Source organism: Theobroma umbraticum, unplaced genomic scaffold (assembly GCF_002168275.2).
Source record: "Theobroma umbraticum cultivar Fairchild unplaced genomic scaffold, ASM216827v3 scaffold_147.0, whole genome shotgun sequence".
Lineage (NCBI taxonomy): Eukaryota > Viridiplantae > Streptophyta > Magnoliopsida > Malvales > Malvaceae > Theobroma > Theobroma umbraticum.
This window is the reverse complement of record NW_018397259.1, coordinates 2910526-2980481: the sequence shown is the minus strand read 5'-3', so window position 1 is coordinate 2980481 and position 69956 is coordinate 2910526. Positions and strand designations below refer to the sequence as shown.

General features: G+C 34.3%; 8 protein-coding genes, 1 long non-coding RNA gene and 3 pseudogenes across 15 annotated transcripts; 8 read left to right on the top strand and 4 right to left on the bottom strand.

Moving 5' to 3' along the window:
• The first annotated feature begins 7893 nt into the window (after positions 1 to 7893).
• LOC110415696 (nuclear intron maturase 1, mitochondrial-like) lies at positions 7894 to 13836 on the top strand. The gene is given in 5 exon segments (XM_021427388.2): positions 7894 to 8299; positions 8302 to 8495; positions 8497 to 8833; positions 8836 to 10019; positions 11317 to 13836. Coding segments are annotated over 4 exon segments (2073 nt in total). The 5' UTR covers positions 7894 to 7938; the 3' UTR covers positions 10017 to 10019; positions 11317 to 13836.
• LOC149527248 (uncharacterized) lies at positions 12840 to 14752 on the bottom strand (annotated as a pseudogene).
• A 1625-nt stretch (positions 14753 to 16377) lies between these two features.
• On the bottom strand, positions 16378 to 18024 carry LOC110416030 (uncharacterized). The gene is made up of 2 exons (XM_089783296.1): positions 16741 to 18024; positions 16378 to 16476 (listed from the first exon to the last, which is right to left on the bottom strand). The coding sequence occupies exons 1-2, from the start codon at positions 18022 to 18024 to the stop codon at positions 16378 to 16380; spliced, it is 1383 nt and encodes a 460-aa protein (XP_089639422.1).
• Positions 18025 to 20443: 2419 nt separating this feature from the next.
• LOC110414800 (uncharacterized) lies at positions 20444 to 22418 on the top strand. Its single transcript, XM_021426209.1, has 4 exons — positions 20444 to 20560; positions 20847 to 21067; positions 21212 to 21285; positions 22347 to 22418. Exons 1-4 carry the CDS (start codon positions 20547 to 20549, stop codon positions 22416 to 22418), a joined length of 381 nt encoding a protein of 126 aa, XP_021281884.1. The 5' UTR covers positions 20444 to 20546.
• Positions 22419 to 23303: 885 nt separating this feature from the next.
• Positions 23304 to 24301, top strand: LOC110415582 (uncharacterized). The gene is made up of 2 exons (XR_002445105.2): positions 23304 to 23877; positions 23967 to 24301. It is a non-coding gene; the product is annotated as an uncharacterized LOC110415582 (long non-coding RNA).
• A 2369-nt stretch (positions 24302 to 26670) lies between these two features.
• On the top strand, positions 26671 to 28646 carry LOC149527247 (putative L-type lectin-domain containing receptor kinase S.5 pseudogene; annotated as a pseudogene).
• Positions 28647 to 29781: 1135 nt separating this feature from the next.
• LOC110414799 (4-hydroxy-tetrahydrodipicolinate reductase 2, chloroplastic-like) lies at positions 29782 to 34595 on the top strand. Of its 4 annotated transcripts, none has more exons than XM_089783343.1 (10): positions 29782 to 29941; positions 30279 to 30487; positions 30727 to 30964; positions 31261 to 31394; positions 31485 to 31559; positions 32894 to 32995; positions 33520 to 33629; positions 33761 to 33812; positions 33896 to 33939; positions 34233 to 34595. In XM_089783343.1, the coding sequence occupies exons 2-10, from the start codon at positions 30284 to 30286 to the stop codon at positions 34267 to 34269; spliced, it is 996 nt and encodes a 331-aa protein (XP_089639469.1). In that variant the 5' UTR covers positions 29782 to 29941; positions 30279 to 30283; the 3' UTR covers positions 34270 to 34595. The 4 variants fall into 4 exon arrangements, with proteins under 4 accessions (XP_089639469.1, XP_021281883.2, XP_089639470.1 ...); XM_021426208.2 differs by having other exon boundaries at positions 29783 to 29941; positions 33725 to 33812; XM_089783344.1 differs by lacking the exon at positions 33896 to 33939 and having other exon boundaries at positions 29783 to 29941.
• Positions 34596 to 43397: 8802 nt separating this feature from the next.
• LOC110415190 (putative L-type lectin-domain containing receptor kinase S.5 pseudogene) lies at positions 43398 to 45671 on the top strand (annotated as a pseudogene).
• Positions 45672 to 47052: 1381 nt separating this feature from the next.
• LOC110415207 (large ribosomal subunit protein eL6-like) lies at positions 47053 to 49062 on the bottom strand. Of its 3 annotated transcripts, none has more exons than XM_021426783.2 (5): positions 48621 to 49062; positions 48411 to 48517; positions 47547 to 47725; positions 47250 to 47438; positions 47053 to 47159 (listed from the first exon to the last, which is right to left on the bottom strand). In XM_021426783.2, exons 1-4 carry the CDS (start codon positions 48875 to 48877, stop codon positions 47283 to 47285), a joined length of 699 nt encoding a protein of 232 aa, XP_021282458.1. In that variant the 5' UTR covers positions 48878 to 49062; the 3' UTR covers positions 47053 to 47159; positions 47250 to 47282. The 3 variants fall into 3 exon arrangements, with proteins under 3 accessions (XP_021282458.1, XP_021282459.1, XP_021282457.1); XM_021426784.2 differs by having other exon boundaries at positions 47053 to 47122; positions 48621 to 49061; XM_021426782.2 differs by having other exon boundaries at positions 47053 to 47438; positions 48621 to 49060.
• A 4597-nt stretch (positions 49063 to 53659) lies between these two features.
• LOC110415032 (putative L-type lectin-domain containing receptor kinase S.5) lies at positions 53660 to 56117 on the top strand. 2 transcript variants are annotated; one of them, XM_021426504.1, is made up of 2 exons: positions 53660 to 53915; positions 54023 to 56117. In XM_021426504.1, the coding sequence occupies exon 2, from the start codon at positions 54080 to 54082 to the stop codon at positions 55892 to 55894; it is 1815 nt and encodes a 604-aa protein (XP_021282179.1). In that variant the 5' UTR covers positions 53660 to 53915; positions 54023 to 54079; the 3' UTR covers positions 55895 to 56117. The 2 variants fall into 2 exon arrangements, with proteins under 2 accessions (XP_021282179.1, XP_021282178.1); XM_021426503.1 differs by having other exon boundaries at positions 53660 to 53932.
• Positions 56118 to 56543: 426 nt separating this feature from the next.
• LOC110415927 (Cation efflux family protein) lies at positions 56544 to 62239 on the bottom strand. Its single transcript, XM_021427709.2, has 10 exons — positions 61436 to 62239; positions 60662 to 60770; positions 60124 to 60163; positions 58737 to 58813; positions 58526 to 58614; positions 57687 to 57756; positions 57555 to 57593; positions 57259 to 57409; positions 57073 to 57162; positions 56544 to 56976 (listed from the first exon to the last, which is right to left on the bottom strand). The coding sequence occupies exons 1-10, from the start codon at positions 61878 to 61880 to the stop codon at positions 56875 to 56877; spliced, it is 1212 nt and encodes a 403-aa protein (XP_021283384.1). The 5' UTR covers positions 61881 to 62239; the 3' UTR covers positions 56544 to 56874.
• Positions 62240 to 66322: 4083 nt separating this feature from the next.
• On the top strand, positions 66323 to 69085 carry LOC110415076 (lumazine-binding family protein). The gene is made up of 2 exons (XM_021426564.2): positions 66323 to 67463; positions 68738 to 69085. Exon 1 carries the CDS (start codon positions 66605 to 66607, stop codon positions 67442 to 67444), a length of 840 nt encoding a protein of 279 aa, XP_021282239.1. The 5' UTR covers positions 66323 to 66604; the 3' UTR covers positions 67445 to 67463; positions 68738 to 69085.
• The last annotated feature ends 871 nt before the right edge of the window (positions 69086 to 69956 follow it).

The following is a 69956-nucleotide window of genomic DNA, read 5'->3' as shown; positions in this document are numbered from 1 at the left end:
ACTCGTAATAGTAAATCGGTGATTAAATGGAAAAAAAAAAACTTTTCTTGTCAAAGTTTATACACCGATAAGCTTGAAATAATTAATATCAAGAGAGGCCGTATTAGTTATTCAATGATTTTAAGGAATGATAATTTTTAAGAAAGCTATTCCTTGAGATAAGAGGGCAGAATGGCTTATGTTATCCTTCCCAACTAAACGTGCTGTAATAGTAATTGCCGCCTTTTGGATATGCTTAAATCGGATTGTAATCTAAACATTATGCATTAACTAATAACCAAGCCCAACCTAAATCATGCCAACGTGGGCCAGCGGGTAATTTGGCCCATGCCAACTCTACTGATCTGTTTAATTTCTCTCTACATACAATGAGAAAAACAAAGAAACTTGTCTCTGCTCACAAATTGTCTTTATTCTTTTTAGTTTATCTCTACCTTTAATTAAAATTGGTTTTACTCCATAATACAATTAATTCTAACGTTAACCAAACATTATGTTTTTGAGGCCAAACTCTATAGGTTGAATAATGTTCAATCAGCAAGTGCTCTTCAAGTTTTTATTTATTTACGTCATCATCATCTATTATTAGTATCCATAGTAATCACTTAATCCATAATTCAATATCCGACCACAACCTTGTGTTACTTAGTTCTAAGAAACAGAATCGCGGTCCCAAGCCATTCCGTTTCTTTAACTGTTGCTTGCAGGGGAAAAGCTTTGCACAAATATTTGAGGAGGCTTGGAAAGGCACAAAAAATCTTGGTAGTGGAAGAGTAGTAATTTGGCATAAACTAAGGCACATTAAAAACAACATTAAGGCTTGGCAAGAGTTAGTTCATGGCGATGTCAATGTAAAGATTAAAGACCTAGAAGTGGAAGTGCATCATATGACCAAGGAAATTCAGTAGCATGGTCATTATGCTGAGAAAAGTAAAGCTCTAGTAAGATTAAATGGTGAGTTGTGAAAGCTTTTGAGAATTGAAGAGTGTCATTGGCAGCAGAAAGCTTGAGTTAAAAGGTACTTGGAGGGGGATCGAAATATACGATACTTCTATAATGTGGCCTTTGCGAGAAGATAAGGAAACTACATTGTTAAAATTATCAGCCATGGTCGGACAATTGAGGATCCTACGGAGATCAAAGAAGAGGTTGCGTGACACTTTGAAACTCTTTATTGATTCAAGCCAGTTTTAGACTCAAAAATCTCAACTGTGGGATTGCTAAACTTTTTGACCAGTCTGCAAAATCACTTGAGTTTCCTTTCTATGAGTAGGAGATTTTTGATACTATTAGTAGTTGTAATGGTAGCAGGCACTAGGACTGGATGGCTTTAATTTTATCTTTCTCAAAAGAAAATGGGTGGTCATTAAAGAGGATGCCATGCATTTTATGATGAAGTTTAAAAATTCCGAAATTGTTGGTAAAGGGATAAATGCCTCTTTCATTACCTTAGTTTCAAAGTGTGCCAATCTAAGTGGATTAAATGAATATCACCCTATCAGTTTGGTCGGATATCTTTACAAAATTGCAACTAAGGCATTTGCTTTGAGATCGCGAAACGTTATTGATGAGGTTGTGGGTATCAACCAATTTGCGTTTATCCAAGGTAGGTAGCTTGTTCCTGTGCATTCATGGCGAATGAGTTGGTTGATACTATGACAAGGAATGGTAACGGAGGTATCATTTTTAAAATTGACTTTAAAAAAGCATTTGATAGTATTGCATGGAGCCTTCTTCATTTTGTCATGAAGTCAAAGGGTTTAGATGACAAATGACGCATGTAAATTATGTCATGTATCACTAACGCTTTCGTATCTATGCTAGTTAACGGTTCCCCACAATAGAGCTCAAGATGGGTAAAAGCTTTCGGCAAGGCTGTCCCTTATCACCCTTTTTATTTAATATTGTGGTTGAAACCCTCAATGCATGCGTGCACGGAGCAGTTGACAGACAGCTATTTAAAGGAATAGCCATTGGCTTGGCTGGAGTGTTTGTTTCCCACTTTTAGTATGCAGACAACATGGTAATTTTCTGCTAATCAAATCCTGACAATCTTTTCAATATTAAACGTTTGTTGAAATGTTTTCAAGCTATTTTTAGACTCAAAATAAATTTCAACAAGACTAATATATATGGTGTGGGAATCCATAAAAGCTTGGTAAACTAGTGGGCTGGTTTAACCCAGTTTAAAGTAGGCAGCCTTCCTACCACTTACCTCGAGCTTCCTTGAGGGGTTGTGCCACATTCCATCAGCCTTTGGTAGCCTGTTATTCAGAGATTGAAAGGCAAGTTATCCACGTGGAATGCTAAGATATTGTCCATGGGTGGCAGACTTACTTTGTTAAGGTTAGTTCTAAGTAGTTTGCCGTTATTTTACATGTCTTTATTTCAGATGCCAAAAAAGGTCAAATGCAAAATTGAGAAAATTTAGAAAAGGTTTTTATGGGGAAGGCCGAACTTGGTATGTCGATTGCATTATGTGAGCTGGGTTTCTGCTTGTAATTACCATGAATTGGGGGGTTTTGGGCTGGTTGATATTAAGATAAAAAATAGCACTTTGTTAAATAAGTGGTTGTGGCATTACGATAACGAACCTAAGGGCCTTTGGAGATGTATTGTGGTTGAAAAATTGAGCTTGGATCAAAAGAGTCTAACACCTAATCTCCAAAATAATGTTAGAATATCCGAAATTTGAAGAAACATTGTTAAACCTTTATAAGGAGGTGATACTTTTAGTTCTTACATTATTGAGGATTTTGGTGTGTCCTTAGGTAATGAGAATCGAATTAAATTTTAGGATGAGGAATGGATTGATGGGTACATCCTTAGATATGAGTTTCCAAGAATTTATGCCTTGGTGGTGAAAAAGGATAGGAGAGTTGAAGATTGTGGCATGTGGGATAGGGATGAATGGATTTGGAATGTTGAACTTAGGAGAAATATCTTCAGTTGGGAGAATGAACAATGGAGTGCTTTTCTCAATCTTATTGAGAACCAACCACTCAATAAACATTTCCAAGACAAGTTAAAATGGAAAGGTAGCACCAGTGGGGATTACTCGGCTAAATCTTTTTGCAGTCAAGTTATGCATGCCAATATAATCTATGTCACCCATTTGAAACTCATATGGTCTGGTCTTGTCCCATTTGAAATCGAGATCTTCTGTTGGTAGCTAGTGCGAGATAGATTAGCTATCAAGGCAGCTTTGGTGAGTAAAGGAATCATCAGTGAGCAAGCAACCAATTGCTTGCTTTATAGTAAGAAAATTGAAACTGTTAGCCATCTTTTCTTCTTGTGTGATTGCACTCAGATTCTTTGGTAGCAATGGAGAGCAATGTGGAATGTGAGTTGGGTTTCCCACTGTGAGCCTTTAGTCTGTTTCCTTCATGGTTTGATTTCACTAAGTCTTTGAAAATGACTTAATTTGGAAAATGGTGTGGTATGCCAACATTTGGACAATTTGGATTACTAGAAATGATATTCTCTTTGAGAGTAAACAATGGGATGGCTACCAAGTCTTGGAGCTTACGAAAGTTAAAGTTGCTTGGTGGATGAATGCCAAGTGGCCTGGTTTTAACCTATTTATAAGTGACTTGGCAAGACAGCCAAATGAAGGTAGTAATCCAAGGCATTTTCCAAAGGTTAAGATAGAGGTGTTGTGGGAGAAACCTAAAGCTGGGGTGCATAAATTCAACAAGGATGGTGTTTCAAGAGGTAATCTGAGTGATTCTGGAAGTGGTAGCATTCTTCGGGATGATCAAGGGGAAACTTTTGCCTATTTTTTGAAATCTATTGGACATCGGACTCCAATTTGGTAGAGCATTTAGCACTAAAGGAGATAATCTTAATTTATGCTACTACTAACTGGTGACTATCTCACCCTTTTTTTCTTGAATGCGATTCTTACAATGTGACAAAATGGATTTCTAATCTTGCAGATGTGCCTTGGCGAATGAGGCCTCTTGTTATTATGATATTAAATTTACTCATAAAGATTCGACAATGGAGTATTAGACACATTCCCAAGTCATCCATTGAGGAAAATGACGCGCTTGCTAAATAAGGGATTCAAAGGACTAGCAACTTGCTGTGAATCACACCAAATGTAACCACAGTTAACCCCAAGCATGACTGATGTGGAGCATGATTGATGAGTTCATTGTGATTATTGTGAGTTTGAATACATTATAGACTTGCGTGACAATAATGGTTGTTGTTTGCTACTTGCTTGCATGTTTTCCTTGTGCGAATGGTGGAATTGTGATTGATGAGTCATTTATGGTAAATGTTGATGTTGAATGATCTGAAAATTATCTTTGTTAAAATGATATTCAACTATTTTTCTTTTTTTTTTGAGAATTTTTGTTTATGGGTAGCATGTGTCCTTCCATTGTTTGTTCAAACAACCTTTTTTGGATTAGTGGTAAGCTTTCTAGTAAAACTATTAATTGGCATAGGTTTAATTATTCTAGAGTTCAAATTCTCGAAGTTTTTCCTTTTTTTTTTGTAGGCTTGACTTTTTTCTTTTTAGGCATAATATTTAAAAAAGTCCCTAAATTATTCAAGAAAATTCAACAAAACCTCTATACTTTTATTGCATTCAATTAAGCTCTTGTACTTTATTTTGAGCTAAATGAACCCTTATATTTTTTATTTTGAGTCAAACAAGCTCTTATAATTAATGATTGTCTTAATCAAAATATCGTTTGTCATTTTATACCATATGATGTTAACGTAGCATGTTAATATATTATAATTAATAATGATGTGGCATATTAGCATATCTTAATTTATGATGACGTGGGATGTTTATGTGACATGATAATATGATTTTATAATATTTTTCATTCTTCATGTTAATGTCATATTAGTGTTATGTAGATATTAAATAACAAGTGACATTTTGACCAATGATAATTACTCAACTATTAATCATAAAGGTTTATTTGATCTAAAATAAAAATACATGGGCTTAAACAAACATAATAGTTTCAAGAATAAAGATTATCATTCATCAAATTGGAAATACCTTTTTTCTCATTCTCTTTTTTTGTGTGAACCAATCAAATAATTATCATTTAGTAAATTAGAAAAACTCTTTCTCTTTTTTTTTGAATCAATCAAATAATTATCATTCATCAAATTAGAAAAACTCTTCTTCTATATTCTTTTTTTCCGTGAATCAATCAAATAATTTTTTTTCTCTAGAAAAAATAACTATTAATTTATATTTGAGGATATGACCCTTTCTCTTATTCCTTTTTTTGTGAATCATCAAACAATTATTGTTCATCAAATTAAAATGCCCTTTGTCTTATTCTCTTTTTTGTGAATCAATCAATTAATTTTTTTTTCATTTTTTTTCTCTCCAAACCAAATTTTGAGGGGACCTTAGCATATTGAGGTAGGGTAATGTTTTGTGTACATATTATATATTAGTCTAAAAAATATTATATTATATTTTAGCTAAATAATGATTACTAATTTGAAAATTTTAAAACAACAATTTTTAGTTTTTTTTTATTAAAAATAAACTTGTTTGGTACTCATGCATGTCAAGTGACTGTAAAATAAGTCAAATGATAGAATTTGTACAAAGTTTTAATATAATTATTAATTTTCTTTAAATAAAATATACTTTTAATAAAAGTGTATGATTAAATTTATTTAGAATTGAGGTAGAGATTAGAGAACTAAAATTGTAAATAAAAGGTTAAGTTATTCTTACCTATCTAAGTTTTGACCATAATAAAGCTTGGGTCCATTACTATTTAAAAAGGAGAATCCACCCCAAAATTTCATACGACATCAACACATTTTATAAATTGATTAAAATACCCATCAAATAAATAGCATCTAAAATACGCATTCACCAAAAAAAATATTTCTCTTCTTTTTTCTCTCTTCCTTCTCTTCTTCAACTGCTTTAGCCTTTTGATTTCCCTTTTTAATTCCTTCCCATGGTTGGTATATTTTTCCTTATTGGGATTTGTTTTTTTAAAAAGGAAAGAATGGATCTTTAACCATTTCAAGCTTTCAACCCATTAAGCCTTTTTAGTCTTTTTCAAAAGTGTCTTTACCATTAATTTATTGACCATTAGGTTTTAAGATTCAACTTTTTTGAATCTAATTTTTGTTGACTTCAATCAGATTGGGTTGTTGGGAAGATTCTTGCTTCCATTTTGTTCATGAGTATGAATCTAGCCCAAAATTTTTTCAAGCTCACTCACATGATTGAGATGTTTCATGTAAGGGAGAGAAAGGGAAGAGTGATAATGGGAGGGAAAAGGCCATTCTTATTGTGCTCTTGCTAATAGGCGTGTTACAGGGAAGGTCCACCTAGAGGCAAAATGGAAGGGGGCTTGTAGAGGCCCTAGCCCCTTCCACCCCCACCCTCTCCCAAAGTTTAAAATTTTTATAACAATCTTTATTTTTTTGGAATAACTTTGCCCCTAAAATAATTCTATAACACACTCTTATTTTTTTAGAATTTTAAAATTTTGCTCTTAAAATAATTTTATAATTTTACTCCTTATTTCATCATTTTTATAATTTATCAATATGTCATTTGAATTTGTGTTTATCTTGTATCTTATGAGGGAGTTGTCGGAGATAACAAACGACCTTTTAAAAGCTTTATAACTTGACTACTCTTAAGACATGCTAAATGCAATTCATTTAGTATTGCTTTTTGTCTTCGGCAATTGAGAGAAAATAAATGAAAACCTTTGCTCGTGTCAATAAAGAAGTTTTGTGAGAAATATGAAATTAAAATTCTGGACATGAGGGCTAAATATAAATTAGGTAAAGGTCGTATTCAAAAGCATCATGCCATAATTGAGAACCATTATCGAGTTGATTTATTTTTGATTGCTATTATCTTACTCTTACAAGAATTGGATTTCAGATTTAATGAGAATGTAGTGGAGTTACTTACTGTTGTCACATCTTTCGATCCTCAGAATGATTTCGAATTGTTTGATGTTAAAAGTATTTGTAACCTTGTTATCTTAATGACTTTACTGAGTATGATAAAATACATCTAAGTTATCAATTAGATCTATTCAAATATGACATTCTTCATAATCAAACTTTAAAAAATATATCTATATTTTTAGAATTATGTTAAGTATTGAAAAAGACGGGAATATCAAAAGTTTACTTCTTTGTTGATAAATGATCTAGCTTGTCTTGACTCTTTTAGTTTCCATTATAACATCAGAGTTTGCATTTTTTGTTATTAAACTCGTTCAGAACAAGATTTGTAATAGAATATCAGATGATTTTTTTTAAAAAATTTATTGATCATTCTCATTGAAAAGAAAATCATTCAAAGTTTTGATATTGATTGAATAACAGATGCCCTCCAACTTTATAAAAAACCATCAAGCTCAGTTAAAAATGCCTAATCTTAACATGCAATACTTGTTAAAAATGTATTTAATACATTGTTAGATTTACTTGTATAATTTTCATATGAATTTTTTTATCTAAATTAATTTATTATTTTGTCAAACATTAAACTTCTAATATAACTATTTTATAAATATTGTCTTCATCTCCAAACATGGACTATTTTAGGTTCTAATTTGCTACTATGAATAAAAACAATGCTTTGCATGTTTGTTGAATAAAAAAAAATTATCCAGAGCTCTTCTAGATTTTTATATTTTCTGTGTTATCTAATAGTGGGTTAGTGACTCAATAGTATGAAGGGTAACATTGTTTAAAAATTGATATTATGTCATCAAATTAACAAGAACACGACTATAGCAGCATTTATGTCAAAACTGAATTAAGATCAAAATTTGAGGGGCTAGAGTAGCAATTTACCCTAAATAAAATAATAGATTCGAAACCAACAAACCCTTGAAATGGCGCCATCAAATAGAAACAACTAAAAGAATCCGGGAACAAGGAAGCTTTCGTCTTCAAAAAATGTTACTGGGGAAAACCATCAAGCACCTTCCCTCCATTCCCATTAACAAATCTTTCCCTCGCTTTTCTTCCTCCCTTTCCGTTCTCTCAGCTCACGACCCGACATCCGACTCGGATCCATATGCTCTTTTAAAGCAGGACCCAATTGACATCTGCCTTTCAATATGGGTTAAATCCTTCTCTTCACACTCACCCACCGCCACTTTCCCAAACCTCACCGGCTTCCTCTCAAAATTTGATCTCTGGGTGTTAGCCTACCAACGCTCCTGCGCTCACGTGACCGGCACCTTCCCTCCCCGCAACGCCATCCACTCCCAGACCCTCCATTCCCTTCTCTCCCTCCAAAGCGCAGTCGTTCACGGCCGCCTTTCAAGTGGAACAACAAGACCCATCAGCTTATTCGTAGCCCAAACGACAAGCCGTCGACGAGTTTAATCTCAAAGAGAAAACTTCAAGCTATGCTTCAATCGCCTGACCCCTGTTTTCAGGACCGCGTTGTTCAAGAGGTTCTTTTGATGGTCCTGGAACCTATTTTTGAACCCCGGTTTTCAAGTAATATCTCATGCCTTTAGGCCTGGAAGGAGTGCCCATAGCGTTATCCGCACAATTCGGAGTAACTTTGCTGGGTATCTTTGGTTTTTAAGAGGTGATTTGAGTGAGTTATTTGATAATGTGGGTGTAAATGTAATCATGGGTTGTCTCGAAAAGGTTGTAAAAGATAAGAAAGTTTTGAATTTGATTAAATCTGGGCTCAACCAGCCTGTTAAGAAGAGATTGAAGAGCGATGACGATGGTGGTGGTGGCGGTGGCGGTGGAGATTTGAAGAGCAAAAGGATGAAAAAAAGAAAGGCTACTAAGAAGAAGATTTTGAATGAGAATGAGCCTAAACCGGACCCTATTGGTTGAGGACTTTCTTTGATTTTGCTCCTGAGGAAGCTGCTAAGGTACCTTCTTATGGTTGTTGTGGAATTTTGAGTCCTTTACTTTCTAATGTCTGTCTTAATGAATTGGATCAAGTGATGGAAGAGAAGATAGTTAAGTTTTTTAGGCCGTCTAAGCATGATTCGATATGGAAAGATACAATTAATGATGGATGTCATAACCCTTCTTGGCCTGAGTTTGTTCCGTCTAGTGGCAGAGAGAAAACTAGGAAAATGGATTACATAAGACATGGAAGTCATTTCTTGATTGGCATTCGAGGACCCAGAGAGGATGCAGTGCAAATTAGAAAGGAAATAATAGAGTTCTGTGAGAGCGAATTTGGGATAAGGTTGGATAACTCAAAAGTGGAGATAGAACACATAAGTAGAGGAATTCAATTCTTGGACCATATAATTTGTAGGAGAGTGATACACCCTACCCTTCGTTACACAGCTAGTGGAGGGAATATTGTGAGTCAAAAGGGCATAGGGACTTTGCTTTCGGTTACAGCTAGTTTACAGCAATGTATTCGTCAGTTCAGGCGGCTTCACTTTGTCAAGGGTGATAAGGATCCTGAGCCTCTGCCTTGTACCCCAATGCTCTACTCGAGTCAAGCTCATACAAATTCACAGATGAATAAGTTTCTTGAGACCATGGCTGATTGGTACAGATATGCTGATAATCGAAAGAAAGTTGTTGGCTTTTGTGCTTATGTGATTCGTAGCTCTTTAGCTAAACTGTATGCTGCAAGGTATAGGCTAAAATCTCGTGCCAAGGTGTATAGGATAGCTTCACGTGATCTTAGTCGTCCATTGAGGGAGAGTAGCAACAATTCAGCACCGGAATACTCTGACCTTTTAAGGATGGGACTTGTTGACGCAATTGAAGGTGTTCAGTTCTCACATATGTCTTTGATTCCGTCTTGTGATTACACTCCATTTCCAAGGAATTGGGTACCAGACCATGAGCAGCTTTTGCATGAGTATATTAGACTACAAGACCCAAAATTCTTCTGCCACTTGCATAGATCGATAAAACGTGAAGGCCTAAGTTTACCTCAAGATGAGATATCGGGGATTGTGTGGGATTATAAGACTCTGGGAATTTGGAGATATCGGTCTAATACTGGCAAAGAAACAAAAGAGGGTTCGGAATAAAAGGTAGGGGAAACTTGTATATTGTTTCACAGTATTAGAAAATAGTTTGTGCTTGGTTTTCCTTCTTCAGGGAACAGTTGTTATCCATAAGCTAATGAAATACTATCAAAGTGGGCAGGCTTGGTTCATTTGCCTCTTGGGGAAGTTCATTTGAAGATCTGTCTTTTCTCCTAACAAATAAAAAAATCGATTCATTTTATGGGCATCATTGGGAAAATAGATGTTGAAGGATCTTATGAATAACTGCTAAAGTTTCACATAGACTATAAAAGGGACTCATGTTCAGTCCTGCCTTCATCAGAGATTGAGGTTTGGGGAATTGTGGCAGGCTAGCACCGGCCGCATATTCCAATTACAGAAACAAAATGAGATTCTTCTAACATAGGAAAAATAGGTCCATTTGATGAGCATGGTATTTAATGTTTGCAGTATTGCTCATTTGTTCAATACACAAATTCTTTTAATTGTAATTATTGATCTTTGCTTGATTTACCAACTTGACTCTTTCAATATTTAACATTTTTCTTCTCTGATTCTTTTCATTTGTGCTTCTTACATTCTTGATCTCATTACCCTTATTTTTTTCATTGAGAAATCTCTGTTCTGATTCAACTGTCCTCCCACCACTGTACATACTTCTGTCACCATTGATGAAAGCCTTTACCACTAAAAGATTTGCAAAAAAGAACTAAGAGCTATGCCTTCATTTTTTGTTGATTTCAAGGGTAAGCTTTTTTGATGTGTGCAATTATGTGATTCTGCGGGTACAATGCCCAAATAAGCCCTCAAACTTACCTAAAAGTGGAAATAACCTTCGCATCATTTATTTTGTGTAATTATGGTTATAAATTCCTATTTCCTTGTTATTATAACCACGAAAAATTTGAAAATGAGTATATAAAGTCCTATAGAGAAAATGGAGGACTAATCTCTGTAATCTTCTGCTGTGAATCTCAAATATTGCTTCCAACTCAGGTTTTCTTCTTTCCTTTCTTTTTCCTATCTACAAGAATTTTGAAACTAAAAAACTTTCTTTCTTTCTACTCTGCTTTATGCTTTCCAATTTTCCTTCTTTGAATACAAAATCTTAACCTGCCTTATTTTTTTCTTTTTGATCGAAGCTATCCCCCTTTCTCTTCCTTTGATCTCCTTCTTCTATTTATTTTTTCATACCATTATTTCCTTTTTATAGCTTATAGCCATCCAAGAAGGTTTAAACAGATAATGGAATATTCTGTAACATCAGGGTTCTAATTATAACAAAATAAAAGTTTATAACCTTGGTTTCATGTAATAACAGATGGATGGCTTATTTCCATTTTTCGAGTGAAGTTGGAGGACTTATTTGGGTTTTATGCCAATTAAGAGGTATGCCTTCAATATTTAGTTTTCATGATTTTCTCATAAATGGGTATTTGCTCTTTCTGTTATTGATGTCAGAAATTTATTTTTGCTTGTAAATGGGTTTGTTCATTGAGGAATCTTACATTTGTTAATTTTATTTGTCCTTTTTCATTGAATTTTTTTTATTAATATCCAACACTGACATCAGTTTTTGTTTATTTTTTGTTTTCATAATATATATCTCAAAAATCTAATTTATTTTTACAGTGAATGGAAAAAAAATCTTGATTTTAATCATGGAAGAAATATCTGTTGTCATTGCCACCATAAGAAGTGGCAATTATTGCAGCAACATCATAGTTAAAGACTAAAGAGGGAAAAAAATGTGATTTTAGTTTGCTGAATGCTGGTGGATATATACTGCTGAGGGTGGACTTTCTAGAAATTTGTCTGGTTTTGATTTCTGTGTTTTTTAGTGAAAAAGGCATCGGGATCTTTTGAGGAAACACTCTAGGTGCAATCTTTGTTTCCTTTTATTTATTGTGATTATTTTACCTTGCAAGTCTTCAACAGTGTATATCATATAATTTTTATTCAGGAAAAATCAACAGATACAAAGTGCAGTTGTCTTTTTATGAGCCTTAGTGGCTCCAGAAGACTTTCCATCACATTCAACCATAAAACAAATTAATTGCTCTCAAAACCTAAGCTGCATAATATTGTCTTCTGCCACATTTTATAAGGTCCTTTTTCTTTTTGATACTTTTCCCTCAGTTCAACCACTACTGATCTATTCAGATAGTTATATAAAGCTCTATAACCTTTCATAGAATGAAGAAGCTTATGCTTTGCATCAATGTTTCATTTCCTGTTTTTTTACAGTATAGGCTCTAGGTCTCATCAAATTCATTCCTTTCTTTAGTTATAAAACACAATTCCACACATATATCAGAATAGGTTAAATCATGTTTTGTTCTGTAGCCTCAAGATAGAAATTCTAGCTATGTTATCGGTTGAGATTTTGGGAGTTTTGAGTGATCTACCGGACACATGAGGAGTATTGTGATTTCTGTAAGATAGGTTGTTATGATAAAGGAAGAATGAACCTCATAGGATGAGATTGTGAGAGCAAAAGATCTGAAATTAGGAATCAAACGGAAAAAAGTTATGATTTAAGATAATCATTTTGAGAATATGCTACAAACAGAATCAAATATAGTTGCAACATACGGTAATAATAAAGATGATGATGGCAGTGATAAGGATATTGCCAAGTTATTGAAACAAGTCATAATCAAAGATAATCAAGACTGCAGTCTAGATTAACTGCTAACATATTGTCTCATATGACAAAGGACTTTCATGCAAACAAAGGCTGAATATAGAGCTAGAAAAAAAAAATTAGAGAAAGAAAGAAAAGGCGGCAGATATAGGTAATGCATTGTATGATTTTTAGCATCCAAATCCTTGGTTCAGCTATCAGGAATTGACAATATCTAGATCAAACGGAAGGTCTCCAGAGGTTACACTTTGAAATATAGCCCTGCTTGTTGAATGAAACCATCAACTAATTCTTCAACCACATGGCCCATGAGACTGTTGCCTGCCTTTGCTGTGTTAGGACGCTGACCATGCTGAGGAACTGCAGCAAAGGCTGGCACACTTGCTGTATAACCATTCATTTGATGAATAGGTTGTGGAACATGCTGATTAACAGCCAAAGTTGGCATACTTGCTGTATAATCATTCACTTTGTAAGGTTGTCTCCAATTTGATGAACTGGCTTCAAGAATTGGATTTGAATTATGAACATATGGAACACAGATTTGTTGTTGTGGTATAGGTATTACTGGTTGAGAACCATGGTGAAATGCTGAACCTGAATATGGAAGCTTGGTCATGAATTTGGAAAATTGGGGAGGGAAACTTCAAGACTTAAGCAGTTGGGGCTGTTGCTGTTTTAGTTGGATGTATGTGACCGGTTGAGCTTAAGCGTTGGCTCTATCAGCATGGTATAGAAGTTGCTCCTGATGTGTTTGTTGGACTTGAATTGCTCTGACAGGTTGAATTTGAATATTGGAACTACTGCTGTGATGCAGTGTTTGCTCCTGTGTGTGTTGGATCCCGTGACAGGTTGAGATGAGTACTGGCTACAATGTTGTGGCAAAGCAGTTGATCCTGCTGTGTCTGTTGGAAGCCTGTGACAGGTTGAAGGTGACTGCATGCTCCATTGGCCTGCTCTGCAGTTGCTCCTCCTGTGTTTGTTGAGTTTGGATCTCTCTTACTGGTTGGAATTGAGTATTGGCACTATCAGTAGGGCACAGAATCTGTTGCTTCTCTGTTGGATCTCTGCTGCAGGCTGCAATTGGTTGGCCATGGCACAGTTCATGTGAACATCATATTTTTGCAGGAGCCACACCTATACAGCCTGTGGTTTGAACCATATTGCTTGCAGATGTCACACTGAAATTTCTTCTTACTATGGGTTGTGGGGGGGGGTGGTGGTGGTGTGTTTCTGAAACAAATTTCTAGGGGCGTGATGGTGGGTACTAGTATTGACTGATGAGGGCATCTAGATGCAAAGACTGTGTATATCAAGCTGACAATCTTTACAGTGGTAGCAAAAACCTTTGCCAAGTTTCCCACAGGCATTGCACTTGAAGGAACCAGTGGCATAAACAGGAGATGAAAGAAGAACAAGGGTGTGTTTTGGGTCGACTTGATGTTCTGAGGCATCCGGGAGCAAGTTTTGTGAAGGCAGTATTTGCAAGTACTGCAAAAATAGAACCATCCTAAGGCCTCTAATTTACAACCTGCGCATATAAGTGTATTTGTGGTTTGCGGTTGAAAACTATGCAGTTTCTAGATATGCAGGTGACTGAAATGTTGAATAACTGGATCCGTATCAAGCCTGCCCTTCTGTGTCCCCATGAAATGATCATTAATTTTTTGGAGAATTCAGAAGCAATATAAGGATATTTGAATTGCTAAGTTATTGATCAGATTGTATGTGGACATGTTATCTCCTGGACGTAATTTTCCTCAAGATGTTGCATTATGACAAACCCTGATTGCAAGGTTATCTGGTTAAAAAATTATTAAATCTCCACCATATGCCAAGTCGACCTGCATCATTTGAGCTTGACATTATAACTGTTTACTTTGTTTGGAATGAAAACAGAATACAATGGAGAATCTGATATACTAGAAAATTTACTTTAGACAGGGGACAGCTTCGGTATCCAGGGAAGAAAACAACCGGTACTTTTCTAGCTGTCTCTTTCACAGGGAAGTTAGCGCTTGAGTTAACTCTTGCCATTTATTCATTTATTTTGCATTGTTCAGCTAATTATCTCTATTCATCTCAAGTCAAAGCGAGCTAATATATTTAAAAGAAGGTAAGGTATTGTTTTTCCAGTATGTCAAATAGCTAACTCCTGAGCCCTCTCCTAAACCTTCTGAATTATGATTCCTGCGTTTTGCCATTGCAAGCTGGACATTCCTGAGTTTTGCCGGTACAAGCTGGACACCGTAAATATCAAATCAGAATAAGAATTTATCAAATAAGGACGCATTAAATGATCTGAATTCGAAAGTAAACAAAATATAAGTGATGACATGATTTGTCAATAATGTAATTTTTAAAAATCAAAAACTTAATAATAACTTAAACCTTGGAATCTTGCAAATGCGATGAAAATCATCAAATTGAGGATGGCATGGTGGATCATATCTAAATGGTTTGATGCTAATGCATCCATCACTGACATTGCTAATGATCCATCTTTTGTTGCTACCCTCACTTCAAAGAAGGGAAATAAACCTAAGGTTCAATGGGAGTGTCTTCCTTAAGGTTGGCTCAAGTTCAACACAAACGGAGCGGCTAGGGGTTGTCCACGGTCTCTTGGAATTGGAGGAATTCTACGAGATGATAATGGCGTTGTTAAGCTTGTTTTTTCCAAGAAAGCTGGATGAGGTGACGCTAACCTTGCTAAAGTTTTGACAGTGAGAGAGGCCATGACAACATATTCTTCAGATTTGCTCAATCAAAAATAGAGTGGCTAGTGGTTGGCAGATTAGACACATCTCAAGGTCAAGTAATGAGGCTGCAAACAACCTTACTAAATCAAGGATTGATAGAATTCATGATCTTCTAAGTCTTTATCCTTAACTGTTTTGGATAGTACCCTCTCTTTGTCTACTGCTACTTGTTACTGGGTTTTAATGCATACCTTTGTGACACAGAGAGCTTTCCTGGGCTCCTATGCTTTGGAAAAGGCATTGACCACCCTTGGGAACGACATGAACTTTATGACTTGCAGGAGGATGAAAGACTCACCGTGGTTATGTTCCCTTCTCTTACTTACTCTCTTGCCTCTTTTTGCTTCAGTCCTGGTTGTGGTCTTTTGTCTGTTTTCTTTTTGCTGTCAAATCTCTTGTACAGGACTTAATTTTTGCTGATCAATTTTTATACGTCAGTTCCAGAGAAAGATCCTGGTCTGATTTTGTCAAATTTCCTCTCCTTTTGTGTAAATGGTTTCCCCTTTTGTTATGAATACACCACATGTTTAATCTTAAAAAAAAAAAAAAAACTTAAAGCGGTTTCTAAAAGTGGATTAAATCCGAATATTGTAGGAGTTTGAGGTTTCAGTTTCCTTAGTTGCAGTCAGGAGACTTCAATTCTGTCAATCATGAGATACAGCAATTACAAATGTCTCAGTTTGTGATCCTAATAGGCTACTACCCCATGGAATTGAGGTAAAACTCAAATACTACTTCCATTTGTTCATCATTACATTGCTTGCCAAACTATAAAGGAGGTGATAATGGAACTCTGACTCAGACTGAAGGGACATCATATTGAGCTAGCCAAAACTTTGAACAGCTAGCATATTGTCAATTTACAACTATGCGTTGAAAGGGAAAAAACAGAAAAACGAGGAGCATCCTGGGTGAGCAGCTCTCGACCCTGGATTGAAAATTAACAATCTTGCACACAATTTCCCTTTTCTTCTTTTCAATTTCTTCCATCACTGAAAACTGTAGTGCTTCTCTCATACTTAGGAGAAAAGCAACATTGGAAGAGCTTCCAACAACATGAACACCCTGATCTTCCCTGCAAATACGGAACAGCATAATGATGCATTAATCTATTACCCTTTAAAAATAAAGGATTTTACCTACATTTGACCAAAAAAAATATAATTGAATTTTGTTCACTTCTGCTAGAACTTAATCTGTTTAAAATATGGAGGGAAGTAATTATCAATTGGACTATGATAACGTCAGGAGGTTATAAAACATGTAAACTTGCCAGAACTATTTTGTACAAGACAAAGATAGCCATGCTAGAGTATGTTATTTGGTTACTTGCACTTACTTGCTCGGATTTACTGCTTTGATCTCCAATTCCAGACACGCACCTGGATTCATTTGACATTTTCTTTCTATTCCTCTGCTCCCCTGAATGAGTACCGTCTCCGGTTAAAAATGCCTCTTTCATCCTACTATCCGGGTTACGAAAATCAAAACTTTCCTTCTTAGCATAAATAGTTTCTTGTTTGGTTAGTTCAAAGTTGCTCGTAATCCTCTCGACCATAATGCCATTTCCATCACTGATTGTTTCCTTAACCTTCTGGAGAGGGCTTGTATCAGAAAGTTTAGGCTCCTTTCTTGCCAGATTTGTATGATCGAAACTTGAATAAGATCCTGCCAAATCTATTGAAAAACATCCATCGCTAAACTGGTAACTTGGAGCTGTACTCAAGTCACCTGAAACTAGACTTGATTGGTCTGTCTCTTGTGCCTGTACTTTTGGTTTTTGAGAAGTGCCAGCAATATCCGGCTTCCGACTTGATCCGAAGTTTTCATCCTGGCCATTTCTTGTTGTAAGTTTCCTTCTAGGACTATGCAATCTCTCATCCCATCCAACCACTGTTTTAAGAAAATTTTCTTGTGTTCTGTTCTCTCTGATGTTCCTATTGACTCCCTGGGATACTAATTGCTTTAGTTCTGTGCCTTCGTTAACATAATCTTCTCTTTGTTTAGTTTCCATTAGGGATGCTGAGGAATACATAATCTGTCTTGTCAAAGTTTTTGGCAATGGTGCAGTTGGATGCCGAAAAGATTGTGTTCTTTGATTGGAAATGGCACAGGCAAGATGTGTATCAAACTCACAGATTTGACACCTATAAAGCCATCCTTTATAGCTGGCCGGTTGTTTGCATATGTCACATTGCAAGTCATAAGGAGGAGAAAACTCTAGTTTGAGCGTGTGAAGGTGGGAAGTGATTGCTACAGAAAGTGGCAGTGCTGAGCACAAGATATGGTAGCAAGTGGAACATTCCCCACAGTAGTAGTAGAATCCATTGACATGATGTCCACAAGCCTCACACTTGAAGGTTTCCTCTCCAGATGAAGGCATGATATGGAGGGTTAAAACATGAGCAGGGTGGCCAGGATGTCGGGTTTTCCTAGGCATATTGTAGCACACTTGGTGAAGGTAGAAAGGACAGGTTTTGCAGCGGTAATAGCCCTTAGCTGGTAGTATGTCGAGCTTGCACCCAGAACAGGTAACGTTTCCTACCGAAATTAAATTGGTACGTACCATTGGATGGTGATGACTGAAATGGTGATACATATGCTCCTCCTGAAGTGCTTTCATCTTCTCTTTCTATCAGTCCTCTATCTTCGTTTGCTCCTTGTACAACTTTTTGCTTCTTTCTCTACTTGTCTAAGCGTGTGCGTTAAGGGAAGGAGTCGCTTGATGAAGATTGTTCGTGGAAGAACAGAAGAAATTATTTCTATTGCATTGGGAAGTTCACCTCTTCCTTAACGAGCTTGTTGCCCCTTTGCTCAATGTTCAAGTCGCGGGTATTGAACCTCCAAGGTGGCCTAGTGCCGGCCTTGGCCACAAGTAACACTTCCTCAATTGCGAGGTTGTAGTTTTTTGTCTAGTATGCATTGTCTCGACACATATCGTATCGGGAAATGTAACAGGCTGGCAGAAAAAAAATTATAGGAAATCTTCTAATAGGAATATTCAGGTTCTCCTGCGACTTCACACTTATGTTTGTATCTGAATCCAAATAGTAAATAAATTAGAGCTAGCCTCCAGAGCGCTAGAATTTTCAAGTTAATTATTTAGTTGTCATGAGCTTATTTTCTTGTTGAATACTTGCCAATATCACAGCTCATATTATGCTACCAGTATGTTCGCTTTTAGGTATTCTATCCTCTGTTCCTTTTACATATATTTTTTCAATAACAGATTGCATTTATCTTAGGTTCTCTTTATGATACACATCAAAGCCTTTATACTTAGTTAAGATGCTATAATTTTAATTGTTTTTAGTCAAGTTGGATAAACTTATTCTTAATAAAACGTCATTTTATCAAGTGTACATGATGTTATATGCCATACACATGATGTTTCACATTATGTACAAAAACATATTACATGCCATATATTGAACCTCAAGTGCACATGATGTTACACGTTATGCACATGATGTTTTATGCCATGTTGAAAAAAAAAATTATTGGTGCATGCTATGTACAAAAGCATGTTACATGACATGGTTAAAAAAAGTTGTTACATGCCGTGTTAAGAAAAAATTATTTTTACACGTCATGTATAAAAACAAGTTACACGCTATTGTTAAAAAAAAGTTATTACGTACCATGTTGAAAAAAAATATTATTGTTACATACCATGTAAAAAAACATAGTATATGCTATGTTGAAATAATGTTATTGTTACACGTCGTATTGAAAAAAATATTATTGTTATACGCCATGTTTAAAAAATTTTGTTACACTTTAATGTCTGAAATATTGCTGTTACTTACAAACCAAAATTTCAATCCTTTCAACTTTCTTCATTTCTTTGTGTTTTTCTTTTACGATTTGGTACCGATTAAAATGTTTTTAACTTATTTTCAATTAAAAATTATTTTAAATATTTGTGATCATTTTTATCATTTTAGTTTCATTTAAAATATTTAAAAATTAAAATTTTAAATAACCACTCACCCCAAGCACATCAAAATCATCTCTCGACATCCTAAAAGCATGGGAGAGAAAAATCAAGAGTACAACAAACAGATGCTGAAGAGAAAAATCAATAAAATTAGAAAGAGTTAGATGGTGAGAGAGAGAAATCAGAAGTAGAGACGGAAATGGAGACAAATTGTGATGGATGGTTTAATTTATTTAAAATGATTTTAAGAATATTTTCGTCAAGTTATGACTAATTATAGCTAAAAAAATAACTTTCAAAAAAAATTATAGCTACAAATAGGTAATTTTATTTTGATGATTATTTTTGAAATCAAGTTACGAAGATGTCTTTTTTTTTTCACAATTTTCTCATATAAAATTATCTTTTATGTTATAATTTTATGTGAAATTTTATTACACTGTTTTTTTTTATCAAAATCAACTCATTTTGCCACAATTGCAATTAAAGTCAATGGGATTTATGGGTGAATAAAATATGAAAGGAGGACTTTTTGAGAAATGAGGATTGGCTTTTTTATTTTATTTTATTTTTTATGCAAGTGCTGTGTCTTGCAGGTGCAGAATTAGGAGAATTGAGGGAAAGTAACCTTAGGGGGAAGAGAAATGAAGAAAAATGAACTCTTGAAATCAAATAATAATGGCTGTTAAGCCAAACTTCTGAGAATTTTCCGGCAAGTCAATATATTGTTTTCTGTGTGCATTTGAAGTGTTCAAACCGAGATTAAATGGAGGATATATCTCTACAATCGAATCATTGAATAATAGTTCAATTTTTCCAAGTCAAACTATAAAAAAAGTCAACTATCAATTGGCAGTTACATAGACCAACTAGCCAGCTATAAAAGCTTCAAAGTTTTAGCAACTTGTTAATATATGCATATTCTATTTGTCCAATAAATAACAAGAAACATGAAACTCTCCTTTTAGGAACTAAGGAAAACTTGACTTGGCTTGTCGAGAAATGCTATAAATAAAGCAGTTCTATCAACCAAACCAGTATACAGAGACAGAGATAATGGAATACAAGCATTTTGGCCACCAACATAACTTGAGAATTTACCAATTGCAGCCAGGAGATCATGAATACCGTTGCTCAGGCTGCGGCTCATTTTGTTCAGGATCTGCATATGGCTGTTTGGGCTGCAAGTTTTTCCTCCATGAACAATGTGGCAATGCAGGTCGTTCCGTGCAACATCCTTCGCACTCCTTACACCATCTTACTCTCGTCCCGTACACCACCCACTAGGCTGGCACCTTCGTCTGTAATGCGTGTGGTGACAGGGGAAATGCCTTTTCCTATTGTTGTTCTTTATGTGACGTTGATCTCCATGTCCCATGTGCTTTCTTACCTCAAATTATAAAACACGAATCTCATTTGCATAGTCTTAGCCTCGCTTATTCCCTCCCTTTCCCTAATGTTTCCTCCCGTTTCTGTGATATCTGTCACAAATTGTTGGATTGCAGGTATTGGTCCTACAACTGTTTTGCTTGTAATTTTGCTGCGCATGCTCTTTGTGCTGCAAAGGAGATGAGACCGGCAACATGTCATGGAGAAAATGTCTCCAGCAGTGGAACCACAGCAGCACAATCCGATGAAATTCATCATAAGGAAGATGCTGCTTCAGGGACCACTCAGGATCAACCAGAACCAGCAAAAATACAAGATCCAACTCTTCAGGCTATGGGTGAGTTAGAAAGACTGAAGCTTCGGATGCAAATGACTAATGAATTAGCAAAGAAAATGATGGCATCATTCAATCTTAGTTCTTTGATTTGATGTTACCCAAAGCTCTGTTAATTGACAATAAAAGTTAACTTGATCTTTCAAGGAAGAAAAAGTGGAAGGAACAAGGGCTCTGCGGCGTTTACTGTATTCATGTATCGGATTGAACAGATAATAAAGGTGATTACGTTATGTATTTTCCTATTTCAGATCTTGCATCTCAAAAGTGTTATAAATCTTGTAATTTTTAAAACATTTTTTATTTATGATCAACAAATTGCTTCCTTTTTGTTTCTCCTTTCTTCTTTTTTTTTTTCTGCCAAATTATAATGGATTGCATCGTGTGAGTTTTCCTTTTCTTGATAATTTTCCCATTTAGTTGAAGGTGCATGGGGTTGCTTAATTTGCCAATTTAAGAACTTAAATTATTAAATATTAAGTTGAGGATTTAAATAATTAGTTTTAAGGACAAAACTATTATATATTTATTACATTCCGCATGATATCATTTTAAATGGTTTACAATTTTGAAGTTATTTAACAAATAAAAGTTAATAACAAAAATTATTAAATTTTATAAACGTTATAGAAATTATTATTAAAAATTATTAAATGATTTAATCTTAAATTTATAAAATAGGAATAAATTATTTAAATTTTTATTAAATTGACAAGATATATAATTAGCAAATATTTTTAAACTCAAGTGTCTGCCTTCAATGCTAACTTTGACATACATACTGAATAAATAGTTAGTTTGGATTAAACCCTTTTATAAGATTTTTTACCTCAATTCTTTTAGGCCTTAACAAGCTGATCCGACCTTCTCCTCAAGCTTTTTCTGTCTCTTTGAAGCTAAAACAACAAGATTTAATAACAAAAATATGATTTTGATTTCATTTGAATTTTATTGTGCATCTCTTTACAATGAAAAAAATTACTCAAAAGTTAAAATATGATTTCAAAAATTTAAAAAAAAACCCAAACAAGTATTATCACATAAGAAAAAAAAAATGAACACATGACAAAGATTTGGATTCATATAGGTTTTCACCTTTACCTTGTACAATTCTTTCGTTTACAATTACACTCTAAAAAAGTTAATAGCAGATTCCTTTTCTTCTTCTTTTTTTAATTTTTTTATTTATGTACCCTTCTATCATATGCTTTATTCCGAAAGAAGTTACTCTAGAATGAAAAAATCAGTGTCTGACATATTCGTTTCTTTTTCATATCCAAAGCATACACACAGATATTGGAGCCCAAAAATTTGTCGCGGCTGCAGCCAGGTCAGGGTCGTCCTGACGAAGTAAAAGGCAGACCTCATCTCTAAATTCTGCTACGTGGTCTGTGCCTTAGACCCATCCTTTTCCATCATCTATTTTGTGGTTTAGATGTGGCTACTTGTGACTAAAACAGATAATTAGAAGTGGAATTCCTGCTGAAATTTTGTCGCAATATTAATTGCTTGGTCTTTTTCCTTTTGGCCATTAATGTTATGTCCTTCTACTGCTAAACATTGTGACGCATGATGGGATTAAGCATTATGATTATTGCTTATGGTTGCTTTTGTTTTAAAGTTCTGTGAACTCCGTGAAGTTACTGTTTACTACCGAGGGCTTTTTATTCATCGGACATTCCAACTAATTTCTGGTTGATATGACTCGTATTATTTTGTATGACTATAATTCTTATTACCAACCGAATATTTTAGGGTAAAATCAAACCGTACTGCCGGCTGGAAAAGAAAAGATAGAGAGAATCAAAGAATGAATACAACTGATTGCTCATCTATTGTCCCTGCTTTCCCTTTTCTGTTTGTGGGGCTTAGTTTCATCGAACCCAACTTACGTTATTTAATGGGTTGTTAAAGAAGGGACCTTTAAAGCTGCCAACAGCCAGTGTATGAGAGCATACAGTCCTGTCTCGATACGTGCATTTGAAGATTTTACAGCCTTAGACAATGTACTTTTGCTCTTTTACAAATTGCTTTAAGGTTTGTTGTCACTGCATGTTATTGCCTTTTTCTGTTTGCCCTGTCTCTCGATAATATGGATGTAGAGAATCAGAAATTACTGATGGTCGGTGGAAATGAATTATTGACACCAAGGGCAAAAAATTCTACCGACAAAGTAAAAGAGGCTGACGTTTACTTTGCCTGACTTTTCCACCTATATAGCTTATGCTTTCACAGAGATCAGATCCCAGACCCTTGAGGAGAGGGAGAGAGAGAGTGGGATGGGGATCATCACCCTCCGACTCTCTGAAGATCTCACATGAGTTTAACTGTTACTCTCTTGCAAGTGAATGTACCTCCAGGTCCGAGGAACGCATCCTAGGACCATCCTATAGTCGTAACAATGCAAGTTCTTCCACCACAAAATATGCCCATAAGCTCCTTGGCTGACGCAACAGTCCCTTCGCCCAAATCACTCTCTCACTTCCTCGCAGAACTGCCTTCTTCATGTGCATATGGATGAGAAGCTAGGATCCTTCATGCCAGTTACTGTCTCGGTCATGGCTTCTTCTACCATTGCACAACCTGAAGGCTTAATAATTTCCAGATCATTATCGTTTCTGAAATAACTCAACCGTTTTGAGGACCCTCTCCCTTTCAGTGATCCCACCGAAGATTCAATGCCGGGCCTGCTCCCAGGCTTCTTCAGACCAAGTTTGTGCATGTTCAAATCTATAGATCACTGATAACATCTTATTCAAGAAGCAGCTGGTTGAAGGTTTCAGTGAGATTTGCTTAATCTATTCTGGCGGAGAGTAAGAATCTCAATCCAATATACTATACACATGTAGAGTGTTAATTTGGAGCTTAATTGTCAGGAATCAATACATTTTTTGTGTCGCAGTTGCAGGCGAATATTAAAGGAGAATACACGGAGCACTTGATGGATAGAAAACATGGAAAAGTTGGTTGTGCAAGGAGGCTGAGAGGGTGTTACGGATGAAAGGGATGTTGCACCAGGCGAAGAGCTATGGAGCATGTTTTGTGGAGGAAGAACTTGCTTTGTGAGTATGACCCTAGGTTGGACCTCTGATGGGTTGATCGTACCTATAGCTTAGACTAGTGTCCAGTATTCTTGTCTACCCTCACCGAGTCTCTGTACATGTATTTCTTTGTTTTGCCTCTGTACGTGGTTCAATTAGAGGACTTTGGACAATAAACATTTCTACTTTCAGCATTGATTCTGTTATCTATATGTGCTTCAAAAATTTTATTTTGCACATCATTTTCATTTTTTGGATCTAATTAATCCAAAAAATTAAGACCATACTTTCCCGGCAGCTGTTGAATATCATATTTCCCATAATTGTCTCTCTTTTTCAAGCATCTTTTCACACTAATTTCTCTGTAACTGAACAGTTATATCTCAGTTATTTGTCGGTAGTAATAATTTGTAGGTTTCCTTTGTTTTTTGAAGTTAATTAAGAACAAATATAAGTGCGCATGTGTCACGGGGTCATGAATTCAAGCAGCACGAGGAGGCTTTGGGAATGAGCCGCACTTAAGTCGATCAACTATCTTTGCACTATTATTTTGATTTGATTTTATCATTATTTTTTAATTGAAATGCTGATTAACTAGTTATTAGAGTATATAAGAATTTTCAAATCCTTGAAAAGATGAAGTCAAGACTTCTTTAAATTAACAACGTTTTTCTTAAAAACTAATTAAAAAATCATCTCAGAAATAGAAACCATTAAAAAGGTTAGAAGTCTTCAAATGAGAACTAATATTCTTTCGTTCATTCAGTTTTTTATATGCTGTTTCTCTTAATTATTAGCAATTATTTTTGAGACTTTAACATCTGAATTATGATTAAACAAATGGCTTTACAAACATATCATGCATTTTTATCAATCATAAGGCGTGTCCTAAATGTTGAATGTGAGTTAGTTGTTGACATTTAAAGAGTTATTCCTAATGCTATGTAATTTACTCGCTTCTAAATGATAAAAAAAAAAATAAGTTTTTATCCTTATTTAGGAATATATAACAAAATTATCAACGAAATTTTAAGAAAATATATTGCAAAAAAATAACTTACTTCAATTGAATTGAATTGAGACAAAGTAAAGCGTCTTAAGTAATATGTATATTTAAATAACTAATTTATATTTTTGAAATTATTAGAAAAAGTAGTTCATGGGTATGTCTTATGTGAAAGTATTTTTCATTGTTTTATTTGTTCACGTGATAATCACACAGATCAACACTAATAAGGTAATAATGTGTGTTTGTCTGTGTGTTTGATTTTTTATTTTTTTTTTGCTTTTGAATATGAATAGAGATTAGATTCAATTAAGTGATTTTACTTCTAACTCTATGATTACAAGGGACAAGATTAAGAGATTCAAATTACACTACTACTATCATTTTCTTTTTTGGTTATTACAGGTAAGATAATGTTCTACAGTTTACAATTAACTATGATTGAATATTTAATGAAAGTTCAAGGAATTTTTTTTTTTTAGATACTTGGTATTTAGGATGTGCTTACAAATTAATGTTGGCTAACTATTGGATAGAAAATTAGAACCTAAAACATATAATATTTCAATACTTAGTTGATATTGCGTCCTAATAGATGATTAATTTCGAATATTCAATTGTTTGATAATGTAACTAATCAAGTATTATTGCTATTATTATTATTTTTTTTTTAATTATGAAGTTGTATGTACCAGTAAAAATTAGAATAACAACCAAATAACCCTTAATTAAAATGTACAGAAGTATTACATTTGATATAAAAAAATTTAAACGAAGTAAATTAAACAATTAAAAAACCAACAAACTAGCATAAATATAGTTAGAAAAAACTGAATATAAATTAGATCAAACTCATACATAATAAGACTTGAATCTAAGACCTAAAAGGTACTAGGATTTAATTCTTACATTTAGGGAATGTCTTATTGGCATTGAGTAACAATTCGTTGATGGAAGGATCTTTATAACAATTCATGTTTTTCATTGCCCTGTTTTAATTTTCATTCAATTTGAAGTAATTCATAGATTTTTATATAAAATATACATTCTAGATCTAAAACTTATTAAGTTTAATAATTAATTAAATAAATATTGACCCTCACAATCCACAAACTTGATTATCACATTACTTAGAAATATAAGTTAAGCATGATAATAAAATCAATTTAAATTATTTGTTTGAGTATATATTTGTTTCGATTAAAGGATCTTTTTTATGTATCACTAGACTCAAGCTAAAGGAAAATATATACAATAAATACAGATGGCTAAAAGAATGAATACATATATATGTATATCACAGATTATGCTGCAGAAACATATTATATATGATATAATACTCATTGAACTGCAGGTTATTGTAGACCCAGAGGCTTTGACCAAGATACCAGGAATTGGAAAAATACTCCCCATGTCCTCATTGAACTGTTTATCACTTCAAACTGGATATTTGCTAATAAAGTAATCATATCTTTTTTCTCTTTTATGACTGCAAGAAATTTCTATGATCAGATTGTAATAGCATCAACAGTTTCAGAAATCCCTTGCCAATTCTTTACATGATTTCTCACCCCAAATTCATGCCTTTCTTCCAAGCTGCTAAGCTGCTGGTGCAAGCAATTGTGATCTGTGGCAGCCTTATGGTGGTTCAATGCCTGAATTTCAGTTATCCATCATTCAGCACTGCAGATGCCAATGATTTTGTTTTTCTTAATTCCTCGATCATCAGGAATACCATTCAAGTCAGTCCTGTTATCGCGGATGCATCCGGAAGAATCCTGTATAGCCAACCACTTAAACTGTGGGACAAGCTAAGAGGCACTAAGTCATCATTTAGCTCAACCTTTGTGATTAACATCAGACCGCAGAGCACTCCTGGCGGCGAGGGACTAGCCTTCATATTAACTGACAGTGCGACCCTCCCAAGCAATAGTGCAGGTCAGTGGCTTGGGATTGTAAATGTAAATACCATCAATGTCAACAGCATAGTTGCTGTGGAATTTGATACTAGGAAGAGTGATTCAGAGGATGTAGATGATAACCATGTTGGAGTCGATCTGAAGAGCATCTACTCCATCAAGCAAGAACCCTTAATAGGCCACGGTGTTAATCTTTCAAGTAGTGAAGATATCACCGCTACCATCCAGTATGATTCAAAATCCGACAAAATGACTGTTTTTGTTGTGTTAACTAGAACAAGTGAACAGAACATGGGGAATCCAATTTTCACTGTGGAGCTTGATCTGTCTAAACACCTTCCAGAGGATGTTTTTCTGGGATTTTCAGGTTCAACACGAGAGGATATCCAGGTCAATGCTCTGAGGTCATGGAAGTTCACCAGTTTTGAAATTAGAGTTAAAGGTTCAGTCAATCTTCTTTGGCTTTGGATCTTGATTCCAACAATTGTGATCATTTTGTTTGGTGGATTTTCCTAAATCGGAGACACAAAAACAGTATGAAACAAAAGGAGGATGACGAGAAGGAGATTGAACAAGAAATTCAAAGGTCATCCACTGCTCCTCAGAAGTTCAGATTGAAGGAACTTAAAGCTGCCACGAGTAATTTCAGTGCTAATAACAAACTGGGTAGTGGAGGACTTGGCACAGTCTATAAAGGACTTTTGAGAAAGGAGGAGGTAGCTGTGAAAAGAATTCTAAAGAATACACGACATGGAAAGCAGGATTTTATAGCAGAAGTGACCACCATCACCAACCTCCACCACAAGAACCTTGTTAAACTATTGGGTTGGTGCTATGAAAGCGATGAACTCCTCGTTTATGAGTTCATGCCAAATGGGAGTTTAGACAGGTTCGTATTTGGGAATACAATTCCAAGCAATGCGGATACAACTCTGAAATGGGAAACAAGGTACAATATCATTTGTGGAGTAGCCAGGGCGCTGGACTATCTCCATAATGGTTGCGAGAAAAGGGTTATTCATCGAGACATAAAAGCTAGTAACATAATGTTAGATTCAGACTTCAAAGCCCGATTGGGAGATTTTGGACTGGCCCGAACAGTTCAATTGAATGAGAAAACGCACCATTCAACCAAGGAGATTGCAGGAACACCTGGCTACATGTCTCCAGAAAGTTTTCGTACCGGTAAGGCAACTGTCGAAACTAATGTCTATGCATTCGGAGTACTTATACTGGAAGTTGTCTCTGGGAGAAAACCTGGGCATCAAAATGAGCAAAACAACTACTACAGAAGCATCGTAGAGTGGGTATGGGAACATCATAGGATGGAACAAATCACTGATGTCATAGATCTTCGATTAAACAAAGATTTCCATGAGGATCAAGCAAGGTGCATACTTATGTTGGGGCTGGCCTGTTGCCATCCAAACCCATTTGAGAGGCCCTCTACGAGAACTGCTTTGCAGGTTCTTACAGGGGAAGTAGCTGCACCAGCTGTGCCTACTGAAAAGCCTGCTTTCATGTGGCCTGCCGCGCCTCCAGTCATTAGAGAAGAGATGGACAACTCCATCACCGGAGGTCATCTTACCACAACAACGGAACTCAGTGGCAGATGACCCTTGTCAAATATTTCAAAGTAAAAAATTTTCTTCTCTTTCAGTGTTTTCCATTTGTGGATAGGACAGTCGTTTCATACAGGGTAACTCTATTGATAGACTTGTAATTTAAGCATTTAGATTACCAAACAAAACTTTCTTGTGTTTGACAATCAAACTTCAGATACCATTCTAAAGAAAAATAATTTATCATAAATATCTCACTTTTTTTTTTGTTAACATACAATTCATTCTATCTTTTTTCTATAGTTTTCTCCATTAAATTAGATCCTGTATTTAAAATTTTTGACTTGGCATGAATCTCACACATATTTTATTTTCCAACTTAAAAACATCAAAGGCTTGGCTTATTCTTTCTCTTTTTTAATATATATATATACACAGAGAACCTTCTTTAAGTTTTTCCTAGTTTTATTCTCAAAACCCAAAAAGTTCTTCCTTATTTTAATTCAAATTAAGCGTGGGCTCTTTAGGATGATCATATTAAATCATGCATATGTGCATATAAATTTTGTGTCAAAAATAAGATAAAAAATTCAAAGATAAATAATAATTTTATCAAATGAGATAGGCAAGTACAATTTTTGGAAATTCTTTAAAATTGAAGAATAATTTTTTTTTATTTTTTTCTCCGATGTTCTTTGAAATTCGAAAATCATTTTTTAGAGGTGTCTCAAATGGTTTACATGAGTGTTGTATTTATAGTATTAGGTGAAAGACTTTTACAAGAACTTATTTTTTTTATTTTATTTTTAAATTATTTTATAAATATATGATGACTCATTAATGAATTTTAATTCATCGAATTTGGATTTCAAAATATGTGCACGTGGTTCTAAAATCACTTCAATTTAGCAACCATAAAAGTTGAAATTTTGCTAAATAAATTCTACTATTTTCATTTCCATTTCTACAAATATTGAAAAAAAATAAATTAAGTAAAAGGAGAAAAGTCCTTAAGAAATATTCTAAAGTTATGATCCTGAATTAGATTATAGCACTAATTTCTTATTGTTTATGTGAGGGTTTTGTAACTAAATATTTTGATTATATTTTCAACAATAATAAAAAGGGTTTTCTTGGTCAAAGTAAATTAAATCAAAAGTATAGAAAAATAAATTAAATAAAATCTCTGTATAGCCCTTCTTCGCCAACTCTTTTTAACTCCAAACGAGCTGGAGTTTTCTTACATTTTCTCTTCTTCCTCCATCTTTTTCCAGCGGCCGCCACATCCGTTCTTCCCGGCGGCCCTTCTTCATCTGCGCTCCAGTTCGTCGCTCTTTCTCTTGCTCTTTGTCAGTGCTTGCTTTTTCGTACAGCATTTGCTCTTTACGGTTTTTTTGTCTTTTTTTTTTTCATATAGAAATTCTTGCATTTTCATATATATTTCGCTATTCTTTTCATTTTCAACTAAAATTCTTGGGTGATAATTAATTTTAAATTTTGGTAATTTTAACTGGTGCTATCGATTAATGTTGGATGCTAATTTAAAATATATTAAACCTTAAATCTTTCCTCTTAGTTAAGATACTTTACTAACTTATTCTAGTAGAATTTGTAATTGTGAGACGCTTGTGATTGAGCTTTGGATATGAAGGTTTTATTTATTTAGCTAGTTGTTTATTTTGACAGTCAAAATGACTTCTCTGCTTAAAGTCTCTGCCAATGGGTTTCGGTCGGAGAAGTTACCGTCGTTATCTAAAGGCAACAGAAGACAAGGTGTTGTTGCAAAGAAAGCAGCTTTTGGTAAAATCCCAGTGGCAATGTCCTTATCCATGTCTACCACAGCCGTCCAACATAACCAAAAATCAACTTCCCTGGACCTTGCCATCCCGATCATGGTACCATTTTCCTTTTTGTTAAAGAAGAAAATTTCAATGCAATGCGCTGTTATTGATTTGTCTATGAACTTTAAGCATTGATTTGTCTATGTTGCTTCCCCAACTTGATGCTCTTTTGAGTTCACAGGAATACTTGCTACACTTGCAAAAAGTAGTTATTATTCCTTTTTATAAGAATGATGTCCATATAACATGGCTTAATAATCACTCCATTGCTTTTGTTGTTCCTTTATTTGTAGGTAAATAGTTGTACTGGAAAAATGGGAAAGGCTGTTATCAAAGCAGCAGATTCTGCTGGACTTCATATTGTTCCTGTGTCTTTTGGTGCTGAGAAGGAGTCTGGGCAAACTATTGAAATGTGTGGCAAAGAGATTCTGGTCCATGGCCCTTCTGAAAGAGAAAGCGCCCTTGCTTCTGTCTTTCACGAGTATCCAAACCTGGTTGTGGTAGACTACAGTGTGCCTGCCACAGTTAATGGTAACCTGTTGAGAAACATACAATAAACCATATTATATTTCACATTATTGAAATAAATAAAGCAAGCTTAACTTGAGTGAGAAATTTTTTGATAGTCCAAGGAATAATGTTTCTAAAAGCTGAAGCCATGTTTTAGAGATAATCTATCACCATGACTGATTTTTTTCTCTCAGTTGTATCATGAACTATCTTGTGACAGTTTTGTTAAATAAATTTGTGCATACTACTCAAGTTCAACATTATGAATTGATCTCTTTATTTATTTCTTTTTGGGGATGGGGTTTGTCGAAATATAGATAATGCTGAGCTATATTCCAAAGTTGGTGTGCCTTTTGTTATGGGAACCACTGGTGGAGACAGGGATCGACTGTATAAGACTGTTGAAGATTCAAATGTTTATGCTGTGATCTCACCACAAATGGGGAAACAGGTCATCTAACCCTTAAATAGTTGAAATACCACTTTAAATAGTTCAAAAATATAGTTTCGTATTGTAGCTTAATACTGACATCTCTGTTAGGTTGTTGCCTTTCTTGCAGCCATGGAGATCATGGCTAAGCAATTTCCTGGAGCCTTCTCTGGATATTCTCTGCAGGTACTTATTCAATAAGGTTGTTTGGAAAGAACATTCCAAAAGTGTTATCAATGGCTTGACAGAAAAATAATTGAAGGATTTTGGTTTGTGACTTCTAGTTATGGTAACCTTTATTGTTGTGTAGGTTTCATGGCCCAACATCACCAACCCGCCCCCCCAATCCAATATAATTAATTCCAAATTTCCAATTGAACCTTACCTTAGTGCAATTTCTTGGGACTGAAATTGTGTCTCTTATCTTCGTGGTTCATATAGTTCTAAGCTGTTTCTAACATGAAAATATGCAAGGATGGTTCTTGTGTAGTGATTTTTTATGTGTCTGGTCCCTTAATTGTTACTTCCACTTTGACTTCTAAGCCTTGCTTTTGTTAAATCCATTGTAAATTTGTAATGCAATTTCTGGTATTTTTTCTGTCACTTTTACTTTGAATATGCCAAGCTCTGTCACTATTACTTTGGTATATTTAATTAAGGGAGCCACCAAAAAAATCTTGTTAATGTAGATTGAAATGCTGAAAAGTTTGCATTATTTAACCTTTTATGTTTTACTTTGCTGAAATCTGAAAAACGTTTGAAATGAGGTTTATAAGGTATAACCAATTGCACAAATAAAGAACAATCGAGGCTGTAAAATGGAACTTTTTGGCGCTCTATCAAAAAGCCAGTTTGATATTGAGATATTTTGAAGGGATGTTGGTCGAACTCATCATTTTCCTTGAAGTACCTGTGTATGATACAGCCATTGGACATGGGTATGGAGGTCTGACCCCTCATGTATATGAAATAACTCAAAAAAATTGTACACGTGTCGGATGCATATCCAATTCAATAGTCACCCTCGAGTCTGACTAACATAGGATTTCAATACTGGAAACTATTGAAATATATGGTGCTTTGGTGCTTTTCTCTTGCTTCATTCTTTGGATAATAGCTGTTCAAAATCATTTATGCAAAAAATGAAGAAGTGAAATATCTGTTAACTTTTGGGGTTTACAGCTGACTATAAATTTAATAATCACATCCAATGGTGTTTACATGCTATAGGGAGTTTAGAAACTTATATTGACCTTGTTTTCTGTTTGTAAAATTTTTCTGGACTCCTTTCACTCTTTTTGAATATTATTTGTAATTAGTCCTGATGTCGGTGCCATTAGTCCTATTGGTTACACATTGATTGTCTTCACTAATCTTTCAAAGTAGAGCCTTAACTCATTTTAACTTCAAGAAATACTTCTTTAGACAATTGAATCTCGGAAATCAAAAGGTGATTTTATTCTACTAAGTTGATTTGGATGTGCTTGTAATAAAGTGATGCTTATTTTTTATAATTCTAGGTGATGGAGTCCCATCAAGCAAGCAAACTGGATACCTCGGGGACTGCCAAGGCTGTAATATCTTGCTTTCAGAAGTTGGGGGTGTCATTTGACATGGATCAGGTCGTGTTTATCATATATTCTTGTGGCATTGGTTTATTATATAATCCTATACATGCATACAGACATACATATGTGTGTGTGTGTGTGTGCGTGTGTGTGTGTATTTATATGTATGTATCTTGGTTCCATATTTATAGACTATTTTTCCTGACATGCCAATTCAGAATTGTTGATTGGCATTGTTGGATGGTATTATTATAGAAGTTTGTTCTTCCTTTTCTGATCATATTGCAATTTCTCTATCACCTTCTATAGTTGCTTTTTATTTTATTCTATTTTATTTTTTGGGAGGGGGGTTCATATATTTTCTCAATGCAATTGAGAGAGAGAGAGCGAGTAAGAGAGGTTTTTTTTGTTTTTAGGTTTTTTCTTGTTGAGGATATTGCTTTTAAGAGTGAGTGACAATGGTACTTCTGCCCGTCTTGAATCCGCCAGTTTATTGTCATGATAAATTCCTTTGGTTAAAGAGCTTCCTTCTAAAATTTGGCCTTTCTAATCATTGATGTTTCCTTTTCTTTTTTCAGATACAAATGATCCGCGATCCCAAGCAGCAGATCGAGATGGTGGGAGTTCCAGAAGAGCATTTAGCTGGTCATGCTTTTCATTTCTATCATCTGACATCACCTGATGAAACGTAATGACTAACATTCTCGTCTATAACTATTTCTTCGTCAACTTGGAGACATCAAATGAAATTTCTTTGATCAATTTTTGAAAATACTTCTGCAGGGTTTCATTTGAGTTTCAGCATAATGTTTGTGGCAGGTCCATATATGCCGAGGGTACTGTTGATGCTGTACTTTTCCTTGCTAAGAAGGTGCTGTTATTTCTTTTTCCCCAGCCACTTTGAGTCTAATTAAGTATTTTACTGAATGTTTTGTTTTTACTGTTTACAACAAGGTCCTCTTTAAGGGGATGACTGCCACATGCTCGGCCAATAATAGGTGGGATTTTGAATGTCTGTACTAAATATCTTCAACTCTGACAAATTTCAAAAGCAATTGTTCAAGAGTCTAAGTGGATTAATGACACCCAGATTATATTGAAAAACTGCTAAAGGAGAAAATTGAATTTAGTAGTTTCAGCTCATGAAAATTGTATTCTTTGGAGTTCATTATGCTGATTGTAAATGCCTTCATCTTTTTCTTTCTTGAGGCGTGGAAGGAATTCCATTGGCATAGTTCATATGTCCTCTTATGTATGTCACCGTTTGATTGTAAATATTTTTCAAGTGCAGGTTCAGTCAAAGGCCGACAAGCGCATCTACAATATGATTGACGTCTTGCGGGAAGGTAACATGCGATAATATGGTGTTTCTATGCATTTTGTTGTATCTCAAGATGTTTAGGATTATGAGACATAAGGAAGGCAATTTTGCATCAAGGGTGTCGGTCTTTTTCGTTCTTTATAGTTAGTTGTTAGTGTTAGTGTAAGAAGCACAAGATGATGATGTTGAAAGCATAATTATTAAACAGTGGCTACAGTGATTGGTAATGCCACTAAAGCAGGCTTTGATCGTACCAGAGATGGGTTTGCTTGCAAATTTACTCCCTCCGTTGCACAAGTAGTCAAGTAATATTTTTGTCTGATGTTTTACCAAGATCATTTTCGATATTTACTTCCTTTTATTTTAAATTTTTGACTCATTAATACTTTCTAAGGAAATTTAATGAAAAAGTTTTCAAATATATCAAAATAATATAAGTAATAAATGCAAAATTTGTACTATAAATAACATTAAATTAGTATTTAATGAAATGAAGAGAGTATTCAGGGGTGCAGGTGAAACAATCACGGTTGATCTATATTTTTATAATATTAAATCCAACAGTTTATTTAATTAAATTTTTTTTTATAATATTTCCATTTTTTTTCCGATGGAGACAGGAGCCATGAACAGACCACAATTCAACAGGAACGTGAAGCACTTTGGAGATGCTCTTTCCTCTTCCAAAATCCAAAGTCCAATCCCTCACCTAAACTTTGGAAACATCCTTCCTAGTGGCATCAAACTGAACAGTAAGCAAAATGGTTTTATCATAAAGGAATTAATAAGAAATGTTCTCATACAAAAGTGTCATAAATAAATGCAAAGATTATATTAGAAAATAATTAACTCTGGAGAGTCGCATCCATAAAATTGAAAATATATATGGGGCTTAAGTCATCGATAGTGAACGCTAGCCATTTATATAAAAAAGTTCGATTTTCAAACATTATATATATACACATACATATACATATATTTATATATATGTAATTTAAAAAAAATTATCTTCAAAAGTTTGACAATCAATTGTTATCAATTTAATTGAGAAATCTTTTTTTTTTCTGATACTAACACTAATTTGAATTAATTTTTATTTTTATAAAAAATTGGGGATTAGTGGATTAATACAAGAACTAGTTAGTAAGGCTACCTTTTTAGTCATTTTTTTTTAATCTTTTACCTTCCAAAAATTGTTCCTTGGATTGGTGACGTGAAGAAATCTCCTCATCAATTCCTTCTAGAAGGAAAAAAGAAAAGAAATATATAATAGTTGAAATAAATAATCAAATTTGGAGGGTTTATAAGAACAAAATAATAGTCGTCAAGGTGATTTTTGAATAATCATACATAATGAGATAAGATACCTAGACTTGTTGGTGGAACTGAGGAATCCTGTGTTGAAAACCACGGAAGGAAGCTACAGGGAAATTCTTGTGGAAAGGAAAATCTTTCATTTCACAAAGAAAACAATTGCATAGCTCTGTTTTTATATACAAGAAAAGTAAGACTAAAAGTTTGTTACAAAGGAGGAAAAAATACTTAAGTTGGTTGTAAGCTCACTAATTTTCTATGTAAAGGGAAAAGTAAAAATGGTGAGTATTGGTAAGTTAATTTAAATGCAACACATGTATCTGTTTTCTCCCTTTTTAAATGACCACGTGTGTCTCATATGTTTCTCTTCTTCTCTTAATACTGAGGTCCAAATCTTCTTTTTAACCCAATTCTGTAACCTTCATTCTTAGATTGCACCCGAGCCTTTGGTTCATTGGTTAGTGCATAATTTCTTATCTAAGAATAGAGTTCGAATCCCTCATTCTCTAATTATATATATATATATGAAAAGAAACCTTCATTCTTGGATTAATACTTCCCTCAAGATGAATACTCATAACGAAGCATGTATATTATGAATATTCATCTTGCTTGGTAACTTGTAATATTGTTTCTGTTACAATGCCTTTTTAAGAATATCTACAATCTGCTAGTCTATAGAAATACACAAAGGACTAATCACTCCTACCATTACCTTTTCACGAATGAAATGGCAATCCATTTTTATATGCTTCGTAAGTTAATGGAATATAGGATTACAACATATGAAAATTGCAAATTGATTGTCACAATGAAATATGACTGCTGCTTCATGTTTAACACCAAAATCAAACAACAAGTACCTCAACCAAATGACTTCACAGGAAGCAAAAGTCATTGATCGATACTCTGCCTCTGTTGAACTCCTAGCCACAACTAATTACTTCGATTTCCAGCTAACCAACGAATTTCTTAGAAAAATACAATAATCAATGACTGATTTGCGCGTGTCTGGACATCTTGCCCAGTCGTTGTGTGAATAAGCATATATTACCAAGTTTGAATCAGATTTCATCAATATGCCTTGACTTGGTGCTGACTTGAGACACTTCAACACTCTATATGCTGCTGATAAATGATGTCTCTTTGGTTTATCCATAAATTGAGATAACACTTGGACTACGTATGAAATGTTTATCAAGTACAAATGCTTTTCTACCAATTGCCTATACATTGTTAAATCTACAATTTCTTCACTATTAGTTGTTCTGCTCAATTTGTGACTATAATCTACAGGAGTAGTCATTGGTTTTGCACCAAGCATACCATACTCTTTCAGTAAATCCAATGTATATTTCTTTGACAAATAGAAATACCTTCTTGACTTTTAGTAATCTTAAATCCTAGAAAATAGTTTACTATTCTAAAATTCTTTAACTTGAATTGAGAACTCAAAGATTGTTCGACATGATATATAACTCGAGTTGTAGTACTGGCAATGACTATGTCATCAACATAAACTAGTAATGCAACGAATTCTCCATTAGTTGTTGTCATGGTAAACAAAGAGTAGTTTAACAATGATTGAGTAAAACCATACTTCAACAAAGAAGTAGTAAATTTGGAGTTCTATTGTCTTAAAGCCTGCATAAGACCATAACGTGATTTATGTAGTCTACAAACCAAATTAAAACTAGGTGGATACTCCCCCTTAATAAAATAACCTTGGGGAAGATCCACATAAATTGTTTCTTTCAAATCTCCATTTAAGAATGCATTATTTATGTCTAATTGTGTTAAAAACCATCTTTATGCCATTGTTACGGCTAGAAAAAACTTTCACAGTAGTCTATTTAGCCACAGGACTAAACATCTCTTGATAATCAAAACCTTCCTTTTGATTGTAACCTTTAGCTAGTAGCCTTACTTTATACCTTTCCTTAGTACCATTTGCATTTATTTTGACTTTAAACACCCATTTATAGCTTATTGCAAAAGAATCAAATGGAAGTGGCACAACATTCCATGTCTCATTATCCTTCAAAACTCTTAACTCACATTGCATTACATCTTTCTAATGAGAATAGTTAACAGCTTGATCATAAGTCTTAGGTTCACAAGTTTGAGACAATATAGCTATAAAAGTCTTATGAGCAAAAGATAATTGATGACAGGAAAGATATTTAGTAATGGGGTATGAAGTTACAGAATGAGATAAAGAAAGAAGATCAATTTGATATGCTTCAGGATACTTTGGAATATGCCTAATCCTACTACTATTTCTAAGGGCTGAAATAATATCAGAAGTATGACTATTAGGTTTTGGCACTGACTTTGCAACTAGACTTAGTAATATGATCAAATGAATTTGGGATTATGTCAACAAATTCTATTGGTAAAGTGGTATCAAATGATGTAGTAAGTGTAAATGAAGATGACTTAAGTGTATGATGAGGATTAGGTGAAAAATTCTCTATAAAAAGAGTTGAATGGTTAAATTTAAGTCATGCACACTAAGTGCTTGTAAAATGTATACTGATATGAAGTGTGCTACAATGACTAGAAAGGGAAAATATGCTCATGAAAAATCACATTCCTAGATATAAAAACTATTTTGCATTATTGTCATATAACTTATACCTTTTAATACCAGTTGGATTCCCTACAAATACACATTTAGTTGCCCTAGTGTCTAATTTTTTTTCTATTCTATGTCAATGTAGAAACAAAACATAATTTACCAAAAACATTGAAATTGTCATAAAAATGTAGCTTGAAATAAAATATTTCATAAGGTGATTTCTCATCAAGAAGCTTAGTTAGGATATTGCTTCTCCTTAAAAAGAAATAGGTAAGTGAGACTGATACATTAATGCCCTAGCTACCACAGGCATATGTTGATGCTTCCTCTTAATAACCCCATTCTATTAAAAGGCTTCCACACAAGCTAATTCATGCTTTATGCCACGTTTTACACAAAAATTAGAAAGCTTGAATTCACCTACATGATCAGTCCTAAAACATTTGATGATAGTTGAAAATTGATTTTTAGCATACTTGTAAAAAGTTGGCAGAATGGTAGAGAGATCTAATTTACTCTTCATTAAAAATATCCAAGTGAACCATGTACAGTCATTAACTATTGCAGAAAATAATGTTGACCCTTCACAGTAGGAACTGTATAAAGTCCCCATACATCTGCATGCACAATTTCAAAGACATGAACTATGTTTTTAACATATACAAGGAATGGTAGCTTTTTCATTTTTGTATAATGACAAACTTCACACTGTAAATCTCTTAAACAATTAATCTCAGCTTGATTTTTATGAATGACATTTATTCTACCAGAGTGTATGTGGCCTAACCTAAAATGCCACAAATCAAACTGTTTTTGTACTGTTTTACAAGCAATGACAAAATGTTTAAACGAAGAATGTGAAAAATTATCAAGATTGAATCTAGAAAGATAATCCTCATCTTGGTAATCTTATAGAAAATATAGTCCTGAATAAAATTTAGCAATTCCAATCACCCTCCATGTGAGGAAATCCTGATAAGCACAAAGTTTATCAGTAAAGAATACACAAGCTTTTTGGATGAAAGTCAATTTACATACTAATATGAGATTAAAATTGAATGAAAGGACAACAAAACATTCTTTAAAGTCAATAATGAAGTCAATTTGTTTGTCTTTATATGAGTTACAATGGCTCTAGCATTATTAGATAATTAAACATAGCAATTCTGGACTGGTTTTCCAAAACTAAAACTGTCTAAAAAGCAAGATATATGATCACTAGCATCAGTATCTACAACCTAGATATTTTGCTTAATCATGGCATGATTGACATCTTTATACTTAATTGGAAGATTATTGACAGTATTGAAACAAGAATAACTAGAAATTATACTTGCAAAAGCTGAGTTTACTAAGGTAGGTTTGGTTTGTTGTGTATTTGATGAACTTTCATAGAGATCTTCATTGTTTATACCACTCTCACTGAAAAGTGTGATGAGCTTCTGAATTTGATGCTTAATGAGAGATAACTGGGACATAGAATTCACACCAACAATCTTTTCATCTTGATCAGACTTCATAGAACTTCTTACAGAAAAATTATTTCCAGCAAAAACACTACTAGCAGTTGATTTTCCTTTCTTGAAATTGCCCTCTCTTTTTGTAAATTTATAATCTTCAAGAAATCCTATTATCGTATAGCTTTTCTCTTTTACATGACCTTTCTTTCCATAATGGCTACACACTAAGTTTGTTCTAACTTTCTTTTTATTATCCATAGTAGCTACCATAGCAAATGATTCTATAGCCAAATCTATTTATATGAATAAACTTCTTTGAGACTCTTCCCTTAAAACCATATTGTATGCCTTGTCAAGCTTTGGAAGAGGTTCTATGGATATTATTTATGACCTCAAGGCAGAAAATGATTCATTAAGTTCATTGAGAAACCTAAAAACCATATCCTTTGAATATTACTTTAAGTATTTATTGAAGCAAGCTGGGTTACATATGCGATATTCACAATATGGTAATGGCCTAACATTCCTCAATTCCTCCCAAACTCCTTTCAACTCAATGAAGTATGAATTCACAATTCTAGTCCCTTAGTTCACATTACTTAACATATATTACAAATTGTACACACATGTATCATTCGAATGTGCAAAATTCTGTTTCAAAGTATTCCATATTTTAGCAACATTATCCATATAGAAAACTATGGATGCAATTGGTGGTGAAATAAAGTCTAAAAGCCATGCCACTATCAAATTATTGCATCTAGTCCATGAATTAAACAAATGATCTGTTATGCTTGGTTTTGGAATTGTTTTATCAAGAAACCCTATCTTATTCATTATTGATAAAGCTAGTAAAAAGTATCTGCTCTAAGTTATGTAGTTACTAGAAGTAAGCTTTGAATGCACCACTACTGATCCATGATTATCAGTGTGGTGTACGTAATAGGAAGACTGCAAATCCTCTAAATGTGTATTATTAGATTTAGGGTTTGAAGACACATTATCCATAGATTGTATATTCTTAACCATGAACAGAGTATTAAACTCAACAGCAAATCAATAAAACAAGATTCCAAAACAAAAAAATAAATCTTAAGTAAGAATCTCTTCAAACAAAAATAGATCTATGAAATCAGTAATGTAATCTACTGATGAAAGGAAAAAGAAATCATGATCAAACAACAAATGAAATATGTTGAATCTATTGCAGTAAGCTCAAGTAATATGAAGGATAATAGCAATCAAGATTCCCTCATCATGAACGAATGGCTCTGATATCATGTTGAAAATAATGAAAGTTCAAGAAAATTTCTTGTGGAAAGGAAAATCTTTCACTTCGCAAAGAAAACAATTACAGAGCTCTAGTTTTATGTACAAGAAAAGTAAGAATAAAAGTTTGTTACAAAAGATGGAAAAATAGTTAAGTTGGTTGTAAACTAACTAACTTCCTAAGTAAACATAAAGGTGAAGACGGTGAGTATTGGTAAGTTAACTTAAATACAACACACGTATCTGTTTTCACCCTGTTTAAATGGTCACGTGCGTCTCACATGCTTCTCTTCTTCTCATAATACTAAAGCCTAGCTCTTCTCTGCAACCCTATTCTCCAACTTTCATTCTCAAATTAATATCCTAAACTATCTTTTTTATAAACCGAGCACTAAAAGTTAAAGAAATTTCACGGGTCAATAGCTGAGAATGAATGGTGCAAACACTTAAAAAGAGACATAGAAAAGAATCTAGAAAATGATGAACATACCCAAAACTGATTTTGTAGATGTATATCATGAATTTTTTTGTTTTTAAAGTTTTATTTGTCTCTATTAGTCCAATAATTATGAACATATTCTTTTCTTTATTTAAAATTTTTTTTTCTCTTTTTCAACATGAGATTGTATTCCACGTTTATTATTGTTGAAATATCCGACATATATTATCATAAAAAAACGTACTAGCAACGGCCATGGTGGTCAACGTGCGTAAAAACAATTTACCGCATAATTCCATTGAAATAGAAAGATAGGTTGTTATGAATTTGGACTAGGTTTGGGCTGTGAATTTGGACCATTTTTCCTGTTCAACAACTAACCTAATTAGAAATATTTCAGACTTAATTACAAGAACATCACCATATCAACGTGTTGGGGCATGGCTTCGACACTTAACCAACCCGTCAAAGGGTCACGTCTAGCCATCAAAGTCAACCAGCATTTGAACTTTCCTCTCCTTTCACCACAAAGCATGAGCATATATGCGTACGTCATTACAAATACCCAAAAATTCAACAAATTAAAATTAATAACTTTGTTCAATTACATATTTATGTTGATATGATATTCTATTTCTAATGACGTGTCTATTCTAATTTAATTTGTTAAGACATGGTAAAAATATTTATACAATGACTTTAAAGTGAAAAAGTAATATAAGATGTCTCACCATTGTCTTAACCTTCATATTTGAACTTCTAATCAAACATTAGAATAATTTATAATAACAATTCATATTTTATTTTATTTTCATGAACTAAATTATATAATAATTATTTATTTTTAATTTTATTTTTATAAAATGATTATTCTATTTCTACTCTATTCCCTTTTGCAAACAAAAAACACCCTTAGTATTAAATAAACCAAATTTCACATTAATCCTAATGAATACAAAATTTGAGATCCAACATACTTGCGCGGTACGTAGCCTTCCATATATCTTTTGAACAAATTATGTATGACTATGAAAAATGAGAAATAGGAAGAGAATAGAAGAAATTTGGCTTTGACGTGCGAAGAATACTTATTGTAAAGGTTATTATGTCTTTTCAATTCATAAACAGACAATGACTTGCTGTTTAAAGAGCATCCTATTTCGTTCGTTCATCAAACAAGTTCTAGCTATTCACCATTTTTTCTTTCCTCACCCTTTTCTCCTCCTCCGTTCCCTGTTCTTTTCTACCAAACACAGTTTATTGGAGAGAGAAAGTTGACCAAACAAGTAACATAACATGAGATTCAAAGGTCACTTCAATGGATAAGCATAACTCTATGTTGATTAGTGAATACAGTTTTGGAATATTAATTATAAACTATTTTGCCTTAGAAAACTTCTAGCCTTGAGCAAGAGTGGAATAAGAGCATAAAGCCGTAGAGCAGGGGGCAGAGGCCTAGCATGGCATCATGCTTATCTACTCGCCTGCAGGTTACATGTATACAGCCATTTGGTGCAGACTGCTGACCATGATCATTGTCAACTATACGTTCTGAGGGTTGAATATTGGTTTTGGAAAAAAAAAATCATGAAAAGTCATCAGTCCATTTTAAACTTTGAATGGGATTAAGCATGTCTGGAGGATATTGAAATAAACAGCAGGTAAGAAAATAATTTATATGATATGATTCGGCCACAGTGCCCCTCATCCACGGGAGAAAGATTCAAAAGCTTACATGTATTGCTGTTTTTCTTCAAAAATTCTAATAAAGTATATAAGAATTAACCCCTAATTCTTTAAGTGTTGTTAGAGAAATTATGAATAACATAATCAGAGAAGTATTAAGAATTATAATTTTTTTTATTAAGATTAAGTATTAAGAATTATAATAAGTTGATTATTCTTTAACTATTAAAATGCTGTCATAATTTAGAGGGAAAGTCCAATACTCCAACTTTTTCCAAGAGTTGTGCAATAGAAGGGCAAGAAAATACAAGGAAGTTGCCCGATGGTACAACTTATTGGGTTGCCCAAACTTGGCTTTCGTTTATAAATACACAATCACCTGTGAATTTAAAACTCATCACCTCCAATCCAACTTTATTCATCATAGCCGGAAATTTAACCGGTGAGGCTATTCCAGTGTTTCAATAGCGGTATGTGCTCTTCTCTACTGTCCTACTTTTTAATAATCCTAGCAGTGTCCCTGAGTCAGGCTCTTATTCGGGCAAGCTGCTTGGAATTTAATTTTTCATCCTTCCAGAAAGAAAATGAAAGTTCGCTCATCTTGAGCCAGAATTCTTATATAGTCAATGAAGCCATCCAAGTTACTCCGGATTTTAATGGAGCTCCCATAGTAAATTTCTCAGGACGAGCCTTATATGGGAAACCCTTTAGGCTTTGGAAAGGCAATGGCACCAGCGCTTCCTTTAATACAACTTTCGTCCTCAATATCCAAAAGCGAACGTCTCCTGGCGGTGAAGGCCTGGCCTTTGTAATAACCGCGAATTCTGGTCTTCCAGAGAACAGCGAAGGACAATGGCTTGGGATTGTAAATTCGACTTTGAATGGTCTTCTCAAGCTAGCGTGGTGGCGGTGGAATTTGACACAAGGAAGAGCTACGCTGAAGACTTGGATGGAAATCATATTGGCTTAAACATAAACAGCATCGACTCAATCGAGCAAGTGTCTTTAACCAGCTACGGTTTTAACATTTCAGGAGGTGTGGATTTAAGGGTACATCTTCAATATGACGGTGAAAACTTGACAGTTTTTGTGGGGGACAACAAGACTCTTGTGCTTTCTCGGCCTCTTAATCTCTCTACGTATCTTCCCCAGAAGGTTTTTGTTGGATTCTCTGCTTCAACAAGCAATGAGACAGAACTAAACTGTGTCAAATCGTGGGCATTTTTTGGAACAGATATCGGAGGAGGTCGAAATTTGTTGTGGGTTTGGATCACGGTTCCGGTAGCGAGTCTGGCTCTGTTAATCGGGGTTGCCTTTTACTTGTGTTGGAGGAGGGTACCCACGGAGGAGGATTTGGAGGGTGCACAAGGGAACATAGAAGATGAGATTAAACGTTCCAATTTGGCTCCACGAAAGTTTCGATTGAAAGAATTGAAACTAGCGACTGGCAATTTTAGCCCAAAGCACAAGCTTGGGAAAGGTGGGTTTGGAACTGTCTACAAGGGATCCTGGGGAAGCAAGGACGTAGCTGTCAAAAGAGTATCAAAGAAGTCACATCAAGGCAAGCAAGAATTCATAGCAGAAGTAACAACAATTGGCAACCTCAATCCAAAAAAACCTTGTGAAGTTAATCGGATGGTGCTATGAAAGTCGCGAACTCCTTCTTGTGTACGAGTACATGCCAAATGGAAGCCTTGATAAGTTCATCTTTTGGGACGACAAGGCAAGCATGGAGGAATCAACATTGAGCTGGGAGCAAAGGCTAAGCATAATAAAAGGAGTGGCTCAAGCACTAGAGTATCTTCACAATGGTTGCCAGAAGAGAGTGCTTCACCGCGACATAAAAGCCAGCAATATAATGTTGGATTCAAATTTCAACGCGAAGCTAGGTGATTTTGGATTGGCTAGAACGATTCAAGAAAAAGAAAAGACACACCACTCCACGATTGAGATTGCTGGCACACCTGGTTACATGGCCCCAGAGACCTTTCTCATTAGCAGGGCCACGGTTGAAACGGATGTTTATTCCTTTGGTGTTCTTATCCTGGAAGTCGTTTGTGGGAGAAAGCCCTGTAACCAAAGTGACAAGAATAGCTATAACAATAGCATTGTCAATTGGCTGTGGGAATTGTATAGGAAGGGAAGGATCACCGACGCCGCGGATTCCAGGATGGATGGGAACTTTGCGGAAAAAGAAGTAGAGTGTGCGCTCGTTCTGGGATTGGCCTGTTGCCATCCAAACCCACACTACAGGCCTTCTATGAAAACTGTTTTGCAGGTTCTTACAGGGAAGCAGATCCCCAGAGGTACCCCAGGAAAGGCCTTCGTTTGTGTGGCCAGCCATGCCCCCATCTTTCAGTCGAATCGATAACTCTCTTACAGGAAGCCAACTTACTCCATTTACAGACCTTACTGGTAGGTAAAATCCTAAGCTAGCGCAAACTGCCTGAGGAAGTGAAACAATGTTAATTATTTCATGCTTGTTTCATTGCTTGCTTTTTGTTTTATCTGTTTAGTCTATTAGTAGACTGTGTTTGTAAATACTGTAATAGTGTTAAAGTCTCTGCTATGTTTTACCCTTTTAGGGTTTCTTTTGGTCAGGCGTTCTTTAGACGTCTGATCAAGTATTAAATATTGTGCTAAGAGGTGTTTCATCTTAACATCGAGATAGTCAACATCAACTTATGTATCGATCTTAGTTATATTTATTTTCTACATAGGTTAGCTGTATATATATTATACAACTTTGAAAATGTCAGGCTGACCAAAAGACTAATTCCAAAACAAAAGCGTAAGTCGTTGGGAAACAAACGCCATCAACAATTTAATAGTGCCAATTAGCAGCAAATGACTAGCAAACATAGACAATAAAGTGGGTCAAAATAAAAAAATTAACCAGAAAGAAGTAAGCCGAACTGTGAACTTAATTACAAATGTAGTAGTATATTAATAGATCCACTTGCAAAGTTTCTCTTCGGCTGCATTAATGCTAAAGGAAGTATGGAACTAGATTCTGTACTGCTTCAATAAACTAGAGATTTGGTGATTGGTATTATGACCAGAACGAGGCTGTTGACTAAATTGAGGGACAAATATTTCCTGTTCTTCGTAACCTTACAGGGAGTAGTTTTATTTACCACCTGACGGAGGGAAAGTGTCTCCAAAAGAATTTCCCAGAACCAAATGACGGGCAGGGGCCTGCATGGCTACTTAATCAGGACCGAGGGGACCATGGACCTCCGGAATCTCCGAATCCTACATTTTGGTATTGCAAATCAGGCCAATTTCAAAAGGCTTGGAAATATTGGCCCCAAGACTGCTAACGAAGAGCTGTGAGTGTAAATATCAGCTAACCCGTCTGGTTTAAGTACGGATTATCATCTCTTCATTGAGAAAAAAGAAAGAAAGAAAATATCTCACATCCCTGATCAATCCAACTCAAGTATCAAACCCTTCATTAAATATCTTGTATTTCGATACTATCACAGACATTTAAATTCCCAAAGGCTCAAGAACTTTAATAATGGATTTAAATTCCCAAAGACTCAAGAATTTTAATAATGGAAAAATCTATACTATATATGAAAGAAAGTTCCAATAAGAAAGCTTTAAGAGGGGTTGGGAGGTTTGAACAAGGCTTTCAACGGGAGGGATACGAACTGGACAGCCTGTGTGGAACGCAAAGGTTTACTGCTAGTAATAATAAAGGGGATCTCAAGTCTCCATCCCAGAAAAGACGGTAAACTAATAGTGGAGTGAATCAACAATAACATGTAGCTATCTCAAGTCAGTGCTAGAATTCCTTATCCTAAGCGGTCATTGATGCACATTATTTTTCTTTGTGGAAACTCTGTCACTGGTCCATTCTTCGATTAATTCAAGGTTCATGGAATCCATCATTTAAAACAATGTCTTCATCTTATTCAAAATAAATTGGCATATATCGCCATTTTGTTACTTATTTTCCCCGTCCTCGTTCCACCTTTGAAACAGCTATCTGTACTTTCTATTCGTCTCTTCTTTCCTCGCATGGAACAAACATGTCGGTTTAACTCTCACACTTTATTCATAAATTTGTGGCAATCATACCTTCAGTATTTTCATAAGAGACCTAAAAGCCAAACTGACCACAGGTTACGGAAGGAAAACTGATGACATAACCAAAGGATTAGTCAGGAAAACTGAAGTACTTGCATAAAAAAGGATGGTAACTCAGGGTTTGGGTTTTGCCCACATACCATCTGATAATACAACCAAATGCAAAATTCCATCTAAAAGACAAGTTCATGAGGTTTCATGCCAGACTTCAGCGAAAATCTTGCGGCAAGGTACGCTTTCAAGTCTGGGACTCCCTCAATGGACTTTATCAAAGAGGCATCAACAGCTTTCTGGTCTTCTTTCTTGTCATCTGGCAGTTTCCTCTTATCCTGCATTTTTTGAGGAAAAGTAAAAGAGTAGATAATCGGCACATTTAATTAAATGAACCTGATTAGGACTGCTTAAGTTATAGTAAAAAGAAGGAAAAACTAACTAACCTCTTTTTCAGCTTCAAAAAACTCTCCCTCACCCTTCTTCTTTTTTTCTACTTCCTTGGCAAAGTACTTGTCATCAAACCTCTCTACATTAACTCCTGAGATGTCAACCTTAGTGGAAGTAGCAATGACATAGGATTGGTTCACACGCCTTAAAGGAACACCATTAATCTTGAAAGGTCCTGCAATAAAATGAAATTCCCAAATTTAAGCAAAGCACTGGCACAAATCATGACAGAAGCTCAAAGAGAAGAGAACCACTGTTTATGATGAACATCCAACACATAATGATAACCCCGCCACATATACCACAAGAGGCAAATGTAGATACCAAGCACAAATCAGAAAAATACAAGTAAAGCATCAAGTTTTTAAGATAGCAGCACTCAATTTCCAGCATATTGAATTTGGAATGGGTTCTGCTATAACAGTGTCTAACCTATATACATGAATATCTCAAAACTTAAAAGTACAAGTACGAAAGTTATAATACAACCTTGTGCTTCTTCTAGAACTAAAACAAAATCTATTGAAGCATTCATACCACTGCTAATACTTACGAAGACATATTGTGGCATAGAGAAATCAATAAGAAAGATTTTATCACAATTGTCATACACCCAATTTGTTATCGAATTCAGCGAATCATTCTTTATTGGGTTAAGTATTAGCTGCAACTGCTTTAAATATACATTTGCACAGTTACTGCTTTCATTTCTTCAACAAAAATTCCATATAATCATTCAGCAAAAGAACAGTGCCAATAACAGACATTGGACAGCAGTAAAATATGTAAAAGAAAAAAACATGCTTCAGATAAACGAAAGTACTATGAGATAAAACAAGAGAGGAAAAAGAAAATCTTACCAGTAACCAAAAGAAGCCCAGATGTAAGTTGCTTCAAGAAAACAACTCTCTTCCCCATAAACCTCCCAGCCAACAAAATCAACACTGTCCCTGGAGTAATGCTCGTTCTAAACAAATAAAAAAAAACCATAAAAACAAACCCCAACAATAAGAAACTTATCATCAGAGATCTGTAAAGAAAAGAAAAAGAAAATCATTTCAGTAGAGAACCTGAGCTTGGTGGGTTTAGGCTTGCGCTTATTAAGAAGGGGCTTTTTGACATCATCAGCGGGGTAAAACTTGGGTACCTTCTCGGCTGCAGCGGCTGCCTTAGGCTTGGGGTCATGGCGGGGGAGGACACCGCCGTTTTTGGCCTTGATGGCCCAAAGGCCACGCTTGTGGTACATCTTAGACCGAGAATACTTACCTACGCCACGTATCAGATCAGGGTTTCGAGTCTTAACTGGTGTTTTCCTTTTCGCCGCCATTTCCTCGCTAAACCCTTTGCTCTGCTGCTCTTCTTCTTGTGACTTTTAAGATTGCAAAAGTTGATAATAACAGAACTCTAAAACCCCACTTTCCTCTGCTGCTGCTGCTCTCAGGTCGCTAAGAACAGTACTCTGAAACGCTTGGTATTGCAAAACGATAATTTTTTTTCCATTTTTTGTCTAGGCCTTTTATTGGTCGGGCTAGCGCCCGGGTGCCTTTCTTTGCTTTGGGTACTTCGATATCACGTGCAAGGAATTAAATTGTTTCAGAGGTGATTGGTTTTAGCAATTTTAAAATAGTAAACACCATTTACATCCATAAGATTTATTATCCTTGATTTTATATGTTGAATAACCTTCTTGCCCGTTTTCTGATCAACTACGCATTGAGAATATTTTCTCTTCCTGTCACTACATAAACTCTTCTCAGTTCCAATTTTGAAAATAAGCCAATTCTACCAACCGGTTAACCAATTTTTTCTCCTTATAGAAATAAGTTTTAGCTATGTTGATTTTGATTGAAGATGAAAAACACCAATGAAATTTCCTTTCAAATGGTTAGTTTTACCTAAATAAAACTTATTCAAAACATGCATTCCCAAGATTTCTATATTACACTTGGGCAAAATCTCTGTAGTTATCAAAATTTTTGTTAGAGCTTTCTATTGAATGGTGCAGAAAATAAAATATTTTCTATATGTGCCATGCATATATGTAATATTTGGCTAATAAAATGATTTGTATCATTTCAAAGGTGAGGCCTTGAAGAGAACAGTAGCGACAATGTAAGCTTTTGATGAAAGGTTCTCATGATTTAGATGCTTGTGAGAGAAGGAAAAATGTTGTATGTTGGTGAAATTCAGGGGTTATCGAGGTTCTTTCATGGTAAAGTCAATTACTGTTATGGACTTGATGGCAACACGCATGCGTTGGCCACTTTTGGAATCATATATTCGGCCATACCTAATTCTCTATGTGTAGTCGAGGTAGTTTTGAGAAGAATTATACTTGGAGAGTTGTTAGAGGTGTTGGAAAGTAAGTGTAATTGAAGAGTTGCAATTAAGTGTAATTAGTGGAAGAAGTTTAGAAAATTTAAATTTTAGAAAAAATAGAGATTTATTGAGTTTTAGGGTACTTAGAACGTGAAATTTTATATGATTAAAATTCTAATATGTATATAATATTGAAAAATTGTATCTACTTTAAACTTTTGTATTATGAAAGAGGGTTATTAGGGTTAGAAGATAAGTATTGCTTTTAAAAGCTTCAAAGGAACATTTTGTATCTTTGTCTTTTATTATGAGACTTTAGGCGGAGTTAGAGTTAATTTGAGTGTATAATTCTTGTAAAGCTATTAAAAAATGTAAAAGGGTCTTTAATATTGAAAGTTTTGATTATATTTTAATGTCAGAATTAGTTCATTTCATAGACTTTAAATTAAATTATCAAATAAGGTAAATCTTGTATTTTTCTGTTTAAATTTTTTTGAGTTATCTTCCTACTTAAATAGTAAGGTTCAAATCTTTCTCTTTCAATTATAAAAAATAAAAAACTTCTATTGAATTTTATCTTTTATTATTTATTGAACAATTTTCATAACACATACCATTTTTCATTAAGCAATCAAAGGTTTGACACGTTTGGCATTGGAACTTATGACGGAATTTTGTCAACACATAAATTCTTCCATATAATTCCAATTTTGAAGAGCACCCATTCTCCCAACCGGTTTGATCACTTTTTCTCTCTTTAAAAGGAAATTTAAGCCATATAATAATATAATAATATGAACTTCGTTTCAAATTGGAATTATTTAGATGAATTTATGTACTGACAAAATGAGAAAAAAAAAGTTCGTTTAATGATATCAGTAAGCCTAAAGAGCTTGAAAAGCCCACGAAACCCATCTTTAAGGAAATGCTTATATGGCTTTATTTGTTTAATGAATCATGTTTAACAAATATTCCAATCCTTTGTATCAACACAAGTTGTTCTTCTAACTTAAAAAGTCTTTAAACTTTCTAAACTCTCCCTCAAACTTCAAAGTAATCGCATGCACTGTAACCGGCACTGTTTTACAATTGACGTAGTGTGTTAGTCGGTCTCCTAGCAACGACAACCTTTCATAATCACTCACTAATCAAGTTCAAAGTTCAAACATTTCCTAGCAATTTAGAAATTATAATATATATATATATATAACCAACGGCGTGCAGGATTAGGCAGTCTCAAACACAGATCGGAGACCAGTCTTTGAGCTATACGGTCCACATATCACCTAATATACGGTCCACAATTTTCATTCCTTACAGAACTCAAGCCATGATTTCTTGTAAATTAACCTTCTCAGTTCCATTTGACTCTACAGAGAGATATACCTTTCCGGTTCTTTTCGTTTTAGGTCTACCTCCAAAAGGTTCCGTTTCAATGGTTGCAAAGAGTTTATGAACGTTTTTTGGGTAGTTAAAAGGGTAAAAAAGAAATATACCCAAACTTCCAAAGACACAAATAATTAGATGGATCATGCCCAACTCGACACGGCCCGTTAAATAATAGTATTGGGCCTGGACGGCCTGTTAAAACACGGGCTGATTGATTTAGCGAGCCCACTACCCCTAATTAACACTACAGATTGTTCAACACTGAGCATGGCGCCTTGACCATTTGAGTTGGTAGGTAAAGCTGGTTACCTCGAAAAGGAAAAAGTCGTGCCTCCATTCTGTGGGAACGGACCACAAATCAAAGAGCTCATAATTAATCAAACGTTCCGATTTTGACCTGATGATTCAATGATGTAGACAAACCGTCTAAAGGAAATTAAAACGAAGTTACATTCCAAGTTGTCCAGTGTGGAAAATAGATGGGAGTAATATTAATTAATAGCCATAAAGTAGAGCACGTGGATCCAATGAAAAACAACACGAGCTAATAATATATATTGGAATTTAATTTTTTAAATGTAACATCATATGCAAATATTATTTGGTCAAATACTTGGTACTAATAATGGGGTAGTTTGGGATGGCATTGACCATCTTTTGCTTCTGAATACCCAAACTTGACCTGATCTATCATTGGACAACAATTAAAAATTTATGAAGCAAGTAAATTAATTAATAACGTATTTGTTAACAATAATCATCGTTTATTTAGTCCACAAGTGTTTCAAAGGACAGTAGTTTAATTTTATATTTTAAGATCTCTTGTCCCTTTGACAGTAGCCTGGCCAACGACCCATCAATTTGATCACTTTCTGATCGTATTTACGTACACAGCACAAGTCAGCTGTACCGAACGCGCAAGCTCAAATCGGGACGTCCGTGTAGAGTCGCTTTCAACTTTCTACCTTCTATCAAATCGTTTGGCATCTTTTGTGTTCGTACAAAACTTTCCTATTTATGGTATAAAAAATTATTATTTTCTAAATGAATCATATAATTTTTAAAATTTTCAAATGAATTTATATATGATAATTATTTAGTCATTTAATAATTATGTTATTTTTTTTAATTATAACTTACTTACACATGTAACAAGTACGTCCACCTACACAGGTTAGTTGAAGAGGAGAAGGAAGACTATTTTTTCCTTATCAATTAAGGTTCGATCTTTGTAAAGAGAATTTTGAAAGTAAAATCCTGAATACATTGAAGTGGTGTAGAATTTAAAATTATAAATGAAAAAAACAATTCTCTAAATTTAATTCGTAAATTTTACATTGAGTGTTCCTAAATCAAGAAGCTTTTTTTATAATAAAAAATAAAAATTCCTGCTTGGAATAGTAAACCGTCTATGTTTATCTTTTGAATATTTAGGTGCTATAATCTGAAAATGTCATTATCAATGAAGTTTCTCTGCTGATTCTAATATTTTCTATAAAGAGAATACAGTAGTGTAAGTAATTTAATTGTAGCATCCCATACTGAGGAGGCAAAAAGCAGGGATTCTTGGCTGTCCAGCACTCAATATGGAAGTAAAAGCAAATGAATGATTGGATACTTGGACTTTGTCAATGGAGTGAAACTTGGAAAAATCCTCTAGTTAGGCAGCAAAGAGGAAAGAGACATGCGAACTAGCCAATTCAACTATGGTTGAATGTATCCCAATTTAATATTAATGGCTGGCTTGAATGACTATTTTAGTTTGAATTTGGAGAATTTTAATTAGACATAATATTCAAAAAGAATTTTTAAATTATTTTAAAAAATTTAAATAAATTTTTATATTTTTATTATATTCAAATAAATTTTTATATTTTTATTTTGAGTTAAATTAATTTTTAAATTTTTATTTTAAATCAAATAAATATTCGTAAGTAATGAGTAATTTAATTAAAATATTATTTATTATTTTATATTTCGTTGAACTAATGTGATATGTTAAAAAATTAATATTGATAATGATATGAGATATTAATATATTATAATTGACGATGATATCATATGTTAATTTAATATAATAAATAATATGATATTTTTTATATTTTACATTAATATCATATCAAGTGTGGATATAGAATGATAAATAATATTTTAGTTAAATGATAATTAATCAATCATTAATTATAAAAATTTATTTATTTTAAAATAAAAATATAAAAATTTAATTAAATATAATAAAAAATAAAATTTTATTTAAAATTTTTTTAAATAATTTAAAAACTTATTTGAGCATTATATCATTTAACTTTTAAGAGGATGGTGGGATTTCAAGCCCATTTAAGGTGTCTTATGTTTACACCTAAAATTAATTTAAAGCTTTTTTTTTTTCTTGAAGATTAAGTCTTTGCTTGTCCAATTTAGCGTTCAGAGACGATTACCAAGTGGCTTTCTGATTCAAGTCTCAACCTTCACCAAAAGTTACATTAAGTTTCGACGAAGATTCTTTCGTCTATGAACAACTTCATCTCTCAGAGTGACCAAAATATCGCCAGTCATAATACAAAATCCTCCATTATTCTTCACTGCCTCAAACTTATTTTGCCAGGCATCAAGAGAATCTCGTTAAATCAACCCTGTTCTTTCCTTATTCAATTGCAGTATGGCTACTTCGCCGGTATTCAAGCTTTTATTAGTTTTAATTGCCCTCTTTGGGGCTACTTGCACTAATGTTCATTGCTTCTATTTTAACTTTCCGGACTTCCAGGATGAAGACAGAAAAGATCTCGATCTGAGTGAGAATTCCACTATATTCAGAGATGCGATGCAAGTTACACCTGACCTTAATGGAGACATTACAAATACACCTGGAAGGGCCTACTATGGAAAGAAGTTCAGGCTCTGGAGCAAAAAGAAAGGAATAGCATCTTTCAATTCAACGTTTGTGATTAATATCAGCAACAAAGACTCACCAGATGTTGGGGAAGGTTTGGCTTTTGTGCTAGCTGCAGATAAGAGTGTTCCGGAGAAGAGCTATGGGCAATGGCTCGGAATGGTCAACGCAAGCACAAATGGGACCTCTCAAGCCAGGATAGTCGGCGTGGAGTTTGACACAAGGAAGAGCTATGAGGAAGATCTTGATGATAATCACGTAGGCTTGGATATCAATAGTTGTTACTCAATCTTACAACAGTCGTTGAGTAGCTATAATATTAACCTTTCGGTAGGTGTGGATGTGCGGGTAGTTGTTCAATATGATGGCAAAAACTTCACTGTTTTTCTTTCCAAAGGAAATGAAACGGTGAACGCAACGAGTCCTGCATTTTCAGTGCCTCTTGACCTCTCAGCATATCTCCCGGAAAGTGTTTATGTGGGATTCTCAGCTTCGACTGGCAATTTCACACAACTGAATTGTGTAAGAGCTTGGGAATTCCGGGGTTTAGATGTTGATGAGGATTCAAATTTGTTGTGGGTTTGGATTGCTATTCCAGTTCTTGCTCTGGCTTTAGTTAGTGGGCTTGCTTTTTACCTGTACTGGAGTCGGAAATCCAAAAAGGATGATCTGGAAGGGGCATATCCAAATATAGAAGATCATATTAAGAGCTCCACTGCGCCGAGAAGGTTCCGGTTGAAGGAACTAAAACGAGCAACAGGCAATTTTAATCACAAGAACAAGCTTGGAAAAGGTGGATTCGGGACGGTCTATAAGGGAGTTTGGAAAGAAAAGGAGATAGCTGTCAAAAGAGTCTCCAAAAAATCAAACCAAGGAAGTCAAGAGTTCATAGCCGAGGTCACAACAATCGGCAACCTCAACCACAAAAATCTTGTGAAGCTGATCGGATGGTGCTACGAAAACCGTGAGCTCCTTCTTGTTTATGAATACATGCCAAACGGAAGCCTCGATAAATTCATATTCTATGATAAGAAAGCAGCAATAGAGGAATCAAATCAACCAACACTCAGCTGGGAAACTAGGCTCATCATAATAAAAGGAGTCGCGGAGGCACTAGACTATCTTCATAATGGCTGTGAGAAGAGAGTGCTTCACCGGGACATAAAATCTAGCAACATAATGCTGGATTCAGAGTTCAATGCTAGGTTGGGGGATTTCGGATTGGCAAGAACCATTCAACGAAGAGAAAAGACACACCACTCAACAATAGAAATTGCAGGCACACCAGGTTACATGGCCCCGGAAACTTTTCTTATTAGCAGGGCAACAGTAGAGACCGATGTTTATTCATACGGTGTTCTTCTCCTGGAAGTTGTCTGTGGAAGAAAGCCTGGTAATCAAAGTGAGCTGAATAATTATAACAACAGCATTGTGAATTGGCTATGGGAATTTTACAGGAGAGGAAGGATTACTGATGCGGTGGATTCCAAGTTGGACGGAGACTTTGGGGACAAAGAAGTGGAGTCTGCACTTATCTTGGGTTTAGCCTGTTGCCATCCGAACCCACATTACAGGCCTTCTATGAGAACTGTTTTGGCGGTTCTTACAGGGGAAGCGGATCCACCTCAGGTTCCACATGAAAGGCCTCCATTTGTATGGCCAGCAATGCCCCCAGTTTTCAGCCAGTCAGATTACTCTCTCACAGGAAGCCAGTTCCGTACATCTTCTGATCTCAGCGGGAGATGAGCCATGTGAGCTGAAGATCAGTTTGATTCTTTTCTGCGTTGCTGCTCAACTGCAATTCTACAACTCGTCTTTTTGTCGATGGAGGAGTAATTCGTGTCAATATCTTATCAAATGTTATATTAGTGCAAAATATGTCTCCTTGTATTGATTTTCCTAAATGATGAAAACCAAAGTGTAATTTGTGTTACCAATTTGATTATAATATTGTTTTATTCTTTGTGAACTGTTTGGTCAGTTCATTGAAAAATGGTTCGCTCTCGCTTCTATTGCATCGAAAGACGAAAATTATTATTTATTATTAATTACAAAGCCATTAAGAAAATTCCCCCTGCTTAAAGGTGCCATGAAATAAACCCTTATCAGATTTAAAACAAATCATTCTTTGTTTTTTTTCCCACCTTTTAAAGACTTTAAAATGCAATCCAGTTACATTACATGTTACAACTTGTTAACTTAAAAGTAGAATATTAATCTCCTATCACCTTTTTGTTTTTTTTTTAATTTGCTTTGTTATTTATTATAATCTACGTATTCTGTCAATTATAATTTCTATCTAGTATCTTTCCTTGTTTTGTTAAATTATTTTAATGATTGCATGCCAAATTCAAATTATTGAGCTATTTAAAATTTATTACACAATTTCCGAGGCTTTTGTAAATTACCCAACATTAAAAATTCTATAAATGCTAAAGAATTTAATCAGGAAACAAATGGGAAATTAATGATGCTAAGAACAACAGTAAACCAAAATATAGAATGAATATGAAAAAACATGGAGCACATGAAAGCCCACTACATTTGTTAATAAGAAAAATAATATAAATTCCTAGAAAATATTATTCTCTGAATGGTCATTTGACCCAAGAAGCAGATTCAAAAATCCTGAATTCCTAGTGTCTCCATTTAGGATGTAATAGTGACTCCAAGCACCAATCTCATAAAATCAAAGGATAATATAGGAAGAAAAAAAAGCAGGAGGTTCATAGGTAATCAGTTTGCACTGTTAAATCATGTATTCCCAATTCATGGTACAAACTATGCACGTGCTCCAGTATTGGGCGATCATCCATCTCTTTCTTCACCTGCTCAAGTGTCAACCACAAATGCAACATTAACATGCAGCAATAATTTGTTGCCTTCAGAATAGCAGATGAGATGAAAATATTACGGTAGAATACCTGAAGTGAAATGGATCCAACGACATGACCAGGCACTAGTTCCCAAAACCGAGCTTGAGAAACTTCTCCAACATCTTCATGAGAAGTAATCTAAACGATATAGAAAATAAAATTATAATTCACAAAAGAAAGATGTATAAAGTTGACAAAAATTTTGCATACAATATCAGTGGCAAAGGTAAACACCTGCCGCCAGCATTTGCTCAAAGCTGAAGATGGAATATTAGGTGGTGCCGTCTGAAGCAATACACCAGCAGTAGCTTTAAACAGAGGCAAGACAAGCATGAAGACTGCACCCGAAACTAATCCCAAACACAAAACTTCAGCATTATTAACCCTGCAAGAAGGGAACAACAATTACAAAACAAAATGGAGAAAAAAGGAGGAAAAGGCCAAGTTTTTGTTGGAAGAAGGAGCAGGAGAGTTGACGTTTGGCTTGTTTATTCAGTAGCAGTTAATTTAAAATTGAAGCGAGAAATTACCCAAGAGACAGAAACCAGGATGCCAATATCAAACCTGCACTGAGAGAAAACATATGCACAGCAGCATAAGACAGAAGTAAACGATGAAAGAAGGAGCAGTCATCCATAGATACAGAGGAGCACATGTCTCACCTGCGAATGGAATCTGCAAGAACATGCAAGCAAACTGAGTGGTAATTCATATCTTCAGGTTTCCTGTATACTGCAAGAAAAATATTCATGTAAGAATAATGCATGATCCCAAGCTCATGTTCAAAATTATGTCAATCATAACCTTATGAAGCTCTAGGCTGTTATAATGCACCTAGACATATCAAGATAACATAGCTAAATTGCCATGATTCAAACATAACATAGCTTCATCATTGGCACAATTTCACAGACCACAGGAACGTAGAATACAAATGATCAAATACTACCATTTAAAAAAAAAAAGGCATCATCATCATCCAGGTAAGCTAAAAGACCACCTAGACATATCAAGCATCTATTGCCACAATATGTAAGCCACAATATTAGCTAGGGGAATAAATGAATGAATGAATAAGATAGTACAAACACAGGCAGTTAGAAACAGAAGCTACCATCACAAACCGGCATTTTTTTATATTAATATATAGTTCATAAATTTATATCAAATATATAAACCGCTTATCACCAGCTGAGGTCACCAGTCTACACATTCTTCAACTCCAAAACAAATAGCCCTTTGTGCAATCCCCTTACTCAAAAGCGTAAAACCACTAGCCTCATCATGGATGGTTTTTCTAAAGTTATCACTTAAAATATATTTTAAAAGCAATTAGATATTATTAGATCAATCTTTTTAAACTAAAACCAGAAGGGAATGGACCCCTATGACTTATGTTCTTGGGTCCATCCTTGAACCTCACAACTGCATAAGCATTCTCAATTCATTTTAATTTGAAATATAACATCTCAAAAATCAATAGCCAGAGCATCTGACTTACCAAGATTGATTCGAGCATAATTTCTAAAGAACCAAACGCCAATAAGATTCACCAATAGATTTGTCACCGCCGAAACAATCAAATAATGCCTATAAGCAACAAAAAATTAGTAAATATGTTCAATTATGTTCTACGGCGTACTAATAAATTAGATTAAATAACAGACAACTTATTGACTACTGTACTACCAGTCAAAGCCAAGATGACTTACTTGTGCTCTGATTCATCTTGGATGAAAGCATGAAGTGCTTCCACAGCTAAGGAGAATGACATGAACAATAGAAACAGCTGTCTAAACAAGCAGCAGAATGAAGAATATCAAGATGTTAACCCATCTTATGTACTTATAATAAAATTGCTGAAATATTTCAAAGAACTAGAAGTACATGCAGAGCATAAGAGAACACAAAACGCAAATACATTATGAGATCTGCATACACTTGATAGCAGATAAACAAAACAAAGCCAGCCAGCAATTACTTATAAAGACATAATTAGCATTCTTACAATTTCTTTCATCAATTTTTTATTTCCTTATCATTAAAAACAAAAAGCAAGCCAACAATTACTTTTTAAGACAAAATTGGCAACCCTTACAAATTCTTTCAAGGATTTTCTATTCCCTTATCATCATAGTCAATGAACAGTTGGCACCAATCAGTAGAACTAAACCCCCAGATCGAGGAAAGTCTATACACTTTCAAATAGCAAATTATTACAGTTAACTTCTACACAACCACAAAATACATCTAAAGCCAAAGAGAGGAAAAAAGAAAATAGTGCTGTAACATACATATATACATACATACATACATATATATCCAATTTATTCTTTTCATTTTTATTTTCATTAAATATATTATTTCCTATACATTTTTTTATTATGAGTTATCATTACATGTAGTTTTCCAATTTTGCACATATTGATTCTTAATATTACATAATTTATTCTTTTTTATTTTTTCACTCTGTATTGAAGGTAGTTAAATGTATTGAGCACAAAAAGCATTATTAAAAGCATTGATTGACATAAAACTTTGTACTACACTAACAATTTTGCAACATTTTGCAAAAAATTGACCTATTTCACATTTCATTGATAAATACAAAAACATTAGTATCATTTTTGACTAAAAAGATAACAATTTTTCTATATATTTTCATGATATATTCATCCAATGTGATTCACATGCAAATTGTTCGTCTAGCAGGAGCTACTTCTTGGGCATTCTGCAAGGACCATATTTTATATCTACAGGCATTTTAAACTGTGAAGCTTTGAGTAAATACAGTACATTTCATCTAGCTTTTATATGGATTATCTAAAATAAAAGCAACAAATTTCTAATCCTACTAGCATTACAAACTTCGAAATTTAAATGCCAAAAAAATCCATCAGAAGTCTCTTTCAACATGACTAACTCTAGTATGTTCAGCAGCTGAACTTTAAGGGACAATTTTTCTCATCCTTGTCCTCAGTTCATTGTACTTCAAACTTCATTAAAATGAAATTATAACATGAGCATTGGCCAAATTGAGAGACTACAACTGAAACAAGAAATTTTGACAGAAAGAATGTTAAAAATACATATACTTACAGCATTGGTGAAAGCAGACAATACTTCAACTCTTTGGTACCTGATGATGAAAAAATTACAACTATTAGGGCTCAATCATGCACAACAATACATCTAGTTTCCAAAAAATAACTTCAAAAAGAAAAAATTTCTTTGTCATTGCACAATTGATTTGGGGAAGAGAGGATCTGCAATTGAGACCTCCTTTTTGGAGGAGAGATAATGGCTACCAATTAAACTATGCCTTTTGCCACAAAATAACTGAGGGTACAAAGGAAAACAATAGCACAACTGTAAAACAGCAAATGAATCTGCAGGGCGGGTGCATATGCATGCGTGTTTAAGTGTATTTATTTAAGGTTATCATGTTCTAGATAAAATAAATAAACTCAAGCGGAGGCAAAATTTCATGTAAATATTTGGCAAATAATTAAGGTTAAACTAGTACCAAAAAAAGTAAAGACTGACTGGAAAAAAATTAATCAACTCGGCACTCCAAGTAATAACAACAAAATTATACCAACTTTATCTCATGCACGTAATTGTTGTATGATCTCACCCGTAAGTATAAACATGATCGGGCTTTCTTCGAGAAGTAGCCATTGCAAACAATGAAAATGTCAAGAGCCCACAGCCAAACGTCAAATGAAATGCATCAGATACCAAACCTGAAAAGACCAGCACAGCAACATAATATAAAACAGAGTAAATTTTAACTATAAAAACAGAAATCCTAAACTAAAAGCAAGAAGGAATTTAATTTAACCCATGGTGATATTCTCAAGTGACCCTTTCCCTTTCATCTAATAAGTTAAAATGATGTCAAAATTCAAAGCTGTATAAATTGTTAAAAAAAAATTTGACCATTGATAAATAGGGTTACAAATTGTCAGTAATACCACTGCAAATATGAGCAATAAGCATACACTCAATCACAAAATTTAAAATAAAACAAAAACTTGAATCAAAGTAATGGCCTAGTTCAATTGCAAAAATATCAGAACTACAAACAACAATCATAACTGACAATGATAAAAGCAGATAATTTGCAAGCAGCTTGTGTTATTACATACAAAAGAGCAAGTCAACTTTATAAACTAGTTTTGATATATTCACATATATTTACAAAAATTCCACCAAAATTCTTTCAAACATATACGTCCAGATATGATTCTCTCCTCAATCCTATACAAACAAATACCGAAGTTAATTACTAATTGCTAAAACTACAATCATCGCCATAATAATAACAATAATAATTTTTTTAAAAAAAGGCTAAGCAGATTAATGCATGAAATTCGAAAACCAAACATAAAATAGATTAGAGACTTACCAATACGGCCCGTAAAGAGCCCAATCGCGAACTCAGCAGTAGAATACGCCACATTAAGTGAAATCATGATCAGCAACCTCTTCATTTGCCGGTTACCGGTTCTTATAACCCGAAAAATCCACAAAAACGAACCCAAAACCGAAAATTTCTCCGGCACCGCCGATCTTTTAGCTTCCAAAAGCCCTTCTTTTACTTCGTCAAAAGAGTAAAACCCTGGGGGTATATCGATGCTTGAAGCAGTCCTCGATAGAAAAGGCTTCATTGAATCGTTGGAGAAGTTCGAAATCCTCGGCGTCTGAGGATCTTTCTGCGATTGGTGAAACGAGGACTGCCGCGAAAACGCGTAACGCCGATCGCTTGCGTTGGTGAATCCGAAATCGGCGTTCCATGGATGAGGTGAATCGGGCTCTTGAGAGTAGTATTTGAATGATTTCTCTCTCTCCATAATTAAAAAAACACAAAAACAAACTATATTTTTGCTTCAAAAACCCTGATTAATTGACGATGGATCTTTAAATGAGAAGAAATTAGGCGCCATTGGATTTTAAATTACATATTACAATGCGAAATTTGAATGATCTAAAAACGGAAATAAGAAAAAAGAAAGGATTTTTTTTTTTGTTAAAACGGAGTTTTCTCCCTTTAATTGGGAATTTGAGATTTTAAAAGCATGGAAAATTTTGGGCAATTGAGGTTTTAGTGATTGTACAAAAATGAAAGGAAAAAGCCCCTGTTTTTGTTCAAAAGAAGACTTGGGGGCTTACGAGTCGCGAGACGGCCGGTCAAGTAAACGGAGGAGGGAGTTTTTAATAGCGTGTAACCATACCTGGGGCTGGAGTACCTAACCCGAGTTTATGTAGGTCCTAGGTTTTAGTGTTGGGACTTGGGACCACTAGAGGGTTTTAGTGACGGATTAATTTATTATTGAAAGGTCCTAGTGTTAAGCCAATGTGTTTTTATTGCCAAAGTGAATGAACTAACCAATTAAATTAATCCGTCTTTGGTAAAGTAACTATCCTTACTTATTTACTAGTTTCTAATCTAATTCACTGGAGGTTTGTGATAAGAAAATTCAAATAACTTAAGGAAGATATTAAAAGACTAATGAGTACGTTAATAGTAATAAATAGTGTTTATGACATATTTAATTGCTCATGAAATTAGTACGAACAGTACATAACATATAATTAGGAGTTTGGTGGTGTTTGATGATAAAGTGCACGTATCATCTTGCTCGTGAGAGCTAGGTTTAAATTATTCATTTGCCATAAAAAGCTTACCGAAAGAAAAGGAGATTTAAACCTTAACTTTTATTCTTATCAAGAAAATCAACTCGTATATTTACTTTGATTGTTGCCTGTTCTCTTATTGTTGTTACTAAGTGATATTAATTTTAATTAAAGATGTATTTTTTTATACATATGATTTTGAACTTTATATAAAAAATATCTCTTTTTCATCTCATAAACTCCTACTTTTCTTTTTAAAAAACTTTTAAATTAAAATATTAAGTTCTAACCAGAAAGCCATTTTTCTTAATTAATTAAAAGGATACATTAAACACAATGTAATTATATTACTTAAAAAAAACACATTGTTAAAGGTGAATGCATAAAAAGGTTTGGGTCAATGCACTCAAATTTCTAGCTCAATGCCCAAGTCGAAATGGAGTAGGTTTGGTGGCAGATCTACATTTTGAAATAGTAAGAGCTCTCGTCTCTAAAAAAATTTTAAAATTTTATAATATATTTTTTATTTTTAAAAAATTTTATTTTTATAAATATTTAATTTTAATATAATTATTTTATAAATATTAATTTTACTTTCTAAATAAGAAATCTTGATTCCGTTATTGAAAGTAACCCCATCCGTACTGTCGAGAAAGTTTTCAACGGCACATGAGCATAAATATCAAGTGATCATATGTTGGCTCAATTAATCTTGTCGAACCTTTACCTCAAGAAATACAAAGGCTTCGGTGCTTGAAATGACAAGGTCTAGCGTCTGCCGTGGTAGCTACACGTGTTATTACATGAACTTTTATAAGTCCTCTTTAAGGTAGAACAGATCACGAAGTTCACGTTGATATAATTGATTAATGTTGATCTTAGCTCCCACCATGCGGATACGAACTTAAGTAAACTTCTTTATATTTATAACAAGAAATTCATGAGTTATTTCAAGATAAGAATACTTTAATTAAGCAACATTTAGTAATGATGGATCTAATTAACTTCTCTAATGAAGCAATTAGAGTAACCTTCGACAGATAAAGAGAACAACTCTCTTGTTTAATTAGAAGCTAATTACACAAGAAAGTAATACTACATTTAAAATGCAGGACACAAAAATTAAGTTCCCTTTAGCGTAAGGTAAAGGAAATGAGCCAAATTTTAGTGAGGCATGATGATAAACTGATTTCATACTTGATGAGGAAAGAATATTATATAGTAAGGATAATCTATCCTATTACGTATGGATGATTTTGTGAAAACTTTGATTCTGGAGTTAAGATAAAGTTTAATGAAGGAATAAGATTTAAATTTAGCACTTTATTTAATAGATACAATTTATTACTATTTTCTAACGGGTGCATTTCTATTATTTATTACTCATATTTCTTTTTTAATTTACTTTAAAATTAGTTAAAAATTAATTATACAAAAATTCTATAAAATATTTTAATTTTTGACAAATTTTCAATAAAATGAAAAGATACAATCATAAAATTATACTTATTTAAAGATAAATAATAACTTTTATTATTAATTGAAGTAAAGTGTATACCTTATGTCTCTTATCAATATAAACTTTCAAACTAACTAGTGTAGATTTTAGAGATTTTTAATTTTATTTTGTTAATGAAATAACAATATTTGATGAACTCGTAATGTATACAAATCATAGACAAATATAAACGTTTTTTATTTTGAGTATAGAAAAGTTTGGCATTTTGTTCTAATTCTATTCTTCTTAACTAATATATTTACTTAAGAAAAGGCATTACTTCTTAAGTGGACCGTCAAGAGGGAGTGTCGATGTCGAAGAACTCTCTCCAAAAACAAACGCTTATCCAGCCTTTCTTGACAATCAATCAAGGAAGAAAGTTAGGACTCGTGATCCTAATACTGATGATAACCAAAACAATGACCAGATGATTGTCCTTAATAATCCTTCTTTTAAGGAGGCTTTGCTTTGCTTAGAGCGGATGGTGAGGATATCTTCTGATGGGGAAAAGAATTTTGATCAGGACTCAAGCGGTGATAACGATATTGAGATGTCCTGCAATATTGATGGTTCTAAATTGGATTGATTAAAGGGGTTCCTTCAATTACAATTTTTGATCGAAAGCTACGAGAACTAGTAAAACGGTGGCGGAACTCGATTATTGTGAGGCTTCTTGGTTGTCCAATCTCATATAAGTTATTATGTGAGAAAAAAATGCCTTGTTATGGAAGCCTAAAGGGAGGTACAGTATTGTGGATCTTGATGAGAATAGTTGTTTGGTTGAATTTGTGGAAAAGGATGATTATCTGAAGGCACTACTATGGGTGATTTTACGGCATTATTTGATAGTCAATCCATGGACACCATCGTTTTCCAGGGATAAACAGGATCTCATTACAATAGCGGCATAGGTAAGATTTTCGGATATGCCATTACATTTGTACCACAAGTCGATTTTAAGAAAAATTGCCTCCTTGCTTGGACGCTTATCAAAAATCAATTATAATACAAATTTTTTATGAGATTCGATATTCTATTTACGTTTATATTACATGTTATGATACATACAATTACGTAAAAAAAATTCAATAACAATCATTAACATAGTATGCCGAATTCTAACATTGAAGGAATTAATGGTGTTTGGAATTTAATTTGCAAATGGCATGCCCCCGAACAGATTCACACTTTTCTTTTCCTTTATCTTCATAATAAATTTTTTGGGAATAAGAAAGAGTGCGAAGGAAAGTTTCTAATGACCCTACATCCCCACTATCTGGAGTAGAAGAAGAATCGATATTGCATAAAATAAGAGTCTGTCCCTTAGCTAATGCATTGTGCTTTAGACTCCTCCCATAGAATCCACAAGGTATATTTCATACTATTTCTTTATTAGAATGGATATCTTTTAACTTAAATATAAGCAAAGTTATGGTTAAAGGGATTCCATGGAATATGGTGTTTGGTATCTCATGTTGGTTCCTTTGGAAATGGAGGAATTCATTCATATTGGAGAATAAAATTCTTCCTACAGGGGGCCACTTGAATTTAATTCAAAAGCTGGGTATGGGATACACATTCAGCTGGAATAAATTTTTTGTAGGAAGGGAGTTCAGATGCAGTAGCCAAGGTGGAATGTTCGATAGGATGGTTACTACCTACTGCGAGTTATATTGCTCTAAATGTTGATGGTGCTTTTGGACATTCTTTGGACAAGGCAGTAGTAGGAGGTGCATTACGATGCACAAAATGAATGGAAGGAAGGTTTCTCACTCAAATTAGATAAATGCTCAGCTTATAGAGCAGAGCTTTGGGGTGTTTACAAAGGTTTAAGTTTGGCATGGGACTTGGGTTACAAGAAAATTGATTTACAAGTTGACAACAAGATGGTAGTCCAAGCTATTAATACTACATCAACTCACCCTTGTCCTAATTCAGACTTGATTCAGGCAATCCGTAGTCTTGTTCAACGACAATGGTAGGTGGTTACACAATATGGCTAACAAAGATTTCACAGCAAAAGAAAGATTTATTGTCTATAATAATCCTCTTTTAAATATTAGAGACTTACTATTATATGATGTAAGGACACTTTGTTTTCCGTGATTAATAAGAATATAAACTGATCTGTTTTCTAAAAAAAATTCTTCTTCTTTGCATTAAAATTATATATATTTTATTATTCAAAATCCAAAATCCAAAATCCAATCATCTTTATTCACAAGAAAAAAAAATCAAATCATTTTTCATTGGATATTTTAATGCAAAATAGGCAATCCGGGTTTTGTCCCGTAGACTGAGATCAATCTGTGAAAACAGCTCCGACAGGGGTTTAAGGTTTTGACCACTTTGGAATCCATACGAAGTGAACCCGCTTTTACTTTTCTTTTCTTGTTTCTTGACAAACAAAAAGAGCAGAGAAGCAAACAAGAGGCGAAAAATATGGCGCTTTCCACATCTATGAATTCCTTCTCCAAAATCCCCAAAGCCGCTCCTAAAAACCCAATAATCTTCAACCTTCTCAAAACTCCATCATTGAAACCCCACCTCAAACTCAACCCCATTTCAAAACCCTCTTTTCTTTCGCTTTTCTATCAGCCGTCCAATTTCAGACCCAAAACTCAATGTTGTGGAAGCACCACGATCCGCTCCCTCTTCACCGGCATCGTCGAAGAAATGGGTGAAATCAAGCAACTGGGTATGGCCGATCATGGCGGATTCGATCTCAAAATACACGCCAAAACCGTAATGGAAGATGTCAAGCTTGGTGACAGCATTGCCGTTAACGGAACTTGCCTAACAGTAACGGATTTCGATACTCGTTTGGGAGAATTCATGGTTGGGTTGGCCCCTGAAACCCTGAGGAAAACTTCATTGAGTGAATTGGAACCCGGGTCATTGGTGAATTTGGAGCGGGCTATCCAGCCCACGGGCCGGATGGGGGGCCATTTCGTGCAGGGACATGTCGATGGGACGGGGGAGATCGTGGGGAAAGAGGTGGAGGGGGACTCGTTGTGGATTAAGGTTAAGGTTGATAAGAGTTTGTTGAAATATGTGGTGCCCAAAGGGTTCATAGCTGTGGATGGAACTAGTTTGACTGTGGTGGCTGTGTTTGAAGAGGAACTTTGTTTCAATTTTATGTTAGTAGCTTATACTCAACAGAAAGTGGTGATTCCTTTGAAGAAAGTTGGGCAAAAGGTGAATTTGGAGGTGGATATTCTTGGCAAGTACGTGGAGAGGCTTCTCAGCAGTGGTTTTGTTGATTCCATTAAAGGTTCATGAAATGCAGAAAGTGACAAAGGTTTGGTTTTTCTGGGTTTAATGTATCCTTAGTTTTTGTTTTTAGTTTGTTGAGTCTGAGGAAATTTGATATTCAGTAGTTTCTACTATATTTAGGATTTGAAAGGAGCAGATTGAGTAATGATTCGTATGTTGTAGCAGAATCTATTGTGTTAGTGCAGTGATATAGCTGTAGTTGGAATGATTAGGTGAAGGACATCAGTGCCATAGCCCGTGAATCTGTTTTTGTTAGCTCTTGTGGACGGTGTCTATGGTTAAATGCCTGATTTCTGCATGCCTTATTGGATGGGCTTGACTGACTGATGGTAACTGGGGACAAAGAAGTGGGATAGTTGTTCTAAAGCTTTTGGGATGATAACCTTATTAATCCTGAAAGATTGTCTATATCAGTCAGACAGACAGACAGGCATTTTGTATCAGTTGCTATTCGTCCAATATATTTTCCATTGCAGCTGGAATTTAAGTGCTTCTGCTTGTCTTTTTTCTCCAGTTGTGTTATATGTGTGTGGACACCTAAGTGATGGAGCTGGGCTCTGTTAATAATAAGTCAGTTGGAGGCAGTCGCATTTGGCTTTACTTTGGTAGGGCTGAAGGAATTTTTTTTTTATTAATCTAATGGTTAGGTTTCATAACCATATTTACTATTTTGTACTCGACCCTTAGATTAGAATTTTTCTTTCCTATTCATCCTCTCTACCAAACAGAACCATAAAGTTTATTGAATATCCAATATTGCTTTCATGTCATGAATGGACCATATACTGCAATGATGTGCAGATTTGAGAAAAAAAAAAAAGAGCAAGAATTTCAATTTTAATCATCTGTACATAACTACATTAAGTGTCTGCAGTTGCCTTCAGTATAGTCATCTAATTTTTCTTGCTTCCATTTTGTATTTGAGGTTTGAGTTAGTTGACATTTTGGTGCACCACCTCCGGGAATAAACTGCCTAACTGAAACGAACGTCATGTTGCAATTTCTTCTTTTGATCTTTGACTGAAACATGATACAGTATGTCAATCTTGTAAAAACTCATGAGATCGAAATAGCTAGGCTAATAGGCTTTTGTCTGAAACTCCAGAAACGGTGTTGCATGTCAGATGTTTGCTTTTCTACTCTAATTATGCCCAACACATCAAAAGAGTAGTTTCTTCTTAAGTTGTTATTACCCACAGACGTTTGCCATGAGTTCTTGTTTGTGTTTTTGTATATGTGGACATTCTTTTTTAAGCTACCCTCTCAACCCAGATCTTGACACCCCTGTTCCCTTTTCAGGTGCTCCTGGCTCCCCCAACATCGGAAAGACATCGAGGGGTCCAAAGTCTGAAGTGTGTGCTAAAATTTTTTAAGATCCAGAGGCAAGAAGTTTCAAATATTTCATTTCAACAAAGGGTGCCTTTGGATGACCTAAATAACAAAAACTTCTTCATTCAAGGTCTTGAATTAAAGTCTATTTCTTTGATCAACATTCAAGTAAAGGTGCAGTGATCTTGCCACATGTTTACTTTACTTTTTCTTGGATGAACAAAAATGGAATACTGTTTTATTTTATGAAGGTGAAATGGACCAATATATATGAAGGTGTTAAAAATAAATTAAGATGTGCTTATTTTTTATCTTGTTTATGGGAATCTATTGTGATTGAGGTACATTAGATACTGTTTCTGATCTCTGTGACTTTCCCTCAATAATTTGGTTGGAAAAACTTAGAACAATAGTGAAGGGTGGATCAGCCATCCAAGTTTTGCAAAGACTCTGGGCTGTTCCAGTTGTTTCAGCCGATTGATATGGGCTTGAACTTGAACTAAATGGTCAGGCTTTTGACCTTGGGCTTAGCCTGACTTGCCTCAAAGGTAATATTATTTTTGTTTGAAAAGAAAAGGTAATATTATAATTATATATTACTGAATGGTACTTTCTCCATTACAAACTCAACGCTCTTTTTGCAAATGGTATAGAGTTCTAAATGTTGAGTATTTTCTTTTTATTTTACAAATTTTATTTTGAAGTGACATAAAAATTGGAGAGTTTTACTAAAAATTAGTATTTCAATAAAAGTAATTTTAAAAAAGTGAATATATTTTTGAAATATTTTAAAATAATGAGATGGATATTCAATTTGAAATAGAATATATTTTTACTTATATTTAATTTTAAAATTAAGGTAATGAATAGAGTTGGATTGAGTTAGGGCTTAGGTTTAGAAAAGTTGGTCTGATTGGTTCTGCTTGAAGTAAGTCACGAGCATCTCTAGTTGAGGGCATTAAAGAACATTTAATTAGTGTGTCTTAACTAGTGGACTTAAAGATAATAGACATTGGCCGAATCTTCTATGATGGGCTACAATGGATCAAAACAATTTTTTAGTGGAGTTCAATTCTTTCAGAATTCATCCAAAGTGAAAGAAACTTGGCATGGATTTGGTCACATCGACTCACCATTAATTTTGAAAGAAATCATTACTAAAAGCCACTCTTAATTGAGAAGCTGCTAA

What these genes read in the sequence shown, in the direction of transcription:
- LOC110416030 (XM_089783296.1), bottom strand. Translation starts at nt 18,024, where the DNA reads ATGAAAGCACTTCAGGAGGAGCATATGTATCACCATTTCAGTCATCAC. An exon ending in AAAGCAGTAAATCCGAGCAA is followed by an intron (nt 16,477 to 16,740) that starts GTAAGTGCAAGT and finishes CCGTATTTGCAG; the next exon opens with GGAAGATCAGGGTGTTCATG.
- LOC110414799 (XM_021426208.2), top strand. Translation starts at nt 30,284, where the DNA reads ATGACTTCTCTGCTTAAAGTCTCTGCCAATGGGTTTCGGTCGGAGAAG. An exon ending in CACCACAAATGGGGAAACAG is followed by an intron (nt 31,395 to 31,484) that starts GTCATCTAACCC and finishes CATCTCTGTTAG; the next exon opens with GTTGTTGCCTTTCTTGCAGC. An exon ending in TGTCATTTGACATGGATCAG is followed by an intron (nt 32,996 to 33,519) that starts GTCGTGTTTATC and finishes TTCTTTTTTCAG; the next exon opens with ATACAAATGATCCGCGATCC.
- LOC110415076 (XM_021426564.2), top strand. Translation starts at nt 66,605, where the DNA reads ATGGCGCTTTCCACATCTATGAATTCCTTCTCCAAAATCCCCAAAGCC.
- LOC110414800 (XM_021426209.1), top strand. An exon ending in TCCAACTCTTCAGGCTATGG is followed by an intron (nt 21,068 to 21,211) that starts GTGAGTTAGAAA and finishes TGATCTTTCAAG; the next exon opens with GAAGAAAAAGTGGAAGGAAC. An exon ending in GGATTGAACAGATAATAAAG is followed by an intron (nt 21,286 to 22,346) that starts GTGATTACGTTA and finishes TCATATCCAAAG; the next exon opens with CATACACACAGATATTGGAG.
- LOC110415207 (XM_021426783.2), bottom strand. Translation starts at nt 48,877, where the DNA reads ATGGCGGCGAAAAGGAAAACACCAGTTAAGACTCGAAACCCTGATCTG. An exon ending in TGGGCTTCTTTTGGTTACTG is followed by an intron (nt 47,726 to 48,410) that starts GTAAGATTTTCT and finishes ATTTTATTGCAG; the next exon opens with GACCTTTCAAGATTAATGGT. An exon ending in TTTTTGAAGCTGAAAAAGAG is followed by an intron (nt 47,439 to 47,546) that starts GTTAGTTAGTTT and finishes CAAAAAATGCAG; the next exon opens with GATAAGAGGAAACTGCCAGA.
- LOC110415927 (XM_021427709.2), bottom strand. Translation starts at nt 61,880, where the DNA reads ATGGAGAGAGAGAAATCATTCAAATACTACTCTCAAGAGCCCGATTCA. An exon ending in GCTCTTTACGGGCCGTATTG is followed by an intron (nt 60,771 to 61,435) that starts GTAAGTCTCTAA and finishes TGGTCTTTTCAG; the next exon opens with GTTTGGTATCTGATGCATTT. An exon ending in TCCTGGTTTCTGTCTCTTGG is followed by an intron (nt 57,410 to 57,554) that starts GTAATTTCTCGC and finishes CCCTTCTTGCAG; the next exon opens with GGTTAATAATGCTGAAGTTT.